This window comes from Epinephelus lanceolatus, chromosome 3 (genome assembly GCF_041903045.1).
Source record: "Epinephelus lanceolatus isolate andai-2023 chromosome 3, ASM4190304v1, whole genome shotgun sequence".
Lineage (NCBI taxonomy): Eukaryota > Metazoa > Chordata > Actinopteri > Perciformes > Serranidae > Epinephelus > Epinephelus lanceolatus.
Window position 1 is genome coordinate 20462765 of NC_135736.1, and position 72089 is coordinate 20534853.

At 40.7% G+C, this 72089-nt stretch overlaps 4 protein-coding genes and 1 long non-coding RNA gene across 5 annotated transcripts; 2 read left to right on the top strand and 3 right to left on the bottom strand.

The window, feature by feature from the left end:
* Window positions 1-1636: 1636 nt before the first annotated feature.
* Window positions 1637-4897, top strand: LOC117255598 (keratin, type I cytoskeletal 19). Its single transcript, XM_033624682.2, has 8 exons — window positions 1637-2148; window positions 2581-2663; window positions 2781-2937; window positions 3036-3197; window positions 3364-3489; window positions 4177-4397; window positions 4510-4523; window positions 4627-4897. The coding sequence occupies exons 1-8, from the start codon at window positions 1729-1731 to the stop codon at window positions 4674-4676; spliced, it is 1233 nt and encodes a 410-aa protein (XP_033480573.1). The 5' UTR covers window positions 1637-1728; the 3' UTR covers window positions 4677-4897.
* Window positions 4898-13483: 8586 nt separating this feature from the next.
* Window positions 13484-24748, bottom strand: LOC117254664 (stromal membrane-associated protein 1-like). The gene is made up of 10 exons (XM_033623035.2): window positions 24466-24748; window positions 23858-23991; window positions 21840-21925; window positions 21645-21720; window positions 21446-21508; window positions 21249-21324; window positions 18792-18922; window positions 17105-17315; window positions 15744-16081; window positions 13484-14156 (listed from the first exon to the last, which is right to left on the bottom strand). The coding sequence occupies exons 1-10, from the start codon at window positions 24581-24583 to the stop codon at window positions 14022-14024; spliced, it is 1368 nt and encodes a 455-aa protein (XP_033478926.1). The 5' UTR covers window positions 24584-24748; the 3' UTR covers window positions 13484-14021.
* A 246-nt stretch (window positions 24749-24994) lies between these two features.
* cenpk (centromere protein K) lies at window positions 24995-32472 on the bottom strand. The gene is made up of 10 exons (XM_033623018.2): window positions 32314-32472; window positions 31936-32037; window positions 31794-31850; window positions 29433-29496; window positions 29057-29103; window positions 28819-28901; window positions 28587-28685; window positions 28250-28385; window positions 28089-28142; window positions 24995-25829 (listed from the first exon to the last, which is right to left on the bottom strand). The coding sequence occupies exons 1-10, from the start codon at window positions 32470-32472 to the stop codon at window positions 25674-25676; spliced, it is 957 nt and encodes a 318-aa protein (XP_033478909.1). The 3' UTR covers window positions 24995-25673.
* On the top strand, window positions 32385-50255 carry LOC117254648 (uncharacterized). Its single transcript, XR_004501493.2, has 3 exons — window positions 32385-32502; window positions 34705-34752; window positions 46848-50255. It is a non-coding gene; the product is annotated as an uncharacterized LOC117254648 (long non-coding RNA).
* lbx1b (ladybird homeobox 1b) lies at window positions 38470-41153 on the bottom strand. The gene is made up of 2 exons (XM_033623019.2): window positions 40476-41153; window positions 38470-39943 (listed from the first exon to the last, which is right to left on the bottom strand). The coding sequence occupies exons 1-2, from the start codon at window positions 40801-40803 to the stop codon at window positions 39456-39458; spliced, it is 816 nt and encodes a 271-aa protein (XP_033478910.1). The 5' UTR covers window positions 40804-41153; the 3' UTR covers window positions 38470-39455.
* Window positions 50256-72089: the final 21834 nt, after the last annotated feature.

The window sequence follows — 72089 nt, forward strand, 5'->3', positions numbered from 1 at the left end:
CAAGTCTCTACATGAAACCACAACTTGTTGTTTTTACACTTTAATTTTTTTACATATTAATCAAACAAGATTTTACATGCTAAATTGTGAGTTAGATGTGTTGGTAGGTGGACATATATTCACTGATCTAAACTGAATATTCTTATTTCCAAACTTTCCTTTAAAATATAAGCTTTAACATTACTTGTGACCTGAATAACTGCAGCAGTGATTAACTGGACTCAGAACTGAACTCAGGGTGGTTTCTGGTTACCACACAGAACTACAGTAAAGGTTGAGAACATGTGTTTCTGGTTTGCATACAAACGTTTTAAGGCTGAAATGGGTCCTTGGTTTACACTTTATGTCCTACTCCAAAAAGAATCCTCTAATTTGTCCACAAGTATCTGTGATCAAGATCTCCATTTGTTTACAGAGATTATGTAATGCAGTTGAGTATGCATGCAGTTCATAAGAAGTATGATTCACTTCTCCCTCTGAGAGGTGACCCCCATATGCCTTCCTCACCTCCCCCCAGCTGACACCAGATGTTACGCTACAAGAGCACAGAAATTGGCCACAGCCCATCTCTGAGATAAGCACCCCCCCACACACACACACATGTGCGCACACCCGGCCAGCCTCAAATATGCCCACACACACACACACTAACACAGCAACCACACACAATCCCTTGAGGCGCTTTGTCTCATCCCTCACACAGCCCATGACGGAGGCCAAAACCAACAAAATGGACTGTGCACGCACACACACACAGGATACAGAACTGAGGGGGGATGTAGAGTGTGATATGGTGAACAATGGGGTCTGACGGACTCCCTTAAATGAGTTTGACTGAAATGTGGAAAACAACGCTGGTTTGTGGTTCAAGGCAACAGAGTCTTTGTGCAGCTGTCAGTCAGTAACAACTTTATCAATTATAGGCTCATTTTATCAGGTCGACCACAGATAAAATTAGCACTTGATGAAATATCAGAGTCTTCTATCTCTTGATATTATTTTTCCTCTAAAAGAGTAACTGTATAAAATCTCTTATTGCTCACACAGTATGTTACTATAAATTAATGATGCTGCAAATAATCGTCTGCAAAGAAATGATTCATGAAACCAGTTTGGTACCATTCATTGGTTATTGGGATATGTTTCATATGGGTTAACTCGTCTGAAAGGCAACCTTATCATCACGGGTCGCACTGATGAAAGATATTATTTGCAAAGAGCTTAATATGAATATTGACTTATGGCGGGACACTAAAACAATAACACACCTTTTCTATTTGCATTATAAATGACTGCTGAGATCAAGACTAGACCTGCAGGTATTTATGAAAGCATATAGAGGTCATATTTGCAGATGGAGGCATACATACATGTGCACACACTCACAGAGGTCCCCATGGACCAACAGAACCCTCACACACAATCACACAGTAACACACACACACACACACATTCCACAGCAGTTTCCTCACAGGAGTGGAAAGAAACCGAACCCTGGTCCTTAAAAGAAAACAAATGGAGGTTCTGCCAAGCCCATGGCTGAACTGTAAAGGAAAACTCCCTCCTACCCTCTCCACTTCCCTCCTCCCAGCCAGGCCCGCCCCAGGTCCAGCACTATATCAAGAGCCTGCCTCCTTCTGTCAAGCTCCACAGTCCTGCTACAGTCTACAGCTGTATAACGGTCCTCTCTCCTTGTGTTCTCTCTCGACCAGCAGACAGTCAGTCATCATGTTAGGCCACAACATCAGGCAGAGCTACAGCTACAGAACAAGTGCTGCACCCCAGAAGGCTCACAGTGTGTCAGGACTCAGCTTTAGAGGAGGCCCACGCATCTCATCTACCAACATCCGCACTGTCTCCTCTGGGTATGGAGGTGGCTTGGGAAGCAGCATGGCAGGCAGCATGGGTATGGGCGGTGGGTTCGACCTGTCCAGCGCCCTGGATCAGAGCGCTGTGCACCTGAACGAGAAGGCCACCATGCAGAACCTGAATGACCGTCTGGCCTCCTACCTGGACAAGGTCCGCTCCTTGGAGGCGGCCAACGCCAAGCTGGAGATGCAGATCAGAGAGTACTACGAGCAGAAGGGGCCTGCAGCTGAGAGGGACTACAGCAACTACTGGGCCATTATCAATGACCTGAAGGACAAGGTATAGTTTGCACCAGCCTCGACTGGTTAAACACCACCCAAGTCAAATGTTTGCTGTGCTGTTAATGATTATCAAGGGAGGGTTTTAAAGTGTTACAGACATCACAGGCACAACTAAAGTCTGCATGATCTCTTGTGCTCCTGAATCATTGGTCTTTTGATGGATAAGTAATTATGTATGATTTGTAAAAGCTCAAAATAAAGAAGAAAAATTTGTTCAGTGTGTAGAAGAATACTGTGCATGGCAGTGTGACTCAGTGTTGCAGCTGTGAGACTTCATCTATGATGCTTCTGATGCAGCTGAGAGGCACTGCATGGGAAGTTAACTGATATATCAGTGTGTAATTCTGGCAGCAGAGCAAGCAAGTTTACGCAACAGCACAATCGAGACTTTTGCCTTCTGACCCACCCCACATGTTCCTCTTCTTTCAAGATTGCCGCCGCCACCATCGGCAACGCCAACATCCTGCTCCAGATTGATAACTCCAAGCTGGCTGCTGATGACTTCAAAACCAAGTAAGCATGAATCTTCATTTTTCTGTGGACCTATCTCCATCGTGTTAATGTCAAACAAGAAGGCTTAGGGGTGACACCTGCCTCACCTCTGTGTTCTCTACTCTCTGAACTAATTAGATTTGACCATGAGCTGATGATGCGCCAGTCAGTTGAGGCTGACATTGCCAACCTGCGCCGTCTGCTGGACCAGACCACCCTGACGAAGGCCGACCTGGAGATGCAGATCGAGGGCCTGCAGGATGAGCTGGCCTACCTCAAGAAGAATCACGCAGAGGTGAGTGATGCACATCCTCTCGCTACAATGCTCACCTCCTGTTTGAAACTCTGCAAACAGATCTTAATTCTGCTTTCCTTCCCCCCATGGTTGTTCAGGAGCTGGCAGCACTGCGCTCTCAGCTCACCGGCACAGTCAACGTGGAGGTGGATGCCGCACCCCAGCAAGACCTCAACAAAGTCCTGGAGGAGATCCGCTCCCAGTACGAAGCCATCACTGACAAACATCGTCGTGAGCAGGAGGGCTGGTTTAATGAGAAGGTGAAAATACTTTTCCATAAACTATCATATCCCACATGTTGCAAATGACTGGGTTTACTCCCTAAAGAGCCTAACCTGTAATTAAACATAATCTTCTGTGAAACTAAGACAAGTGATCAACAAGACTTCTCCTTCATCACAACTGTGCCTTTGTTTCTTGCTCTAGTCGGCAGCTCTGTCCAAGGAGGTAGCAGTCAGCACAGAGACAATCCAGACGTCCAAGACAGAGATCGGTGACCTTCGGCGCACACTGCAGGGCCTGGAGATTGAGCTACAGTCTCAGCTCAGCATGGTGAGGAAAAAAAAACACCCAAAACATCTGTTCACATCTCACTGATCTTGCCTTATATGAGCAAAATCCCCAGATTAGTGTCTTGTCGGGGGAAATGGAGAAACAGACAGTGATAGAGGGGGAAAGAGCAGAAGGGAGGGGAACCGAGAGAGGCTTTATTGAAAGAACGAAGGGAGGGAGAGAAAGATAAGAGTGATGGGGGCTGACGAGAAGGGAGGGAAGGGCTCCTGCTGGGGGAAACATTTCACAGACATCTGCTCAAACTCTGGAAGACATAAAAGAGCTCGAGAAGAGCTGAAGGAATGTTAAACTAGATGACCCAAAAAGTCATGCTCTCTTGGATTATCTGTGCCCAGCTGGCGTAAATCATTCGACACTCCCTGCAAGAGCACCATTTTGCTCCTGTGTAACAGTGGAGAAGCTGCTAAAAGACACATTCAAACCCCAATGCATGCACCTCTGCTAATTATTACCCCATAAAGTAAGGAGATCATACTAAACAAATACAGACATGCTTTTGTGTCTCTCTGACATATATAATCCAGGGCGTGGTTGGTGGTTACACACTATAGATGTGTCACAAAAGATTTACTGCAGTAAACTGGTTTGCAAGTATGAACAACAGACTATATGTGCCTCAATTCTTGTGCATGAATTCAGCTCCTTTTCTCTTCTAATCTCTCACAGAAAGGAGCTCTGGAAAACACATTGGCAGAAACAGAAGCACGTTACAGCGCCATGCTCGCCGGCTTCCAGAACACAATCAACATGCTTGAAGCCGAATTAGCCAATGTGCGCGCGAGCATCGAGCAACAGGGCCAGGATTACAAGATGCTGCTCGACATCAAGACCAGGCTGGAGCAGGAGATTGCAACCTACAGGAGCCTGCTGGAAACAGAGGAGTCCAGGTAGATGCAGGAGCATGGAGCGATAAGACCAAAGTATGCACTCATTTACTGAAGAAAATCATGCCTGTTTCACTCACTGTTTTCCTTTTCTCTTCCCTCTCCCTCATTCTAGACCTATTGGCACAGGTAAGTGTCTGTTTTAACAAGACATTACATAATAACAGTACAGTCAGTGTAATACAAGCTTGGAGCACTGCCATCATGATTTTTTCCTTCTCTTTTTTTACAGGGGGCTCAAAAACCACAGTCACAACCACCACTGTGCGCAGCTCCAGCTAGGAGGTCCAACTGGCAGGACAAGCTGTTCTCAGACACACACACCCACACACAAACACTCCAACTAATAAAAGCTGTTACACGAGATGAGTGAAACCGTACTGAAAAAAGATATGCTGAAAGTGAAGCCCGTGTTAAAGTTTACAACATTTGCATTTTGGAAGAAGTCATTGTGTGTGTGTGTGTGTGACCTGTCTGACAAATAAATCTGCTGGTGACTACAAGTTGTGTTGTTTCGTGACTTTACTGGCCTTTCAGAAAAAGTCTAAATCTTTTGCAATAACATGGCTCTGTTTATGCAGTCGTCATGGCAACTGCATGACATTATGGGAGACGGGAGGTGGGAGGTGGAGTTGCGGAAATCTGTGTTACGTAACAGGGCTGTTGTCAGGAAAGGGTGAACAATGGTTAACAGCTCCACTGTGGAAAGCTTTAGGCTGGAGAGAAAAGCTGTGTTGAACTTGATGCTCTGAGAGCTCAAACAAGAAAACTTGAAGAAAAGTGCAAGTTTTGTGACCAAACAAAGTGAATGACCTGGGGCTTTGCCCAGAGAGGTTTTTTTTAAACAAGACACACCCAAATGGTTGACTAATCTTTGCCCTGGAGGCTTTCAACACACATGAAGTCTGTCTAACTCCTGTCACCTAGTAACAAGAACACACACGGCTCAGGACAGAAATACTGAGTGGGAACGCAAACACTGACTAAGTGAACAAAGACAGTCACTGTGGAAACAGGTGTTATCAGTAACTGCACTTTGGCCTCATTTATCAACCATGATTGATGGCAAATGACCAGTAAGCTGTTGTGATAAAGTATCGTGAAGGGCGCGGCTCCTCAGACGATGGTGACTTAACGTTTTTTAACTTAATGTTTTGTGTGAAGGAGAGGCAGGAAATTATATTTGTGTGCTGTGTGTGTGTGTGTGTGTGTGTGAGAGAGGCAGACAGGGATTGAAAGTAGCATTTGAGCCTTTGCACTTGGTTCAGGTCAGCAGTTACAGTCTCTAAAATTACAGTGAAATCCTGCGAAGAGTTCATAATTCTCAAATGATGGTGTAATGTTGGTTTTGGAGAGGAGAGAGATTATAGAGAGGATCAAATTGCAAAATCCAACCCCCTCTGAGGAGCTTCACTCACCCATATTTGGACCCATTTTGTTGCACATCAGCGTCTCCTCCACACTGTTATAATGATAGCTGATGACAAAGCCCTTCCAGTTATGCTTGTAATTTGACATGAAAATCTAAAGTAGAGGTCATAAAAAAGATGTCTGCACCGACATCAGACCATTTTTCAGTGTTAAACGCAGCGGGCCCGTCAAGAGCAAACTGTGCAAAGCAATAACTGAACATCTGTTTACGAGCAAACTAATGCCAAACCTTATGAGTTCTTTGATGGTGTCACTCTCTAACATTTAAGATGTATTTGGATATTATGCTTTATTTTAAAAAGTCATTTCCTATGTTTAAAATGTGCCATAATTATTTCAGTTCTTTCTGTAGGAGATACAGTGCAAATGCTAAAGTTCTCCTAAAATGCACAGCAATCTTCATAGTGATAGTCCAAATCCATAGTAAACTGAAAGACAGTTTTTGAATACAGATTATATAACATGCATCAGAAAATGTAGACATCTGATGTTGCCTATGATTGTATCATAATGAACAGATTATGATGGCAATCTTGTCTTGTTTGTTTCAATGGAAGCATAATGCATTCACTTAGGAAAAAAATTCTGCTCTGTTTTTTTCTGAATTATTATCTCAGAATTCTGAGAAAAGTCAAAAACAAGGGCAATTTTTCTTCTATGAAAACTTTTATCATAGTTCTGAGATAATAGGCTAATCTTATTTTTTAAGTGAATGCACTGCACTGCTGTATGACTCAGATGATTCAGGGTTCAATAATGAACTACATGGCGGATAGCTGCGGCACCAGGTTGAGTGAGGTACACCAGACATCCCTCGTCTTCACAATGCTTTCCAGTTCCTTCTGGGGGATCCTGATACATTCCCAATCCAGATAAGATATATAATCCCTCCAGCGTGTTCTGTGTCTATCTACCAGTTGGATGTACCCAGAAAACCTCTAATGGGAGACACCCAGGAGTCATCCTGATCAGATGCCGAAACCACCTCAAGTGGCCCCTTTCGATGAGAAGGAACAGCGGCTCTACTCCAATGTCTGAGCTCCTCATTTTATCTCTACAGCTGAGACCAGCTGTCCTGTGGAAAAATGAGAATTTTAAAAAAAGTTTGACATTTTGGGAAATTTACACTTCTTTGCCTATTTGCTGAGTGTTAGATGAAAAGATTAAAACCACTCTCAAGTCTGTACACTAAATATGAAGCTAGCACAAGGAGATGTTGTTGGAAACGCAAATAAGTGCTAGCTGGCTTGGTAAAAAGGTGAAAAAAATCATTGTGTTAAAATGACAATCTATGGGCAAGAAATAGTGCTGCACATAACCCCCTGTAAACTGACAGTAACAGACGTACAATGGAGGAGTTACTACCTTTTAATCATCTCAGTTGAGTGGTGCAGGGATGACTTTATTTGTAGGCTGATGTGGAAGTCAGTGTTGTCCTGGTTCCACTGACAAACAGCCTATGGGATTTTTTAAATTAGATTTTCGATTATTGCAGAAAATAAGCTCTGTGGCAAACAAGTGTTGATGATACTTACATGTTTTGCAATATAATCTCCACAAACAAACACCAATTTTAGGATTTTTGAAGCATAGATGCAAACACCAGAAAAAAGCATAAAACCGAGTCCAGGAAATTGATTCTGTTCTGTAGTCTCATTTAGCCACTTGTCAGCAACTTTTTTTAAGGCACATACAAGCTTCAAAGCTCACAGTGGGCTATTTACTGGCATATTTTATGTCGTAAAACAAAATGTGAAAGTCTCTTAAGCTTGTGTTAACCACAGACCTTAAATCAGACATCTAGCCAAAAACACATTAGAAAAAAAACATTGACTTCAAGACGAGGAAACCGGGAGCGCTAAAATGCTAACTCATGTCTGGGTTGTAGGAGTCATTCCTGAACCAATCTATTGTCTCCAATGCTAATTTTGGAGGAATTCTCGAGTTTGTGGTGGATTTCAAAAGCATCAGGACTTCATTGCCGCCTCCGTCCTTAGTGGAAATGATTTTTTTTACTGTCTGTTTTATGAATGAATGCTGCACCACCACCTTGCCCAAATACCTGGCAGCAGGAGCACTTGAGGGATTCGCATCAATTTGTAGTAGAGCCTCTGGGTGTAATCGGGAGCTGTCATCATTAAGGAATAAGCTGTGAGGAAATTTGGGTAAATGATGGGTTTAATAGATACTGAGGTCAGCGGAAGACACGACAAGAAAGCAAGAAGCCGACACTGAGTGGTAATTAAATTATTATTTACAACATTAACTGCCAGACTGCGTGCATGTGGCTGCACAAAGGAATATGATAGAGGCGGTGCCAAGTTGCCAACAGTCATTTCTGTATTTTATTCCTGTCATGGCTGCCCGCCATCCAAGGTTAGCCTGAGGGTAGCAGAGAGTAAGATCTGAGAGGAAGATGTTTCTCATTTGATGTCATGAAATACTTGGCATATAGAGAATCTAATTCAGTTCAGTTAATGAGAAGTTCAGCATACTTTGGATTCTTTGTTTTCTGCTTTCTATTGAAGCTTTTGAAGCAACAGGGACTTTCCCACAATGTGCGTAACCTTTCCTTGTCCTACAGCTAACCCTAGTCTGCAAGTTGTAGTACTTTTTTTTACTTTTCAACTCTAAATATGAAGCTACCAGCGGCCGGTTTTAGCTTCGCACAAGGACTGGAGACAGAGGTGGTTGTTGTTGCACTTTCCTGTCTTTGTGCTAAGCTGAGCTAACCGGCTGCTGGCGGTAGCTTCATATTTAGCCTACAGTAGAAACACTGAAGTCTCTGCAAGAAAGTGAATCATTCATCTTCATCTTCTAACCGCTTCATCCTCTTGAGGGTCACGGGGGGGCTGGAGCCTATCCCAGCTGACATCGGGCGAAAGGCAGGGTACACCCTGGACAGGTCGCCAGACTATCGCAGGGCTGACACATAGAGACAAACAACCATTCACGCTCACATTCACCTACGGACAATTTAGAGTTATCAATTAACCTAGTCCCCAATCTGCATGTCTTTGGACTGTGGGAGGAAGCCGGAGTGCCCGGAGAGAGCCCACTCTGACACAGGGAGAACATGCAAACTCCGCACAGAAGGGCTCCCACGCCCAGGATCGAACCGGCAACCCTCTTGCTGTGAGGCGAGAGTGCTAACCACCACACCACCGTGCCACCCAAAGTGAATCGTATTTCCCAAAATGTTGAACTATTTCTTTACAGAGTTAAATACTGAACTGAAGAATGTTAACACTCCAATCAGAAAAGTTCACTCGAATGCAGGCCTGCTGTATTTCACCGTGTACTTTAACTAAATCATATTAAGCATTCATATCAGTGAAATGTTTGGTTAAGTATTAGTCATGCTGGCAACAGTTAAACCGGAGGCTGACGTCCATATCAGCAGGAATGTTGATGTCTCAGGGTCAAAAAGTCCATTAAGGGGCTGCGGAGAGAGGGAACATTCTTCACTTGACTGGCGGACTCTATTCTGGAGCAGTGTTAGGTTTGACACACAAGCTGAGAGGAATGCCTAACGTCTTTGCTAAAGGTCTCAGACGCCGTATGGCATCAGACCTTACTGTGAAAGTTTTCAAACTGTGCCCGAGCTGCAGCGAGGCGTAGGAACAGTTGAGAGGTGGAGAGTGGAACAAGACCAAATACATTTCAGGGGCTTTCAGGCCCTGCCAAGCATGAGATAGATGTGATTTTTTTTTATCCATTTGCATGGCTCTGAGTTTAGTCCTCCTGTCAGTCCATTTCAAGCATTAAAACACAGATACAATAAATAATGTCTCCTAGTTTAATAAGAAAGCACGTGGCTCTGATTGTAGGATGGCTGAAAGGTGGGAGTGCAACAGGTAGGGCTGGTCTGAGTAACCACACCCTACATACAAGATCCTGAAGAAGAGGTCGGACCTACCTGGGCAGGGCTCACAGTGATTACAACAGCTTAGTAGCCTTCTATATACAATGTATGCTACCATGAGTTAAACCGTGAGTTTATACAAAGAATAGGTTTGATCCTGTTGCATTTTTCTGCAGTGACTGTATAAGTGACCACATCCACTTCGAAAACTTCCCATGTGCTGGGTGGAGGTGTGCTGGACCAAATCCCAGCATGCGCTGGGTGGAGAACCCCAAACCTAGATATGTTTAAAGAAGCACATTGTGTGGAGATTCCTGTTAAGATACACAAAAACTCAGAGAGCAACGACCCAGTGAAAGAGCTACTGATCAAAACCACTCAGAGGCAGAGTGAGGCATATTTTCCCCACAAAACTGCTACTGACTGTAAACACCTACTGTAGGATGACTCTGATTTTCCAGATCCTGTAAGCTTGTGTGAATGTTCCTGAAAGACTCACAATAAACTTCAACAAAGGTGCATTCATTGCAGCAGCCATAAAAACGCAGTAGTAATATAAACTTGATGCTCTGTGTGGACAACTTAATAACCAGCAACAAACCAACAGCAAACTCAGCAACAAGTGAGATGTTTCAGTCAATAAATGTAACCAGAGCAACTACAAATTACATATGAATAAATAATAATAAAAGACAGAAATTAAAAGTGTGGATGCATATTGGCACTGAACGATAAGCAAACAGCATTTTGAGATTTAGGTCATTTAAGCCACAGACTGAACTGGGCAACTCCCTTTTCTCATAGTTAATGCACTACTGCCACCAAGTGCTGGTTTCCTGTGCCTCCTCATCTTACTGACCCCAGACCCCTGTCATCACATCTCACAGGTGCTTTATTCTATCAATCCATTTGTTCCTAATGACTTTATGTCATTGTTTATTTGTTTCTGTTTTAATTATTCATTCATTCATTTTCCGTAACCACTTATCCTGTTGGGGGTTGCGGGGGGGCTGGAGCCTATCCCAGCTGACATTGGGCGAGAGGCAGGGTACACCCTGGACAGGCCACCAGACTATCACAGGGTCTGTTTTAATTAGTGTTTTTTAAAAGTACCAATATACTGGGATCCAGTATTATTGAGGTCATGTTTGCCATGTGTCCCCAGGGAGGATGACTCAGCCAGCCATTCTGAAGGAGACAGGCACAGATTACCTAATGTGCAATGTCAATGATCCTAAATGACAGTACTTCATTCCCAGCATGAGGATTACGAATGAATGTGTCACATAGTCAATAAGACAGAATAATTTGCTGCACCTTGTCAGAGCCAAAACCACACAGCTGTTTATCATGTCTCAGAATATGCTGGCACATTCCAAAATGAACATCATAAATCAAGAGATTCACTGTCTCAATACGCTGGAGTTTATTGAGACTTTGCTGAGATCTCTCATGTTTGATGGAAAAATCCAGTAAGGATGTTTTTAGACACTTTACAGACAGCTGCATTTAAAAATATAGCTATTTATTTGCATTTGAAAATATTGTGTTTGTAGCAAAAAAGGTTGAATCAGCTGTGGAGTTTTGTGTTAAGTTTAAGAACCAGGCCTTACAAAAATATTAAACTCAAGTGAGACAGGGCTGACTGCTAGCAGGGGCACCAATGATGGTAGACTACTCAACTCAACAAGAGTAAACAAGTGAGTAACTCTGACATTAGCTGACCCTAAGAGGCAGAAAACCTCCTCAGGTCCAGAAGTATTCACTGACTACAGGGACTATCTGTGCTGAGTATGTAATGGTGTCAAATTGCAGCCCGGGGGCACTTTGAAGAGCAAGCTTTGCAAATCAATTCTGTGATCATGTTCATGCTGCGAAGTGTTTCTGTCTTTTTTCCCATGACAATACTGCCATCTAGAGGGCAGGAGCAGTAATGGACTGTTTTCAGTGAAGAAACTCCCATTAACATCACAGCATGACATGGCTGTGTTGACCAATAAACCTTCAGAAGCTGCACAATAGACATTAGACTAACCAGATGTTGTAGACAGTTTGCTTCATGTTGTGTTTCCAATTTTTGGTTAGAGCTCACAAATATATTTTGTTATGTATAGACTTTGTTCATTAACCAATATGTTCTGTATTCTTTAATTTTATACAGTATGAGGGAAAGCAGTTTTTCACCACTTTCCAAAAGTGGATGTTTTATCTGCTTGTGACTAAGAAAGGGAAGAAGTCCTATTCATTGTTCCTGTTTAACAATGAATCCGTTATTCAGATTCACATCTCACCCAGATTCAGATTCACATTCAGATTTTTTGTATGATTCACAACATACAAAAAACACACTGTGTTAGTTTCAGTACCTTGGTAGAAAGCTGGATAAGGTTTTACTCTGCAGGTTACATTTCCTCCCATTGCAGGATTATCACTAAATGAAGCCATTACACTGATCGTAAGACCATTCTTAAACAGTAGTTTGAGCTACATTCCCCACCAACACACTGACTACACAAACATTTTGTTGTCTAAATTACAGCCATGATTAAAGGAACTCTTCATGATATTCGGAGCATCAATATAGCAGCAAACCACTGTTAGCTATGTAAAGATATAGTGGAGTAATGATGCCCTGAGCTGAAAGTGATATCATGACGGCAGCGGCAAAGAAGCGTAGCGCCCACCCTTCTGTGCCCCCCAATGTTAACACCATTACTTCTATCAGCACTGTTGCTGATATTAGCACTTACCACACTGTTGGCATCATAAGCTGCTAGCCATCTCCATGTTGAGAGCTGTGTGCAGACAACCTTTGATACACAGATATGCTCTGACTCTCTCACACAGAGCTCCTTTAAAAGGGACTGTCAGAAAGTCAGAGCGAATCAGTTGTCTGGACACAGATCTCAGCATGGAGGTGGCTGAGCTGGCTTGCAGCTAACAGTGCTAACTCCATAAACAAGACTAAACAAAGGCAACAGTGCTAACTGTGTTAACCAGAGGAGAACCAGTTGTTGGGGTGCTAGGCTTCTACGATGACGCCATCCCCAAACACAGTGCAAAGGGCAGGGATGAGCTAATCAGTGGGATACTCATTCACTAACGTGCACACAGTTGGATCAGCTTACCAAAACAAACCACGGTAGAACTTGTCAACTGTTAATTCATTGCCAACTACATTGATAATCAATTAATCGGCTTGAGTAGTAACAAAAAAAAGTCAAAATTCTGAGATTCCAGATTCTTAAATGTGAAAAGTTTCTGGTTTCTTTACTCCTCTGACAGTAAACTGTATATAATTGGGTTGTGGACAAAACCAGACATTTGAGGACGTCATGTTAGGCTTTGGGAAACGAGTATCAAGTAATCAAGAAAATAATCACCAGATTAATTGACAATAAAAATAATTGTTAGTTGCAGCCTTAAACTACAGATAAACTCAGATTACAACATACACAGAGGAAGTGTAACTTCATTCTCTGCTCAGTACACCATCACTCCAATATATCAGTACATAGTTGTTAGCACCATTACTAATGCTCTGAATGTTGCATATGCATTATACTTGCAATTAAATAAAAAACACACTATTTATTCCCTTTGTTCAGTTTGTTACACATGCAAATAACAATAATTAATATAAAAACAGCTGACTTCTGACAAGTTTAAGATATAGGTCAAGGTCCTCTAATGACCTTTGAACAGTTTAAAACCAAACCTTAAACAGAAAATTTCCCCTATTTTGTGCCTTTAAAAACTGCAACTGCACTTGAATCATAAAAGACGCATTGAGTCATTTATTATCACTTTAATTTTTATAGGGGAACCACAAGTACTTTAAAAGAAGGTTATACAGCGCTGTACATTTGGGAGCAGTACTGACAGACTTGATAGTCTTATCGTCTCCCGTTAAATACTATTCATTTAAATGTTCTATATTATTATAATGATACAGTGATACAATAAAAGCTTGTGTAACTGGTCCTGCAGCTTTTCTGATATGTCGATATCATTTTTGTTGGGACTGTTGTTTCCTTGTCATTTTTTTTTCCAAAAAAGGAAAATAAAAGTTATGATCAAAAACCATACGACAGGCAGAAACTGCCAGGCTGTAATCCTGTATGACTCCCAATTCACTCACACAATAGAGAGAAAGAGAGACAGAGAAAGGGAGAAGGAAAAAAGGAGATACAATTTTCATGTTCTGAAGGCTGGTCCGTGATGGAAATGGGCATCAGTTCATAGTGAGGCGCAGAGAAGCACAAGATATATCTTTGCACTTTCTGCAGCCTCGACTCTGACTCTGCCTGTCCATCAACCTGCTCCAAGGCTCATTTCCATAGCTGTGTGCTCAGAGTCTGGCCTGATCCAGTGGCGGCCCATCCACCCATAGCTGACGGAGGTTGGCCGAAGGCCATCTGGCCACCTGCGCCGTTCAGAGTCAACCCTGACATCTGTTGATTCACCTGAGGAAGTTGAAGAGATCCGTATGAACGCTAAAGCACAACAATGTGGACTGAAATCTATAATATCTAACTTCCCCATGACACTAGTCTGTATTCTCTGTAGTCTCACTAGGAAATATGGAAGTGAAAGTATGCTTCTGAAAAAAACTGCAGTCAAAAGTTGAACTCAAACAAAGTTCCCCCTCCATCACCTCCTCATTTCACGTCACCCTTTACTGGCTTGCATTGGTGTCTCGTTTCTGCCCTCTAGAGGTCATGAATAGACTACTGCAGTTCTACAGACTATCCTCTATGGTGGCCCTGAGAGCTCAACATACTGCAAATTGAGAAAACACATGGAAACAAAAACAAAAGCAAATGAAGAAACTTCTTCACCAACTTCACAACACATGCAGTATTTAGAAATCATCTTCATTAACTTGACGACACAAGAAAAATCAACTTGACATTAATGTGCAGCATTTAGAACAAGTGCTGCGAGAGGTATCCAGTTTCCATGGGGCACCAAAAAGTGATGTGTGTCTGGACTCTGTAGCGCACAGCAATTGTTGCTGTTTGTGGATTATGAAGTTATAATGTCAGTGGTCTTGGAAAAAATCCAAACATTTTAACATTGTGAATGCAGGATTCAGATGTTACTGCAAATATCTGCTGTTAACCTAGCATCAAACTTTTACTTATTATTATGATATGTGTGCTATGATATGTGAGTCACGTGATCACAATGACACATAACCAACTTCAATAACTTCATAAGCATCCAACCATGGCAACAAGCATGTCCCAGCCATGTGCATCACTTTTTAGGATCCCCTAGTGACACTTTCTGTTGTGTATTGCAATGCTGTGCATGTGTCGTCTTACTGTTTTTTTTTTGTGTCATCAAGTTGATGAGGATGTTTTGTAAATGCTGCACAAGTTGTTAAATTGGGGAATTTTCTTCATTTGCTTGTGTTGTGTCTTATTTGCATGCGTATTTGTTAATTTGCAGTGTGCTGAGCTTTCAGTGCCACTATAATCTACACCCCCATTATTTATCATGCAATAATCCTTAGAGGGTACCGTTTTTGCAATTAATGTAAACAAATCATCATGCTTAACTCTGTTATACTTGTAGAAAAATAATACAACACCTGCTAACTAAATTTTCAGAGACAAAAATGTTTTTCAAAGAAGTAATATTTATCTTTAGTTTCCTGGTGCAGTTTCATCATCAAACACTCTGAGTATCTCATCCATTTCTTTTGTGCATTGTAGAGTAAGAGCATCTTTTAACAGCACACTCAAAATTATGTTTTTCATTTTATGTGATCTGGCTGTTTAGAGAGTACTTCATTTTGGGGCACAGCTCCTGTTTTAAAGTCTTGCTTGTGCTGCCATCTGGAGGCTGCTGGATGCTCTGTCCACACCCTGTACAGTAACACACTTCACAACATACTGTTGTGCAATGCATCATCACAGCTGGGTGAAACTAATCACACCTGACAAACACTTGAACACAACCTTACAAAACAAAATTTAGTGTGAAGTTGCATTTTAAATAACATCTTAAAACGCAAGCAATAGAGCTTTGATGTCTCTCCATACCTGACCCATGTTCCACTGAGCCTGCTGCCCAGGCTGGATGGCGTACATGCCCTGAGCAGGCATCATGCCCGCAGGCAACGCACCGCCCTGTGGTCCCATCATCCTCGGTGCCATGCCCATCACACCAGTGGCTGGAGCATTCCCCATGAAGCCATTAGGCATTGTCATCCCAACCATCATGCCCGGACTGGGTCCCATCATGGCTGCCCCGCTCTGAGCCATCATGGCACCCATGACGGTTGTAGGCGGCATGGCTGTGCCCATGCCAGGGAAGGCCTGATAACCACCAGTGGCCTGGACAGGAAACTGCATTTGTGAGGGGCCCATGAACATGCCAGCTGAGGAGGGAAGAAGACAGAAACAGAGGGAAGACTGTTATGCACACAAATACAGTGTTTCCCACAGGTGTGAAATATACCTGCTGGCACGAAAATGGTCTACTACATGTAACAAACAAGTGTGTGTGACCGTTGACACAATACTTTGATGTGCTTTGATGTGGGGGTAAAAATCAGGGGAACTAAAACTCCAGGAGAACAGCAGGGAGAGAGGCAGGAAAATCAAAAGGTGTGGCAAGCATGGGACGTAACATTTCTATCATAGCCTAAATAACACATCCTTTCCATCATTTATTATAGATAATAAGTGTGTTTTCTTGCCAGATTTGCTCACAGCTCACTGAGAAAATAGACAAGACCATTAGACCAACTATCACGCAGCTCACGTGCCAGAGACATACCAAGAGTGTTTCCACCTAGGTTACCTAAATCTGAACCAACCATGAAGGTGGGGCACTACAGGAAGCATGTTTAACAGGAGGGAAACACTACTCGACAGGGGAAGAGACAGAAGAGAGATGTTAAAAAAACCCCTGTGTGGTGCGAAAATGCGTGGTGGCCAAACATACTTTGGCGGCTGTTAATATACTGGCTTAACCAGGTAAAGTCCATGTGTGGGAAACTCTGAAATATGACTTTCAAACAAGTATTCAAATGTGTGAAGCGTGAGACGTTTGGTTGTGTTTGTTTAAAGAGCCTGTTGATCAGGATGAGATGTTAGGAAAGCTCTGTGGGACTGTGTTGGGACATACACGCAGGTTTCTACTTGCTCCTTGTGGATTCAGGTTAACACATCCGCAGATTTTAGCATTAGCTTTGTGAGGAAAATGTTACTCATGTCTGGGGGTTTCCGAAGTCTGAGGCCTTCACAAAATTAAGATAACTACTACTGTAGCATTACAACAAGACAATTATTACATGTTATAAATAACAAAAATAATATGTTAAAAATAATAAGACATTACAATACAAAAAGAGTGACTCTGGACATTTCACATTATTTCACAATGCCTGCGTCCTCACCAGCGGGGGCCTGTTGGGACATGCTGTTGGTTCCATACAGGGACAGGATGGAGTCCTTGGACAGGGGCTTCTTGGCATTGTCTTCAGTTTTAGTGGTGCTACTGCTGTCGCTGAACAAGTCCAGGTCTCCCTGCCCTGACCCTGAGCTGGCTCCGCCTACAGCTGCTGTTGGAGCTTGTGTCGGAATGCTGGCCGCATTACTGGAGCTCACCTGACGGGAGAAAAAGGTTTTGAACACTAGGTTATAAGTATAGAATAACAGTGATTCACTTGTTTAAAATACACCTAAAACATCAGCAGCTCAAATTCTTTACAGTTATTAAAAACAAAACAATCCTAGTACAATGGCTGATCTATGGTTCACTCCCTGGGTGCTGTCCTGACAGAACAGGTTTCGAATTAACAAATAATCATCATCAACAAACATTCTGTAATTAAATTAAATTACACTTAATTAAAGTTTATGACCTGGGTGCCTTAGTGGCAAACAGCCATCAGCTGCTGTTTGCCAAATTTGACAGGATGGTTTCCATATTTTATGCGTTTATAAATGAAGTGATAATGGCCTGTTCTGCATAATAATACCACATATTTCAATTGTGGCATGTTGGTAGAAGGCTTGGGCTGTAACTGTTTTTTCATACCTACATAGTTTCCTGACATTTCACTGGAGTACACAGTATATGGTGGTATGTGCTAAAAAACAACAAGAATGGAATGATGAATAGACAGAAAATAAAAGCTCTTCTTGCTGGAGGACCTTATGACACTTGTTGCCGCGGTGGATGCCGACACATCAGTGGGCTGAACAGAGACGATGTGTTGAATTAAATCATGTGGCTAATAAACTGCTTTTGTAGTTGGTAGAAGTTACTTGGGGCAATACTCCCAAACACGGGTGTAGGCATTTTTTTTTTTTACTAGTCCTGTAACGTTATTCCCACCACTTGTAGCTGCCATCTGTCTAAGCTCTGCTGCCTGTTCCACCTGTAGAGACTGACCTCTGGTGGCGCATGCTGTGCATAACATCGCCTCAGTACAACATCTCTATCAGTTTAATAGAAAAAGGAGCATCTGTGTTTTTGATGGTACTAAAGATCAAACCTTCAGGATTTCTAAATACCCTGTAATACCTCGATACTGCCCAAGCCTAGCTGGTGGGCTGGTAAATGCCCTAGACCGAACATCAAGTTATTTCCCCAGTACTACCTGTGCCGTGACAAAGCAATAACAATATCTAGAGTAAATATTGTACACACCACAAACTTGTTTTACGGCTTCCATCTCTGGGTTTATGTCGGTCGGACAAAGCAAACATCACCATGAGTTTTTAAGATCTTGATGATGGGCATTCATCACCATTTTCACACTGAATGATTCATCAAAATAATACTGAATGAAACGTAATGAATATATTCATCGATGGCAGCCCTATTTAAATGTTTAGCCAAATGATTTCCTCATTAGCTGCGTTCATTTTTCTGTCTGCTTCTCTTTCACCGTCTCTCAGTAATGGTGTTGCTGTCTTGTGGGCTATTGATGTTCCTAGTTATCATTTGACTTTTTATTTTCTGCTGCACACTTAATTTCAGTTCTACAACTAGACAACCATTACTGTCAAGCCCTCCTGAGCAGCATTCAGAAATTAGTACTAAACCCGGACAGGGGAATTCTTCCTGGGTTTTACCTGAGAAAACTGAACCGCGGATGAGGACGCGGGGAGGGGGTTGGACACCATGGGGCCGAATATATCCAGGTCATTGTTGTTCTGGTTTGTGCTCGTGCTACCATTGTTAGTTGATGCAGCTGCCGGTACATCTGTGACAGAAAGGTGAAAAAACTGGTTTTACAGGTGGAAATGAAGCTTTCACAGTTGAGAGAAAAAAACACTGTAAGGCTATCCAAACAGAACACAGCACAACTCTCTGATGACTTCCCAATAATATTCCACCTGAATTCACAGAGAACTTATGAAAGACCATAAATAAAATCCTAATAAAATCTGTAATTGCTGTGAAAAGTGGTGCAACACAAACTCATGCTCGTGTTTGCTGATGTGAGAATTTGTGTTGTCTGTATTTATGTAATTGCAATACCCTCCTGCAGCTGCAGAACTGCCTGCACAGTAAGCATAACGGTTAGCACAATAAAAAATTAATCAGCTTATCCTCATTAGCTCACTGGCCACAAAACTAAAATAACAGTAAACATGCCATCCAAATAAAGCAATGCCCCTCCAGGCCAATCAGTAGCATAAATATGTCATCTTACAATAAACTGTAATCGAAATTATTGTAATTAATTATTCCTCAGTATCCAGATTCAGTCACTAATGTCGGAGCTGTCTCATTGAAAAGATAGATGAACAAGTACACACGTGAACAGACAAAATATAACTTCTACTTCTACTCCACCATTGGATCATGAGAAACGAGACATTTTAGGCTCTGTTTACAGATATTTTTCTAAACTGATACTGTCCCCTACATTTTGGCCTCTGGTCCACACACAGACAGAGGGTTTTAGTTTTGGGAAACAATGATGTCATCTCCTTAACATGTGTACATCACTTGTTTCTTTGTGTCAGCATGTGCCAGAAACAACAACAACAACAGCGGTCTACCAGTTTGATTATGTTTTGTCAGCACTGCTTGGTCTAATGACTACTTTACACTTAAACTTAGTAATGCTGCACTACTTCACGGATGAATGGAGCTGTCTGCTGCACCCAGTGTTATCTGGTCCACCAGAAATGACAGTTTTGGACCAGGCCCAGTTGAACCAGCAGATGGTGGGACAATTTCGAGAGTGGGATTGTTGTCAACAAGGAGTGGAAGTAAAACTTTTGCATGTCCAGATCATCACTCATGTCGTTGACTGAGTTCCTCAGTCCTTATATTAACAGGGAATCAGTGGTGGTTTGGAAAAAGGTAGCGTTAGCTTGCGCACTTTGCTGTCTTTGCAATAAGAGGAGAGTGCTGACGACAGCTAAGGCCGGCAAGCTTTAAGGGCATTTCTGTGTTTTGTAAAAAAGGTTGTGTTTTTTTCAAACAAAGGGGGAAAATAATGTTTTAAAAAATATCTGTTTATGTGTAGACAGGGCCTTAATCAGAAGCACTATACATCCACACAGAAATATCCACTTAACTGCCATTAAGTGATTAAGCAATGGACACATGAGGAAAACCTTTTCCATATGGTTGGCAGACGTGTGACATGAGCAGCTGTGACCAGTTGCATCCTTTTTTGTGTAAAATTGTCAGCCAGTTCACTGCATATTATTATACGGTTTGTCTCTTGTAATATTTAAGACTGTTCCTCCAAAGACAAAGGTCCAAATGTGGATGTAAAAAAACAAGAAGTTACTAGTCAGCTGCAAACCTCAGTGACTGAGTCAGCAGCTTTAGCACTTCCTCTGACTAACTTACAAAAAAGCGTTGCAGATGTTCACTGGTAATTTATTGTAGAGCAGCAGGAGAATTTTGTAGTTTGCACTGACAGCAACTTAAAAGAACAACAGACTTTCATTATAGTTCTGATACAGACAGCAACGCAGATCGGAGATTGGTTAGTCTGCAGAAACGTACAGTCACAGTGACTCGTGTTACACAGCTGCTAGAAACTTACTGAAAGAGGAACACAGTGAGTCTTTAAAAGAAAGCACTTTCTCCAAAGCCCACAGCTTGATTGTTGCACATCAAGCCAACAAGTTTACAGTGACACAAGATTAAGACAGAGACAGTCATGGTTTGGCCCTGCACCGTATGGCACCAAAACGTCTTAGTCCAGTGCAGACGCACTAAAGAACATGCCACAGCATACACATAGCACCAAGCAAGAGTTACAAGCAACCTGTGCTCATCATATCTACAGTAAAAATAAATAAATACTAAACATCAGTGTGAATATCAGTATTCTGAAATTACACAGCACCAAGCCCATTAAACGTTCAAACTCCAGGCTCAATGAGTTTATAGCCATCCGATCACTTATTAGATCTCCACAACTGGCAATAAAAAGATAGCAATTACAAGCTGAAGCCTTATTTAGCCCGATTCCATAAATATCTCAGACAGCACATTCATGAGGCACATTTCAGACGATTTTCAGTTTCCAGTAACACAAGACCTGCAGAGATACTCACCAAGGCCTAGAAGGTTCACAGAGGGCTCTGAAGTCTTAGCGGGGCTGATTTTGGGAACCGGCCTGGGCTCTTCACTCTTTAAAACAACGCATGAGTACAATAAGTAGGGTAAAATCCATACAGCACAAAAACAATGCTGAGGAGCAGGCCGTGTTTTAACAGCTCTACTCATGAAGGAATGTGTGTGAGATACTCACCTTGGTGTAGGATGACACCTTGCTTCCTCTGTCTGGCTCCCTCTCTTTCTTAGCATCCTTTGGCTGAAAAACAAAACAAGGACTCAAAATGAACGACAGAAAAACTAATGCCAGCTTCAACTACTAGTGTAAAAATGTGCACACTGCCTTTGAAAGCATTTAAATAAGAGCTACACGTTGTTTTAAAACTGATACATACACTGCTCCCATTGGTCACATTCTTACTGTAGTATTTCTTCTTCTCATATTTATCCCTGATGAAGAATTCCACAGCTCTTAGGTCAAAGTTAAGAGAACAACAGGCAGAAAACAAGCCATGAAATGACACACTTTAGTATAAACAGTATGGTTTGTTGAAGTTCTTTCGAGCGTGTCTGCTGACAGTGAAGGATACTGGTCTGTTTGAGGTCTTCTGAAGCTTTCTGGAAGGTTGGCCTCATAAAGCTGCCTGGCCTTGGTGTTACCCATATCCTGTATACTCTGAAACAAGAAAGGATGGAGGGGTAAACAGAAAACTGAGGCATGCTGAAATATGTCAAGGGACACTCTACTGAATTTAAATGACAATTAGTTAGTACAATTAGTACGACTCAGCCTGTGAAAACAGTGGTATAATGTCGCCTGTGGTGCAAGTGGAGCTTTTCTCACATATGAGAAAAAAACCCTTAAGAGATTAATCTTTTAATACCAAGCCTGTGCAACACAATAATGCACCATATGTATTTAACTTTTTTAGGCACATTTGAATTAAACAATGCCAGGTCCTATATATTGGAGCTTTCCAAAAAGTGTTTTCCAGTTGAGATGATGACTTGAATGTTCACGTTAACAGTAATTTGCAAGTTAAAAACTGTTTATTATGGTAATTTCAAAATGACATGAAGGAGGCATGCTCACAAACCCTATCAATTTGCATTATGGGAAGTGTAGCAGCCAGTATGTTTGAAACCTGACCCACACCAGGGAACAGGACTGAGTATTAAAAAATTACAATTCCAGCACCAATACCTGTAAGCGATGACAATACCAACTGAATGCTTCTTATGATACCTTTATATCTACTTTATTCAATACCCATCATGTGAATAGAAGTATTCACTTGCTTAATATGCCACCAGATGGGATGACGGTGGCTTAGCGGTTAGAGCAGGTGCCCCATATATAAAGGCTCAGTCCTAGCTGCCGCGGCTCGGGTTCGATTCCAACCTGCAGCCCTTTGCTGCATGTCGTTCCCTTTATCTCCCCCCTTCACGCTAAAGCTGTCCTATCCATTAAAGGCAAAAATGCCCAAAAATAAATCTTAAAATGCCGCCAGACGCCTCAGTTGTGTAGTATAGCCATATTCCCGAATGTTTTGGTGACATCCTGAACTGCCAACACTGACAAATACACTGTGCTCAGCTTCACCACATCACTAGTCTCGCTCACCAGACCTTTCTCAAGAAAAGAAAGGTCTGGCTGGGCCGACTCTCACTTTAAGATTGGAGAAAAAAACGCCCCGGCTGCTTGTATTTCTTTCAACCAATCACAATCGTACTGGGCGGTGCCACAGCAACGGTGCGCTTGCAAAAATATTGCCAGGGGGAAACAGGTTTTGGTGTAACATGCCCACAAAAAATATCGCCTACAGGACGCGAACCATGGCAGAAAAATGGCTACATCCCCGCAAGATCAAACACTGCAAAATTTAGTAAAGGACGTGTTGAAAATGGTTGAAAACTGCTACACAACCGGAGGTGGTAGGGCGGGACTTCAGCGAGTGGCTCGTTCCGCCCAATGAGAGGCTGATCTATGCAGCGAACTTCCGCCCACTCAGACTACCACATCACAGACTGCAGGGGTGGTAGCTGCTACAGTAGGGGGGCAATCACTCCTTGAATTAAGTAGAATAACACTTACAATGATTGGCTGCGAGCTAAAATATAGGACAATAACCATTTTTTTCTAGATCTGGGTACAAATGGATCAAATGCAGGTATCGTTTGACTGGAGAAGTTCCGCTGTTACTTGGTACTGGAATATTTCTGGTCAACACCTTTAAGGGTATCAAGTATCAACATCCTGCTCTATTACAGACTAAAAGTTAGGATCTCTCACCCTCTGCTGAACAGAAGTTGCCAATTTTGTTTGTGTCTCTTGCAAGTTGCCAATTTTATTGAGGCGAGGTGCTAAATCATTAAGAGTAATGGAACTATGCTGTATTATGACAAGTCTAAGACACTGAAATGGAAAGGCTGGGTGTCAGTGAAGGACAGATATGCCCATGTAAAAGGATGCTGAAATCAACCGTCTTATGTCCCATACAACAGAAGAATTGCAATAATGTCTCACCAAAATTACTTAACCTGATTTAGTGTTAGGGTGATAAAGGACATCCTCTCACATCAGAGTACCTAAGGAACAAAACAGTACCTGGATTTGTTCTGAGGTCCATTGGTCCAGGTTGACTGATTTGACTCTGGATATGTGTACTCCCAGATTCCTGTGGATGCCAGCACACCGGATACAGATAAATACTCCCAGATTCCAGGATGCCCATCTTGGACCTGATGAAGCAAAAAAAACCAAAAACAAAACAAGGCTGTTATTGGAATACAGAAGGATGTCTGACATTACATGTTAACATGTACGATCTTGTAGTGTCTTTAAGTGCCAAAAGCAAGCTCTGCATTCTTAACCATTGACCTAACATGAAAATATGAGTCGAGTTCCTGCCACAGTTTGTTGAACACTTGCAAAACCCGACAGGAGAGGTGGAGGCGGCGGTGAGGGAGAGGCAGTGTGGGGAGCTTATGCAGATTTACAGAAGTTAGCTTGCTAGTTAGCCACTTAGTTTAGCTTAAGGGGAAGAGGTGTCAGCTGACTAGCCTGAACCAGTTATACACACTAGCGAGTTAGCTTACCAATGCTAACCAGCGCATATGCTACATTGTTAGTTAGCGTTAGCGGCTGAGTCTGAATGAAAGTGTTGACTTTGAGTAGTGGAATTAGAAATATTTTCGACAGAGTGAGTGTCGCACCTTTCGCCTCGCAGTCGGCGCAGTACTTGTTGTCTTCCTCTCTCAGCATTTTGGACAGGATGGCCTGGTGCTGCTCGTTGAGTTTCTGGGCCTTCTCTCTCTCCGAGCGGGTCGCCATTGTTGCGGCTTCACTTGTACTTCCTTAATAAAAACAGAGCTCTACTTCAATCAGTCGACAATCGAGAGAAATTTCTGATAAAAGACCATAATAAGAGTGATAGACGCCTCCGACTGAGATATGAAAACACCCGGAACCGGAATCCCCTCTCCGCCCACAGGAATTCTAACGCTGACGCGGCGGATGCAGCCGATTGGACGACAGCTCTGACGTCACCTGACGCAAACGTTTCTTATGAATTAAGTTTTACATTTTCATAAGAAATTCGTTATCTGCACTAAAACTTCACGCACCGGCTCCTATTAATAATTGTAGCTGTAAAAATACCTGCTGGTTGCCTAAATGAATAATGATTAGATTATCAATGAGCACTGATTGTTTCCTTTCTTCTAAAAACACCACCACATCTGCTGTTACCACGTTTATTGAACAAGAAAATATATACAAACAAATAAACAAACTGACATATATACATTACATTGCTGGGGTATGTGAAATATTCAGAAATCTTTTAAGGGATCTGAACAAAAATGAAAACACATTTAAAGACAAATATAAACATAGATCGCCCATTGCTTATTAAAGTCCGCCATTGAAAACAGCTATGAAATGAAATATGTAGCTCAGGGGTGTCAAACATGCATCCCAGGGGCCAGAACCGGCCCCCAAAAGGGTCCAATCCACACCTAAAAATGATGCACTGAGTTTGACACCCCTGATGTAGCCGAAGGTAGGAAAGCTTTTAACCCTACTGAGTATTAATGTGAGTTAACATTCAAAGTCAAAATGTATGTCTTAACATTTAAATACTTTCATAACTTAAATTGAAGTGTTGACATTTTAAAAAGGACCCATGGTTATGTTGTACATACAAAACAGTTCTTAAAAAATACTTAAGTGCAGCCTGATTTGGCAAAATCTATCTTACAATGCACACTACAGTAAATCACTGCCCTCATAGCTCTCCCAGCAAAGCTACTCCTCATATCAGCTTACATAAATATACACAATGATAGCACTATACAGGCAGACTCAAATTAGAAGCATTAGCAGATAAGTGGTGCTTGAGATGCCTAATGCACCCATTGCCTTAACAAAAGGTTTCCAAGCGGATCTTGAAGTTATTCTCTTGGTGCCTCACTGCAATGCCGTAGCGTAGCAGCATCTCTATGTACGGTGGCCAGAATGTGTTGTTCAGTGTCACATAGGGGTCATGTGGGGTCGTCAGGACCTGGTTCATGAGCAGCTGTGGGGGTGCAGAACATAAAGGGAGACTGGGGTCAAGTAATGGTGCAAGGTGATGCAACTTAGAGTATGCAGGCAGGCGTTTACACAGGCACAGATCAATAGATTTGTTTTTTTGGTCTCTATTTTGACAATACACACTTGAGAGAGATGCTAGAAGAGATGAAGTGACAACAGTGCTGCCCCACAGTTAAACACCAGATGTTTTTGTGCACATGGTATGTGTCACAGCTACCAGGACACTATGAGTTTTTTCAAAAAGAACTGAGTTTGAAAATGAAACAACGACAAAGATGTATGTAACAACATGACTATAATACATGTGCAGCACTGAGAGTTTGAAGAGCTGACTGCTGTTGACCTTGACAACATCTCTGTTCTCTGATTCAAGGAAAGGAGGGAGGAATGGACTGTGATACACCTATTCACTTCCATCGAAATACAGTTACTTATAGTGCAGTCTTGATTTTTAAGATTATCATTATAGCAATAACAAACAACAAATGTCTAGGAGCTGCATCTCCATCATAAACCAGTGGAATGAACACAGTTTCTGCATCCCAGTAGAACATTTTCCACAGCAGACATATTTACTAGTTAGCACAACAAGAACAGGTGTGAATAACATAGATGATGGCTCTGCTGGCTGACATTAAATATAAGCATCTGTTAATAATGTTATCAATTATGTCAAAATGTCTGCTATGATAAAGAACCTGCATCCTTCAATGACATGAAGATGCATCCCACAACACAGTCACTACCATCAAGAACTGTTGTGTGAACACTACTTGAAGATATTCATCATATCCAAGTGATAATTATTGATACACACTTTTATCCAAAGAGAGTATAAGTTCTATAATGTAGCTGCAAATCCTGCTCATGAAGGCTCTGCTCACAGAAAAGCTCAGTTTTTGATGTTGTTTTCTTAACGTGGAACACCCCTAACAAAACCCATGCCATTCATCTTAACTGTACTGTGGTAAGAGGTCTCAGCAGCTCGCAATCCTGAGCAATTACACTAAAACTATCTGCACAACTGGGGGTCCACCAGGTGTAAGTGGTGGAATTTTCTGTTTTTGTGATTTGGGTGAATTTGCTTTTCAGCATTCACTCTTATCCTGACAAAAAAACAAACAGTCTTAAGGTATCAGGGTGAAAAATAATTATTTTGTTTCATTGTTGACAGAAAATTCATTATCTTATTATTCAGTTTCTCAAAATGTCATGTCAGAATGCCTCATTACAACAAGTACTTATTGACAGACAGCTAGCGCCTGCTGTTGATTAACAAAGCTAAATATTACTGTCAGCCAGCCCCACGAACATTACATGTTACATTAGCGTTAAGTCTCCACATAACTTGACACATAACATTACTGCAAATCTGGATTACTATTTATGACTTTGCACTTATCTGATATACAGTTAAAGGAACAGTTCAGAATTTTTGAAGTAGGGTTGTATGAGGTACGTATCCATAGTTATTGTATTAGATACAGTAGATGGCTGGATACAGGCTGGAGTGGGACACGAAAGCTAGGCAGTGCTGCTATGGATGGGGGTCAGCAACAAAACATATTGTAGCCACCTAAAACAATCTATAGCAGTTTAGGTGTACATTATACTAGGAATATTTTCACCACTTCACCTTTCTGTCTGACAGCCTATTCCGTCAGGGAAGCCGTTAACGCCGTTAATCCCCATTTATGCTCTCGTCAAAGTCACCAGACTTCATAGACAAAAACAGTCATTTTGGCTAGCTGAACACGGGAGTTGCTATTCTATCGCTGCCTCCATAAGTTAGTTAGTTTATGTTATTGTGTGACTTCACTCAATCTGAACTAACCCTTTTAAAAGCCAAAGTCACGTAATAACACCAACAAAAATACCTGATTGAGGCAGCAGTAGGCCAGCAGCTCTTGTGTTCAGCAATCTTAAATCACTTTTTTTCTCAATGGAGTCTGGCTTTGAAGAAAGCCATATAATGCATTCAGTCTCATCGGATATCACTGTCTAACCTAAAACTGGTAGAGCAGTGAAAATATTCTCAATATAGCGTACACTTTAACTGCTATTAATTTTTTTTAGGTGTATATTTGACCATTGTGCACCACAACACCAAAGCAAACTCCTTGTATGTGAAAACCTACTTGGCAATAAATCTGTATTATGATTTTTAACACTGACTGCTTTCACTTAAAGCTAGGGAAATCAATTGAACATCAAAGCTTGTTATGTAGTACTTAAAACCTACCTCAAGAATTTCATTAAGTGAAATCAGGTCTTCATCTAACTCCTGGGTAACGTTCTGAAAATGAAAACAAATCATGGTAAGCTGGACTGGAGCAGTAACAGCAGATCTAAACAAGCTGCAAAATCACAGACGATCATCAAACACAAAACAACACACTGCACCTTCTTTTTCTTGCTTGTGCTGGATTCATTCTGAACGAGAGGGACGTGCTCCTCCAGAACATCCCCCAGACACTCCATCAGCCTTTCCTGGTAGACCTTCATTTTCTGGATTTTCTCTTTGGTGTCCAGCAATACACTGTGGAATGTAAGTCAACACACAAACACATTTTAGTCGATTAGTACATTTTTCAAAATAAAAATAGATTCACATTCATTCATTTTTGTAGAACTGCATTATTTTCCACGGTACTGTTCACATGCTTTGCTACCCTCCAGTGGAAATGCACCTCAGAACTTAAGCTCCTCTGGTTTAGTCGGACTTTGCCCTTACACTTACCTGTGCTCTGATGATTTCCCCTTTTCCATTTGAAGTCGTTTGACATGGTCATCGGCAGCTATCAGCACCTGTTCCTTCTCCTCCAACCACTTCTGTTCACTAAAGAAACAGAAATATTCAGAGCAATACACAGAGCAAAACAACTGCAAAGTATCTTCCTTAAACTTCTGAAAAGCATGTATATACTCTGAGGAAAAACAGTGAGACTGCACTATGACTAAAGGCTACGCACAGTTCTTTAGTTTCTCTCAGTTTGTCTCTCTTTGCTTCGTGACAAGAAACAACCATCTCCAGTTCAGAGCACAGCTTGAGCATCTGTGGAGAACAAAGTGGCAAAATGGATTGCAATAACTGGAGCAATGCATTTAAATAAGGAATTTCAATAAGACACATTCTTCAATGTTGCATTTCTCACACACACACACACACACACACACACACACACACACACACACACACACACACAGTACCTCCTCTTTTCCAGCTTGAAGTAAAACTTCTGAATTTGTTGCCAGCACTGGATGGAGTAAAAATAAAATACAAATAAATGCATTTCTAAAATGCAAATTTTGTAATATCAAACATTAGATACATAAGCCAATATAACAGTTTCAATTTGATTTGAAAGCCTGGAATCACTGTTTGATAAAGTCTCAAAGTCTGAAATGAAATCATCGCACCAGTTTCACACCAGGCTAAATTGCTCCTTTTGAAATGTGGAATGACATAAAACTGTAACTGTGGCATAAAACTGTGGTTCTGATTTGTGATATTCATACCTCTCTTGTAAATACTTTTATTACATTATGGTTACGGCTTCAATCACGGTGTAAATGGAGGACTTACAGTTCGGCTCCTCTGCCAGCCACTGCTTCAGCTCAGCCTCTGTTGCCATCAGTCGATTAACCGACTATTGGAGATGAATATTCACAATGCACAAAAAAGACTTCATTATTAAGGTGCTGTACATGATATAAACTTTATAATGCTCAAAATTCTGACCACTTGCTGTTTAATTAACAGAATTTGGATGTACTTTTTCTTTCAATAATTAATTGCCTTTTATATCTTAAACTCATTTTTGATACTCAAGTACAGCAAACATCAGCTGCTTTAAGACTTTTACTGAAGTAATATTCTAATATGTGACATTAACGTCTACAAAATCATTTTCTGGTAAGATATTTGTATTTTTACTCAAGTGCTGCTTTCAGGTACTTCATCCACCACTGGGTAAGAGTCACAGCGAGGCGGTGTGATATTTGTTTTTTGTGATATCATACACACAGGGACACGTTTGAGTGATGAGCAGTGTGTGTGTGAGATGCAAAAGAACTAACACCGAAATGCTACATTAGTTGTTCACATTTATAACACACATATGGGTTGTTATTGCTGTCTGCAGCTCTATCCCATTTTGTCTCATGAAGATTTCCCATAATGCATTAAATGTTTACAGTCTGTGGTGCAAAAACAGGTTTGATGAGCTTTTTATATTTATTGCAGTCCAAACTGTTCTTATGTAATCTGTCCCTCCCTGTACTCTGTCATTTTGTTGTGTAATTGATTGTGGATAAGTCAGACGGATCGGTAATTAAGCTTGCTTCTGTAAAGCTATTTAAGGTACATTATCCTTATAATAAAGTGTGATATGAATATGAAGTTTTGAAGATAATATTAGGGATTTACAGCAATTCATTCAAATTATTTTGTTCAAATGTGTTTTTCAAAAATCAGTGTAACCATTATACCTCAGAAACTGTAAACAGAAAAAAAGAAACTTTTTTGAGACGACTACTTGTTGAGGCCTTCCGTGTTGTATCATGAAGAGATACTGCATATCATAAAACTACAACAATTAAACGGCCAGTCTCTTTTACTAGCCCGCCGTGGCTACACTTTGACAAATAAAGGATTGTCTCAATTAGACGACGCCTGATCTGGTTGCTAGGCAGCTCATTTTTATAGAAGTTCTTTGAATGTACAGTCAGGTCCATAATTATTTGGACAATGATACAGTTGTCGTCATTTTGGCTCTGTACACCACCACAATGGGTTTTAAATGAAACAATGAATACCTGCTTAAAGTGCAGACTCTCAGCTTTCATTTAAGGCTTTTTTCAAAAATGTAGTATGAACCGTGTAGGAATTACAACCATTTCTTCACACAGTCCCCCAACTTTAAGGGCTCATAAGTATTTGGACAAACTAACATAATCATCAATTAAACAGTCAGTTTTAATACTTGGTTGCAAATCCTTTACAGTCAATGACTGCCTGAAGTGTTGGACACATAGACATCATCAGATGCTGGGTTTCTTCCCTGGTGATGCTCTGCCAGCCCTTTACTGTAGCCGTCTGCACTTCCTGCTTGTGTTTTGGGTGTTTTGCCCTCAATTTTGGCTTCAGCAAGAGAAACGCATGCTCAATTGGATTCAGGTCAGATGATATGACTTGGCCATTGCAGAACATTCCACTTCTTTGCCTTAAAAATGTCTTTGGTTGCTTTTGCAGTATGCTTCAGGTCAATATCCAACTCTTGTAAGCAAGACAAGACTTCACTAGAATAAATACTACACAATGCTACACATTGTTAGCTCAGTTCATTTCATGCTGAAACCATGAGCACCAGAGAAGACTGTAATAATTCATTCAGATTTACCAGCATAAAGAAAAAACAAGTGGTGACTCCCTTCCTCTGAAGCTGTCATAAAGTCAGAATATGTGTCTCTTCCTCGATTACACAGTAATTTATTCATATTCCTTTGGTCTGTGAGGGTCCACCGATCAAAAGAATCAAAAGGGTTTTTTGTAGAAAATAATCCAAGTTGTGAGTATTGTTTTAACATGATAAAGTGGTGGTATGTCGGTATGCCGGGTGCTGTAATCCTCCAGTGCTGTAAAGAGTGTCATAACTGTGATGCACTGTCTCTTGGAGCTAGATCAAATGAATGATTTGTAACTGCTATTCAAAGCCTAATTTTTACACATGTAATATTCATACTGATTTAAATAAATAATTTGATTGTATTTTACATCTTTGCTTAGCAACAGTTTTGTGTCAAAAGAATTAAAAGCCTGGCCTGTCCCAAATATAAGCCTGTTGAGTTCAGTGATTTAAGCAAATAATAGGACGCGCTACTAATTTAAGTTTTACGGTATAAACTGAAAAGCACATCAATGAATGAACATGTAAAGTCATCTCACCTGCTCTTGAGGATCCTCACAAAAGTCTGGTTCACAAAGTATAATCTCATTCTGAAGCTGCAACACAGAGAGACACAGTCTGCAGTTTGTAGCTTCTCTGCACACCCAGTGACTGGCTATAAAGGAGTGAACATGAGTTTACCTTTTCCAGCTGAGCAAACTGATCCTCACACAGGTCCAGCAGCTCAGTCTGAGCAGCCTCTGACAGCTCGGCTGCTGCCTGGCCGCCTGACTTCACCTCACCCTGAATACGGAGACAGAAAAGGACAAAGGGGTGTCGACTTGGATTTTGGTATGGTTTTAAATACCGAGTAAAGCACGGACAAAGTTGGCACAGTGAATGGGTGAGGTGTTAGTAGCTGTTAGCTAGTTGTAGCTCGTGGTGGAGAAGTAAAAGTTGACATTAGCTAGTTTAGCCTAGCAGCGACGATATTATCTGTAATGGCTGTGAAAACACCGCCCTTCACATCACTGTGTACATCTGCACTACAAGGCTGAGTCAGATGACATGTTGTCTTACCATAATTTGAAGATACCAGTCTTTTTTTATCCAGGACGCGGACAACAACAGACGCTTCTTTTTCAAAATACCGCCAACACTGATGACGTCACGTCTGCGACAGAGCTGACGCTGCGCAGGACTGCGCATGTGCGAGGCGGTCAGACCTGCTGCAGTCATGTAGAGTAGTTTATTCTCGGAGGGGAGAAGGTAAGTGAATAGAAAACTTTTGCTTGTGGGGATTAATGTGACAATGCAGACAATATGAAGCATCTGTAAGAAGATGGAAAAACCCTGCAGCAAGTAAGACACAAGTCTTCAGCACTGGGTGGCTGATTGTTAAACTATTTCCAACAAAACCAAAGCCTAGCATAATTGCAGGTGGTTTAAGTAGGCTAATACAAGTAAAATAAATACACAAATAAATAGAAGGTCCACTTAAGTATGATTTTGCAGTACTGGTGATTTCTCAGCTTGTCATTGTATAAAGTATGATATTTTGCTGTAAAGTGAACTTCCTAACATATACTGTAAAACTTATTTTAAAAGCCTAGTCCCACTTAAACACCCAGTCCCTTTTACTAGCCTGGTGAGGCTACACATTTTGACAAATAGGCCTGTCTCAATTAGATGCCTGGCCTGGTAAAACCAGGTTGTTGGCTACCTCAAATTATGTGTCCATTCCTTGATTACCCTGTAAGTTATTCATATTCCTTTAGTCTATTAGGGTCCTAAGATCAAAAGAATCAAAAGGGGTTTTCATAAAAATTAATCCAAGTTGTGAATATTGTTTTAACAGGATAAAGTGGTGTGCAGGGTGCTGTAATCCTAGCATGCCATGACTCAATCTCTCTCTGATGTGCTGTCTGTTGGAGCTAGATCAAATAAATAATTCATAATTGATATTTTATCTGAAGCCTAATTTTTATACAAGTAATATTCATACTGGTTTTAAATCAACAGTTTGATTGTATTTTCCATCTTTGCTGAGCAACAGTTTTGTGTGAGAGAAATTAAAGGCCTGTCCCATATAGACGCCTGTCCCTAATGTAGGCCTGTTGATGTCAGTGATTTAGGCAAATATAGCCCGGGCTACTAATTGAAGTTTTACAGTAAAGTATCAATGTGATGAGATACGGCATTCTGTTAAAGTGTTGATGTAACAGTAATAATCCTATTGTAGCATTTTACTTTGGATAGCCTATATTTTAGTTATAACACTTTTGCACTCTCACTTAAATGAGTTTTTGAATCCCTGACTCTCAACTTGTGGAGTAACTTGATGCACTTATACTTATAGGGCTGAGCAAAAGATCAAATCTCAGGTGATGCAGTTTCCACCACTGCTATAGTTGCTACACATAGGCTATTTTTTGTCCGAGTCTCTCATTCATTACACTCAGACTGTAAAACAGTGCATATGTCTTCAGTAAATGTTAGAAGAAGTTTGTGAGGGTCGAGTGAAGTTGCAGGAGGTGTCATTACGGGTCCAAATGTGTTGATCAGTAATGCAGACACCAGAGAACTATATCATTCTGAACATAGTGTCATTGGATCTCCCATAAGTCTCATGAGAGACTTTTACAGGTAGGGAGATAGAAAACAGATCTATAGTGCACTGTAGCCTACATTAAGAGTTTTCATCGTAATCAAACTTAACTAAGATTTTCAGACAAACAAACAAAATTCCTGATTTTCTTGATGAAAAACTGACATTCCCATGGACGCAGTAAAATCTGTTAGTGCATCTCAAAGGTTGAAGGAAAACCAGTGAACCTGCCTCCTCTGTATGATTTTGATTTTGTCTGTTTCTTCTATAATCTCCACCATTACCATTATAGTCAATAGCTAAATATCTCATCTTTGTTTTTCTTTCATTATCATATGTGCAAACTCCTTTTTGTTTTTTATATTTACATTCCATTCCCTTTTATTATTATATTGTAGGCTGAATCTTGCACAGCCTGCCTAATGTATTTGTGGTTGTGCAAATGAAGCAATTTTCAGAGAGGCAGAGAGGTGAAAACCCAAAATGTGCTGAGACAACAACTCAGTATTACCTTGCAGTGTTTGTTAGATTTAAATATTCATTTTATTTAAATACATTTCATTTATTAACACACACACACACACACACACACACACACACACACACACACACACACACACCATGGCTGGTTAACTGCTCACTGTAGTGGAGTACACTGTACTGAGCTCACCAGCAGGTGTCTCTGCTTCTCTGCTTCAGTTTGAAGCTGGTCAACATCTACATTTCCTTTTTCCTTTTCCTCTTCCTTCCTGTTTGTTTGTTTGTTTTTATGTACTTCAGAATATAAAGTCACAGTTTGAACATTAGCAGTTTTCATCACCAGCATGTTTTGTTCTGACACATGATTTCAATGAATCCATCAGGTGTGGATGTTCTTCCAGACGACTCCAGTACCATCAGGGACACCGCAGGTTAATATCACTTTATTTATTCATTCATCTCTTTATTTTGGTATTTTTGCTCTGTGCTGCTATGAAATCACTTATATCTGGTAATTTTACCCCCTGAGCTCTTAATAATAGCTTTTTTTACTTTCTTTATTTCTTTAATTCTCCATAATTCTTTCCAATCCAAATCATATTAATGTGCTGCTCATGACTTGTAGGATTATTTTTAATGTATGGGAATATTCTTTACGTTATTGATTTCCATTCTTGCTGAAAAATAGCCAACTGAGATCATAATGCTGGTGCAGTTTGGACCATATTTATTTTAACCAGCAAAAGATGATGTGTTCATCATCAGCAATGCAAAAAAAACTTCCGGATCATTTGATGTCTTTAAAATAATTTGATTTTTTAGACCCGATGGTCTGCGCAGTTATTAGTGTAGTTGTATAACTGCAGACGGTATACTGCGGCCTTATGTTAACCTGCCTGACATCTCACAATGTCTAATTGGAAACTGTTTTAACATCTATAAACTCACCTTTTTTATCACTCAGCTGCCTATCTGTAGTGTTTATATCCCACAGACTTCACCCGCCTGTGATCTGAACCTGACTGTAGCAGTGAGGCAGATTAACTTTCTCATCAACTGAAATTCCTTGCCTGTTTTTTCTTAATTAAGAGGCACAAAAATGTTCGAAACACAACAAAAATGTTCAAAACACAGTCACATACAGTAGCATATATGCATCTCTTTATCCCCCATTCCTCCCCTCTTTCTCTCACACACACCCAGACACACACTGGTTTTGTATAAGATAAAGAAGCATAAAGGTTTTCTGTCTTTTGGTTCAAATGATGTTAATATATCAGAGCATTGGTTGCAGCAGTCCAAATGGTGAGGTTGGCTCCTTCCGAGTGTTTGATTTTAATACAGTGGATGTACAGCAGCAGCAGCAGCAGCAGCAGCAGAGAATATACATGTGCATATATATATATATTTAGTGATTTCCCCCAAAATCACACAGCCTGGATTATTTGAATGATCAACTAGAATTTGATTAATATGCAAATTTCCGAACAAACTGTTCCATTTGAGCCTTCAGCGCAGCCTAATTAATCAACAGTTAAAGGAAATTAATACATACATCAATTCTGTCAGGAACATGCTTAGTTCAATCGCCCGTAAAATTGAAGTTTGAAGTATTAACTGGCTCCACAGGAAGGCTATGATTAAAACTCCACAATTCAGGCAATCCGGGCAAATATAAAGTCATTTACAGATCTCCTCTCCATACTCATTCAATAATAATAATGATAATAATAATATTACTAATAATAATAATAATATACGTTGATTGTTTTTCTACTTTTTCTGAGAAAACAAGCTGGAAACAGAGTAATAAATTCATTTTAAAGCTCATCTTTAATGCTGTCACTCGACCAGTGTCTCAAGTATTAATTCACGCTTTGCACCTGAGACTGTTTTCCACAAGGTGCAAATAATAATAAAATAGAGAGGGAGGGAGAGAGACAGAGAGACAGGGAGAGTATAAAAAAGGGGAGGGGGAGAGATGAAAAGAGAGAGGGCTGTACTATTGTTTCAGTAGGGACTCATGCATCAAACTTCAATTTTCCGGACGATTGAAGTAGTGATTTTTTCCATCTTGAAGTGAAATACTGAAATACACTTAAGACCTCCAGATTAATTACCACGAAGTGGTCCCACAGACTGTAGTATTACTTATCGCCGGGCCCGCCTGACAAGTCCTCATAAAATAAGCAAGTGAAATCCATAAACTTAGCCTGCCTTAACACTCTCTCCCTTCATAAATATGCTTGATTCAGAATAGGCTGTGGATGACACACACACACACACACACACACACTGAGTGTATACGCCTAAAAAGAATTAATTTTTGGGAATAAGTTTTAAATCAGCATGTCCATATCTGTAAATCAATTTACAAAACTGGATTGAAAATTGAACTGAATTTTTCTTTAGAGGTACCTTTACAATCAAAGGTTACGTTCAATTAATAAACCTTAGTAATTATAAATTAAAGGAAACACTTAAGCATTTTTAAGCTGCACATAAACATTTAACAGTAGTTTGAAGCACAATATTATGCAATTATAAGCAGATTTAAGGACATTTTAAGTGCTTATCTGTAAAAAAAAAAAAAAAAAAGAACTTCTCTTTAAAAACATTATATTATTTTAACTGTGTTACTATATTGTCACTCATTGTTTGTTTGTCCACCAGCCTCCATTATGGGACCAGGAGTTGTTTACAAATAATCAAGCTATTAAACACTCATACCTGCTTACAACTGCATTATAATGTGTTATAAAGTGCTTATAAATGCTAAATGTGTTACTGAATTATACATTTTTACTGTAGGGCTAATTTGCCTACAGAGAATTTACAATAGCTTCAGTCATATTAAGTGCTTACAGGTCTATAAACTTATTCAGGTTGTCCTGAATAAAGAAAAAAAAAGTTTAAATAAATAAAAAAGGCAAACACTATAAAAGAAGTGACAAGAAGACAGGCCTACTTATCATTTCTTTGAACAAAGAGAGTTAAACGGGAGGTTGCCTTTTGCCTTTTCAGTTCCTCTTCTGGACAGTCTCTCTTTCTCACATCACCATGTTTTCAGCTTCATTAAACTCCTTAAAGACAAAAGAAATAAAAGAGGCAGAAGAAGAAGAAGAAGGAGGAGGAGAAAAAAAGAGATGAGAAGAAAACAAACAAAAGGGCTCCCTAACCAGACTTTGGCATAAATGTCACAGTCTAACTCTTTATGGCTCCCTACTTAACATTAAAAACACTTGCAACAAAATCCATTTCTTGTTTAGAAAACGCTCTTGGACTGAAGTCAAACATATTATTTCAGAGCTAAAAAGCGGAGAGAGACAAGCGGCTCACAAAAAAGGGGCAGTTTCATTGTAATTCATTGACTTGTTCAAAACGCCAGGCAAAGAAAAGGGCCAGACATTAATAGCCGCAGATGCCCTCATGAAGGGAGAGTCTATGTAGGCATTATGGCCTTTGTTCGCACCCAGTTAAACTGTTTAAAAGGAGGGTTAACTCAATCCATCAAATTGTCTGAAATTGTGAGGAAATTTCAAAAACCATATGGCCTCCAAACGTTTGCGTCCTTTTTGTGCGGTGGGACACACTTGTCTCAGTATTGCTGCCTGCGGGGGACCGGCCCTGCTCCTTTGTGGCGCGTCCCATCAGGGAACGCTGCTCATTTGTCCCCACTTTTCATGCTTTACGCTCAAAATTACGGCCCCAGTCCCGCAGAACAAAAAAGGTCTATAAAGGCCCGGAGAAACTGGCCCAAAACTTTGTGTTTTTGTGGCATCCTCGCCTTTTTTTCCCCCCGGCACCAGATTTGTGTTTCTCACATAAATTTTTGCCACGAATGGAGAAACACGTCTAAGGGTCAAGAAGCCACGATACGCATTTAGGGTGTGAAAGGAGATGTGAGAATCCGGGCCACAAAATGTTTAGAGCATCCTAGTAGAAAGGGACACAAAGGGGACAAAATAGTTGAGTATAATAACTCTAAATGGGCCGCTTTTGATAGGCTTACACGCCCAGATTTGGCAAGGAGAGCGTGTTTCTAAAATGATTTTTGTCCTCGCTATAGAGGAAAATAAAGGCTATTATATCCATAATAAAAAAAAATCCCCTCTCAAAATTAATTCAAGAATTACAACATAAAAGAATAATTGAGAAAAGCCATTTTATTCCCATAGTAGCCTATATACATTACAGTCTGTGCATTGGTTTTTCAAATAATGTCCTGATTTTAGAAAGGCACTTACAGGTGTACAAAACATAACAAATTTATAACTGTAAATCTATTGTATCCAAACAATAAATCTAAAAAGTAGCCTACAGCTCGTCAAAATCACCGCAATATTCATTTTTGTTCCTCGCCGGTCGCGTGAGCATTCCCATAAAACGCATAACTGTGAATGTCCGAGTTTGCTTTTTCCGATCATCATCATCATCATCATCATCATCATCATCATGCACTGCAGCATCGGGACGCCAAATATGAACTGAAGTCAAGGGGGGGTCCAGTCAGATGATGAAGAAGAAGAAGAGGAGTAGGAGGAGGAGGAGAAGGAGGAGGAGGAAGAGCCGGCAGTGACAAAGTGACTCGATGGCGATTTGGCTCACAGAAAAACACAAAAACAATTAAATAAAAAAATAAAGTAAAAATAAATAGATAATGATCACAAATCAAATCATGCATTTACATGCAAAACATATGAGAAACTGGAGCACTTTCATTGTGTGTGTGTGTGTGTGTGTGTGTGTGTGTGTGAGGGTAGGCCGTAGGAGAAGCGATGGAACAGGTGTGTGTGTTGGTGTGTTTAAGTGTAAGTGTGTGTGTCTGTGTGTATGTTGGCCTATAGTGTAAAAAAATAATAAGTTACTCATGTCATTTTAGACCATATTGCTTTGATTGCAAGAAGTAACAGTTTGCTAATGAATACATTGTAAAATACCACTGCATATTTCTTGTTCTGTGTTCATGCTTCACTATGAATAGTCTATCTGTGCCGATATAAAAGTCATTACATTTTGGTACATGTTCTGAGATATGGTATACAATATAAGCAGTAAGTTACAAGTCCTCGGTAGGATTTTTTTAAATCGTCTTTTTAGTGTTTCTCGACCTTCCAGCCCCCACGCTGCGCCATCAGTCATCCACATCAATCTCCACGTCCTCGTCCTCTGAGCACTCTTTACTAGTTGTGTGGTCTGAGAACGGAGACAGCGGCGAGTTCCGCAGTTTCTGGGCGAGCTCGAGCTCCTGCTGGCCGCCCCGCGCAGGGGAATCGGCGCGCGGGTGGCCCAGCGTGCCATTGGCGCATTTCTCCAGGTCCGCCAGCTTGGCGAGCTTGTCCAAGGGGACCTGGCCGATGGCCTTCGCCGACTCCACGTCGGCCTTCATCTCCTCCAGGTCCCGTTTTAGCTTGGCCCTCCGGTTCTGAAACCACGTGATGACCTGCGCGTTCGTCAGGCCCAGCTGCTGCGCGATCTGGTCCCGGTCGGCCGGGGACAGGTACTTCTGGTACAGGAAGCGCTTCTCCAGCTCGTAGATTTGGTGATTGGTGAACGCCGTCCGAGACTTCCGACGCTTCTTCGGGGTGCTTCTCTGGCCGAACAGAGTCATCCCGTCCCGGCCTGTGAGGGAGAGACAGAGGCCGAATGAGAACCATTGAATCCTGCAGGTGCAGGTCCTCCTCTGCACCGCTGCAGCGTGCGCGTAAAAGTGACCCCAACGCAAAAATAACAATGAAAGTGATCCTATATGTGAAACAGTAAAGCCCCTAGCTCTTGTGGGAAGAGGTAATTACAAGAATATTACACAGACACCACTGGGAAATACTGAGCACCACACACACGAGACTCTAATATTAAAGAAAAGCGGTGGCGATTTATTTCGTCCTGCCCAGCCCAGGAAATTAACACGCCTTTGTTCGATAAGACAGTTTTAGAGGAAAAATATGCACTGGTGAAGAGGAAATACAATGGCTGCTTTTGCTATTAAACAAGCACATTTAATGAATGTTTTGCATGACAGGCTGCAAAATGTGTAGCCAAATATTTTCTGTCCTCTGCAGGCCATTTAATGAGAACAAAACTGAAAACGTCTTATGTTTCATTCTAAAAAAAAGGTGTGTTTGAACTGTGTTTTTTCTGGAGCAAGATTTACCTTCCGCAGCCTGTAAAACGCTGACTTCCAGCCCCTTGAAGGTCTTGCTGGCCAGCTCCTCTAGCGCGCAGAGCGGGGAGGTTTGGTTGAGGAGAGCCCGGCTGGACAGAGGGATGCTGGACGGACGGTGCTTCTCAGAGGACGAAATTAGATGAGCCGTGCCGCAAATTGTGTAACTTCGTTTCACAGACGGTTTGTTCAGGATGTCCTCGATGCTGAAGGGGGTCAGCGGCTTGTTGGAGTTGGCAGGAGGCGGCAAGTGGTCCAGCGGACTTCGCCTCCTGTTTTCCACTGCATCACATTTGGCCACTTCTTTGGATGTCATCATTGGTTGTGCGCAGAGTTTATAAAGGACTTGGTTGAAATATTCTAGCGGTTAAAACGAGCGATGCTACAGAGGAAAAAACTCACATAACAGGAGGTGGGGAAAAGCAACAAAGACACGGAGGGGAGACTGAAGAAAAGAAAATCTTATTCCAAAACGGGATGTCTTCAAAGTGTCGATCCTCGGGAGCAGCAAGTCCGCAGGAGTGAGATGCCTCCCTGAAAATGGCGAGGTCCAAAGAGTTGACGATTACTAACAAGTTATCATTGATTGGTAGGTAATCAATTATCTCCAGTGGCACTTTCGCCCTCTTCCCTTTCACTCTTTGACTATGTTGCAGTCCAGTGCGGGGCTTTTTGCGACTGGGGGTGTCCCATTAATTAGGACGCATGGCTGGAAGGAGGAGGAGCCCGGCGGAATTATTATAATGCTTTGTGCTCTTATCATCTTTGGTCTAATTTAGTCGTGTGGTGAGATACCAGAATAGGTATATGGGGTAAATGAGGGGAAGCAGAGAGAGAGAGGGAGAGGGGAGAAAGAAAGATGGGGGTAGAGATCACAATCCGTAGCCTATTTAAGCCTTTTATGCGTAAAACTCAAGTTTCAGTTCAGCAGGAGTTTCTAGGTTTTTATTCCAAAAAGTATTTGGATTATCCGGATGCTGCTAAAAAGACAAGTCGACTCAGGTGTTATGTTAGTTGTCGCAGATAGTCAGAAGGATATTTTTCCTCGACCCAAAGCGTGGATGATCCTTTGTTTTGTAAAGGTAATGTAGAGCTGGGCCATATATCAGCTCTGATGATACCTCCTCTGGGGCGGGAGAGAAGGAGCAGCATGCATCCCTCTCAGCAACGCCAAATCCGGGCCATAACTCAGGCGAAAGGGCTCCTTTTATATCATCCGAGAAATATTTCATCTCCTCTCAAATTTCCCCGCTTCCTCCAGGTTTGACATGATGAGTTTATTTTGGTGCTGCCGGTCTGAAGAATGGGCGACGGGCTATTTGCATAGGAAAACAATTTTACGCAGCAGGACGAAATATATGATTTTGCTCCCCATCAAATCTGAAAACAATTAAATGCGGATCAAATGACAGAAAGGGGTAGTTTTTTTTTTTAATTTGTGACATTTCAATTTTGATTTCATCTCTAACAAAGTTGCTGATAATTTTATTGCATAAAAGGGAAATTGTGAGACAAGGATCATCATTATTGTTTGTCTATTGTTATTATTAATATTACTATGATTATTTATGTTTGTTGTCATTGATGCTAAAATATTAATGCTGTTATTTAGGATATTATTTTTATTTAGATTAATAATTCCTGCTCAGGATGCTTTGAGTAAATATTGCACTGAATAGCTTCTTGTCACGACACTGATGGATGCGCGAGTACAAATTAAACATCAACAGGGATGATGATGGTGATGATGATGATGATGATGATGAGGGGGCGGGGGGATAAGGATACAAGGTAAATGCATGGTTTGCAATTTAATATTTGTCTTGAGCCTAGTTAGTTGTTTTTATTTAACTGTATTAATTTTTTAATTTTATTTTATTTTATTTTATGTATTTATTTATTCTTTTTTTTTTTGCAGTATTTTCCTATATTATTTTTTGAAACATTAGATGGCTGCATTTAATCAGCCAAGGCTTGCCCATTGGTGTCACATAGCTTGTTACTTAGGCCATTTAGTTGTAACATTATATACAGGGTTCAGTTTCAGTGGAGAGACAGGACTGGAAATAACAGGAAAAAAGAAAACTTTTTTTTTTTTAATCAAATGTTCATTTATTTTTTCATTTTTAAATATGAAAAAATAGTATTAATATAGATCTTTGTCCGTCAGTTTGCCAAAGGCTTCTCAAGTTGTCCAGTTAAACTTAATCAGGTTATAAAAGGGGGGAGAAAAGCAGGCGGGCAGTTTATATGTGCTGCTGGTGGGGGGTGAGATCTGATTTCAGAGGTAACTGTTCTTTGGATGTTGTGTTGAAATATAGCCTAAAACGTCTGAACACGTCTCCCTCACATTTGCAGGGTTTCTTTTAACCTCCCTTTTTTTTCTCCACAAAACCATTTTCAAAAAAAAGGCATCAAGGTTTACAAATAAAAAGAAAAATATACCTAAAATAATTTAAAAAAGCAGGCAAGTTTAAGAAACCAGACTAAAACTGCTATTTAAAAAGAGTTTAATTTGTTTTTATGAGGGCAAACAAAATTAAGCTGGATGGGAAAAAAATGTGAAATGATAAATAACAACAGCAAAAACCAAAAACAAATAAACAGTAAATTAACAAAGCACTAGTATTGTATATAGGCTACCTAACTGATTCTAACAAACAGGTACTTTCATTATACACACATATTTATAACATAATAAAGCATTATTAGAAATAAATAAATTAATGATAATATGATATTATTATTTGGCAAATATTTTAAATAACCAAACTATAAAATACATTTAATGTAACGCAGCTTGTTCCACTGTGAGAACATACATTTTAAAATGTTAAAATAAGATAAAAAAATCAAACGCGTGTGTGTGTCTCCAGCCAGCTGATGTGATCCTGGTGTTCAGTGCCTGTTTATTAAAGACTGATATTTGTAGTGGTGTGTCATCATCTCTGCGTCCGGCTTGCCAAGGTCAACGACACGGGCCTGCCTCTCAGCTCTCCTTTAGCCACGGAACTTAATCTCTTAAGCTACTAGACTGTACAGGGGACGTTCCCTGGCAGGGGACAGTACACACCACATCACTGACTGTCTGCAAGATGACTCTCTGATACACTATTTGCTCGTACACTAACATCTCCTGGTGTAGTTTTTGCTCTGGGAGGTGGGGTGGGGTGTTTTTTCCTTATTTTGATGGACGTGTATTAATTTTATATTTGGAATAAACCCACAAAAGCTGTCGTTATTCATAATCCAGTAGTGTTAATGTAGAATATTTTCACAACACTCCTGTAATCTGCCACTTAAAAGCATTTACAGAACACAAGAGCCCCTTTTCTTCCCAACCAGGTGTTGATTTAGGCCTTCCACACTGCGGTCTGTTAGCTTAAAGTGGCCACCCTGCAATATGTGTTAGTGACCTCATGCAGGAGGAGACACAGCATTCACTGCAGGCTTAGACTGCGATTAGACAGCTGCAGGGGAAACTATCCACATTGTAGCCATTTTGTGAGACCCCAAAGATGGGTGTCATGTCTCCCTTCTCCCAAAGGCCTGCCTGTTATCTCACATGACACCAGATATAGATACAGAGAGAGGGGAGAGATAGCCTGGCTCGGATGTGTCTCTCAGTTTAAAACATGTACTGTATAAATCACACGTCATTACCAGAGGTCACTGGCTGAGGTACACCATTGGATGGTTTCGTCGCGAGGGCCAGTCTGGTTGGAGGAGAGTGGATTTATCTAGCAGTGGGATCTCTGGAGAGGCAGCCATATTTTATGTGACTAGAGATGTAATAACAGGCCCCTGACAAATCCCTGACGGCCCGGCTTCTCCTGCCTCGCAGTGCAGTGCAGTGCCAGTGCTGCTGCTGGAGCAGCGCATCATAAGCAGCACCATTATCACTGTGATACACGTGGACTGCACTGTGCCGCCAAGCAGACCGTATTCTCCAGGGCTGGGAGCTCTTCGCTGTGACTTTCACTGGGGTCTTGTTAAAGGGTTAGTTCAACCAAATCATAATAAATAAGTCTCTCATTTACCTTTAGTGGTATCTAGTCATGCAGCCGTGCGTTTATGTGTCCAGATATTCACCTCTGAGAGATTCAGATTCAGATCTTTATTGACTCAAGACCATAATTACAATTAAAACAATAATGGCAAAACAATGGCACCCAGCAACTGAGTGCAACAAAAATGCTTTAAAGCGAGGCTACGTGACTTTTGAAAGAAGAAGTGACACATTCTCCTTCTTACCAATGAAAAGTTGAACTCATAAGCAATAAAACACACTCCTGCTCAATTTAACAGACTCAGGGGTTTTGCTGCTGCAGCCTCACTTGGTCTGGTACGATCAGTAGCTTACGGTGGCTAATGTTAGTGGCAAAAATCAGTAGTGATATCATTTAGCGTTTATCATCATCTCATAATTGTGACTTGTGGCTACAGTGGCTACTGTTTAGCTTGCTTTAGCAGAGGCAAAACATAACTTTTGTCTTATTAAATTAGCTTAAACATTGATGAACAGTTTAAATAGTGCTCTGGCAAATGCATCTGCCTGTTATTATCACTGCTATTATTATAATTTTACTGTACATATCATCTTTCACTGCCAATCTAAATTCTGCATATAAACGTGTAGACATGCACATGCTTCAGGTTGCGTAATCATCCAGTCTATTTCTTTGCACCAACTGTGCAAAGAATAGTTTACAGCTTACAGAAGACTTATATAGACTTTTAATTTTTTATTTGTTCACACACACACACACACACACACACACACACATATATGTGTATATATATATATATATATATAATATTTACATAGACACCTATTCTTTCACATAACTGTGTACATAATAGCCCTGTCAATGTTTTAACGTCAACGTCGAGAGAAATGCAGAAAAAACAAAGGCGATTCTGATTTTCATGCAATTTTCGACCATAGAATTAGCAGTAAAAACTGGTCAGGGTGACATCAGGGTCGGGGACTGTTTTATGTATTTATTTCTTGACATTTTGAGCACCATAAACAAAATTTCATTCAGCTCCATTGTATTGAGAAAGAGGCAGAAATCTCTGAAACAACCTCAGAGGATAAACCCACAACCATCAGCATGGCTGGACGCCTCTATAGGTGTGAACATGTAAGGGGAAGAAGTATACAGATCATTTACTTGAGTAAAAGTATAAATACCATAATGCAAAAAATAGTACAAACTTGCATTCAAAAATATTCTTAACTAAAAGAATATAAGTAGCTTCATCAGCAAACTGTACAGAGAGTATTAAAAATAAAAGTACTCTGTGTGCCAGTTGAGGTGGAGATCAGTTTAAGAGCTTTGTTGGGTGAATTTTCCATAAAAATGCTTCATATTTTATATTTAATCATATGTTTTGTTTATAAAATCTTAATCTGTAAAGCAATTGGCAACTGCAGCTGTCACATAAATGCAGTGGAGTGAGAACTATAATATTCCTCCCCATATAAAGCAGAAGAAAACAGAAAAACTACTGTAAATGTATTTAAAATATATTCAATTTCTATTTGGGTGAACTAACCCTTTAAAAATGAAGGCTCTACTCCACTCTGCCTCTCACCAAACTGAATAGAAATTGCTGTCATTCATAAGGGTTGATAGTAAAAGATACATTTCAGTAAGATAAAAAGCTTAACTAACTGCTCAAAGTTTCCGCTCGCCCAGACAAACTGCACAAATAAATAAAAAGAAACTGAGAAATTGAGTCGAACTCAACACTCAATAAATTAACATGTCATGACATGATCCCCGTGCAAGGAGAAGCAAAAACAGGTGCACAGCCTCCCAAGAAATACAAGAAGTGCTGAAGTTACCCCATGGGGAGTGTATAATGCAGAGCTACTCTCTCCTTAAAGGAACCTTTCATGGCTCTGTGGCTGAAGTAATACACAATATTCTCACTGCTACGCACTCATTCACTCAATAAATAGGTTGACACCCACGTTTTTTTCCCTCCCCTGATGACAACAAAAACTGAAGCTGAACCCCATGAGGTCTGCTCACTGTGTCATACCTGGTGGAGCAGTTTCTCCTCTCACACTCCTCTGCCAACCAGTAACAGACTGGCTACACGCCCCTGATCATACTGGTGTGGTTTGGGGCCTGTACACTTGTTGTTGGCGCAGCCTGAACATAAGCAGTCCTAATTTACAGAAAGCACACTTTGAAACGGCACATATGTGGCCATTGGATACGAGTGTGTTGACCATTAACCCGCCTCTGAAAACGTGTTTCACCTCGTTTTCACTCGTCCTCTCACAATCTGCTCAGGAGTCACTGCTCTCAGTTAACAGTTTTCCCCTTTGCTTCTCTATATTCACAGGCTGCTGATGAATCCCTCCTCTGCACTATGAATGCCACAGCGCAGCACTAAATAGTGCTTCATTTGAATGTTCTTCCTTTCTCATCTACACTTCACCATAACACAGTAAGCAGCCGTGCTGAAGGATTGTGTTATTTGGGATGGCCAGGGTGGAAAAGATTATTCACCGCCTTTGGTAATAAAAACTGCCGGAGGAGAACTGGGGAGAATTATGACAGCAATCCTTTAGTTTTTCGTTTGTGGAGGCTGTTGTTTTTTTTTTTTTTTTTGATGCAAAGAGGATAAAGAGACCTTGAGGTGAAAAACAACAGCAAATCCAATTTGTCACGTTCACAAGTGTAAACACCAGCTGCATTTCTGTTGATTACTCATATGTAAAATTATATCAAACTGGATTTTATTACTCATTACTTGCTGTTTATTGCAGGCTGCAATTATCAACATTTCCTAACCTGTGATCCACCTGAGATATCTTATCAGCTCAAGCTGTAATCATTTAGGATCATCAGCTGTGCAGAGGTTTGTCTAGTGTCTGCTTTTTAAAACCAAATCGCAGCTTTTACAATTCAAACATGTATTTAAAATAAGATAAGACCACCAGGCCACTCTAATTACATAAAGTGGGTTTGGGTTGTGTTAATTCAATGCCCATAAGGGCTTTTCCAATATGGCCGCATGGGAACAAATGCTGACAGGTCAGCTGTTCTCTCTGTGAGGAGAGGAATGTCTCTCTTTCTCCTCCTCGCTCCCTCTTCTTCATTCTCTCCATCCTTTGTCAATTATTTTCCTCTCTTTTCTTTTCTTTCTCTCACTCTTCTTTCTGTCAGGTCTCCCCTCCCAGCTCACACACACACACACACACACACACACACACACACGCATACACACACACAAACATTGTCTTTGAGAGATGGCCTCTGTCTTTCAATTAGCCTGCAATGGCCCTCTTACAAGGCTGGCGTCTGGCGAGTTAGGCCCGCAGCAGATGCTGCTGTGGATTGGCCGTTCATCTGCAGCCTGCAGACTGTATTGAATAGTCATTAGGGTGGAGCTGACTATTCATGACAGAAGAAGTGGCTTTGTGTGGGAGGGGATGCTACTACATCAGGTTATCTTCATTCTCTTGTTCTCTTTTATTTTTTTAACAATGTTCAAAGTAGGAGGCGCTGATGATGAGGACAGATGATGAATGGTGACTCTGCTTGACAGTCACCTCAAGTGTTTTAATTGTGAAAAATTAACTTAGGTATTTGTCGACCTTTTTCGTGTTTTTTTGTTTACGTGACCAATAGGAACAGCAATATTTAAAAACTGGTTAAGTATTGGCTGCAATGTAACAACTCGGGGCATGCTGACATTGTCGATTTACGTCCATTAAAAGGCTTTATGTTGTCACAGACAGACTCAGATTATAAATATGTGCCTGACAACATTATGGAAAGAAACCCTACAGAGATAGACCTTTGTGTTAAAGAGGAAGATGGTATTTGTTTAACCAGAAACAGAACCAAAATTGCCAAAGCCACCAGACTCCATTTAAAGAAACAGCAATTTTATCATCGTGAAACACACTTTCAAATGCACAAAACTCATAAAAGCTGTGTTGTTTCCTCTTTCCACTGTTCTAGCAATCACCAACTCTGGTTTGGTTTAAATAAACCTTTAATTCACCCAGTTATAAAACATACTAAAATTATTATTTATTTAAATGAAGGGTTTGTTTTTGCCACTGATAGGCTCAGATTATTACTGTAAGTGTCTGACACCATTTAGGAAAGGATCCCTATGGAGAAAGACCTTTTTGTTTAATCAGAAACAGCCCCGAAATCACCATCACCAGTTCCACCAGACTCCATTTAAATAAATAGTAATTTTAGCGTGTAAAGAAGCAGCATCTCATCAAGACTTACTGAGTGAAACAATAGTTTATTGCAGCCAAACCAGATTTAGTAATTGTTGGAAGAGTGAAACGAGGAGCCAAGGTGGTTTTTATGAGTTTTATTTTGTTTATGCCAACTTTGAATTAAGTGTTTTTTATGATTCTAAAATGAGTATTTATTTAAACAGAGTCTGGTGACTTTGGCGATAGCGATTTTGGGGCTGTTTCTGGTGAAACAAAAATTAATTTATTCTGTATTAGGAAGTTCTACCTTTACAGGGATCTTTTACATAATGTTGTCAGACACTTCAAACAATGTGAGCCTGTCGGTGGCAAAAACAAACACTTTTAGTGGATGTTAATTGACATTGCAAACATGCCCTGAATGATTATTTTGCAGCTGCTGGCTACTGCACTCTCACTCAATACTGGACCACCAAAAAAAGACTATTCCAAGTGGTCACTTAGACACAAAGCTATGGGTAAATAGGGTCCAAGTTAAAAAAAAAAACATACTTCAGCTGTCCTTTAAGTTGTTATGGTTTGTTGTATAATTTTGATGGTAGAGAGGAGAAAGCAGTGAAAGAAAGAATAAGAGGACGACAGCAACAGAGAACCCCCCTGGTGGGCAGAGGAGCCACGAGCCAGTCTGTTGCATTTGTGTATGATTTGTCAACTCTCAGTGGGTCCGTTCATGAAGCACCTGGCAACCCTGCACAGAGGAATATGGTGGCTGCCATGACCATATCCCAACACACACACAACCATATGCCCCCATTGTCATTCCAATGAGCTCGGACAACATTCACTTTACCCTCCTTTCAGCAAACGCTATCAATGCAAACCCCATGTGGAGGGGCCCGGGTCAAGAGGAAGACTCACTACAAAGTGGCCGCTGACACACAGAGAGGCACAAGCACACACACACATGCATGAATTTATACACACACACACACACACACACACACACACACACACACTCCCTGCTGCCTCCCTCTGCTCCTCCTCCCCCTCCTCTCATGAACCCCCGTAGGCTGGACTGAGGAAATGTGAATTAGCTTCATCAATGCAGAGGTTAACATTGCGCAAAGACGATGTTGACCTCTCGTTGTATTCTTGGTTTGATGTCTTTCTTAGGGCCAAATGCTTATGAATAAAAATGGCAAGGGGAGAGGTTGACAAAGGGATTTGTCTGACTAATGCCAAGGGAAAACCCCTCAGGGAAAGCCTGGTTAAGCCCAGCACCACTGAATCCCCCCTGCAGTATTATCAATCATGGAGTGGCTCACACAGAGCTGTTATTGTTTTTGCCATAATTGTGTCAGAATAGCTTTCATTTGTCTCTAATGAAAAGTGTCTGCATTCATCATGCTAATGCAGTGACAACATAAATATCACACTTGGCAATATATAGCGCCTTCTTAAACATTTAAAACGTGTGAGAAACATATGTGCTGCCAGCTTGTGTCTGAGTGATAATAAATTATCTAATTTCACATTAATATGTTTTTAAAAAAAAAGAAAAAAAAAGTAAAGGGTAGTTCACCAAAATTACATAAAAAACCCCACACATATTTCTCACATATGACTCATGGTTCCTAGCCATGTGAATAGTTTTGGTTTTATTTCTCCAACAGTGATGACCAGAGCATGGAAAAATTACATTTAAAAAATTAAACAGCAATGTTCATTTCAAGACACAGTGTCTCTGTTACTCTAGATAATCAGCTAAACAAACTTTCAACAGTTTTCATAGGGACAGTTTTTTTTGGTCAAAAGAAGTTCCAAGGAAAATTTTCCAAATTAAGGTCAGTGGATAGAGTGGTGCAGGAATGAGTCCTAAAACTCGGAAACGAGTTAGCATTTTAGCACTTCTGGATCCCTCGTCTTGAGGGCAAGTGGATTTTTTGAATGGGTTTTTGGTAAGATGTCTTAAGAGACCTTCACATTTTGTTCTACAACATAAAATAGGTCAGTAATACCCCACTCGTGAACTTTGAAGCTTTTATATCAACACATTCACTCTGACCTCATCACATATCGCCACTAGGTTGTGGACTTTCCATGTCTACATATGACACGCAAGATTCCCAGGGTGCATCTGTTGTTGATGTTCTGGGACGCTGCATCAACTTCAGCCTGTTATGTGCATTGTGTCTTTTCAAAATACACTTCCGTTTTCATAGGATATCTAAAATTGTATACAAACTCTTTCAAAATAAAGGTACTATTCTGGTACAACACAGCGTATTGGCATTTTTTCCTTCAACAAAAAATGCATGTTGTGTTTAGCTAACACATGCACATGGTTAGGTTTAGGCAACAAGAGCACATGGTTAGCTTTAGACAAACATAACAGGGTTTGGCTTTACAATCCTACAGGAAACAAATACCAGCTTCTCAGCTTAAAGTTGGTGATTATTGGACTCATCCACCACACCTCCCGCCCACCCTTCTCAGACTTTTCTCCCTCCCTGAACTTACGTTGTTGTCAGGCTGTGTAATTATACACTGACCGGGTCTGGCCACGTATCATGCAGATGCGAAAGGATGGCTTTTTATGTTGGTGTCCGACGTGGAAATCACAGCCCAAGCACTGGTACTGAACGACTTAGGAATGAGACCAGGTTGTTTATGTGTCTTAAAAAAGATGGTTTCTAACACGAGACTTCAGAGCACAATCATGCTGAACACAGCTTTACAGCCTTGTTATGGTGGTAACGTTGAGTCATGTGACGGTGATGTAGTTCCTTTATAGCCTAACATTGGCTTTTTACTTATAGTGATTACATTTAGGCTTCAAAATTCATAAAAGTTTGATTCATTTGTTGAGATTATCTTGCTGAACAAAACACATGAGTATCATCAACATTTATTTGCACAGAGCTTATTTTCTGCAGTTACTGAAAAGCCAATTGGTACAATCCCATTGGCTTTTTGATGAGGGAACACAACGCTAACTTCTGTGTCAGCCTACAAAAAAAATCATCCCTACAGCACTCTGCTGCTGCTGCAGCATATTGCCCTTGAAAAATGTTAAAAATTTGTATTATTTTGCTCTAAGCACCACAAACACAGTTCCATACACCTTAATTTCATTGGTGTGGAGACCAAAATTTAAAAATGTCTCATTCAAAAGTTGGACAGGTAAAACTATCTACATGGCGATATTCCCTTAGAAATAAACATGAAAATATGCCTTATTGTAATTTGGGTGAACAGGCCCTTTAGGGGTCTTTCTGTTGTGAAATCTGATTTGTGTGAAACGACAGCTTAATTCGGCATTTGTCATGACGGAATCAACAGAATCAGCACTAATTTTACGACCAATTTAAAAGGATTTGATGGCATCCTCCATAAAAGTGTTGATGGTAATAACCATTGGTGAGAACATAAACAACAGAAAACCTGGGGCAAGACGGGTGAGGCGGGTCCTCAACCTTTAACCCTGACATAATTGAAAAACATGTCCGTGTTGGTTGGCTACACAAGAATTCAAAATGGTTGGTTGTCGTTTTAAATTGACACTAAGATATAAAAAAATGACATATGAACATGCAGAGCTTGTTTCACTATCAAAAAATCTCCTTTTTGAGACTTTTGGTGTGTGTGTCTGTGGATGCAGGTGCTCATCTTTGTGTGCAAACAAATTAAAGACTGCACACTCCCACACACACTCACACATTACATGCTCCACGGGGCCTGGGCTTGTCTTTATGAGTTTATTAAAAGCGTCTTGTTTTGTATCATGCTCTCCCAGCAAAGAACCATATACCCAATATATCACACTGTTATTGTGGGTAATTAAGTCCAAAAACTTGGTGTTATACGGTGCCCGTTGTGCATAAGCAAAATTGACCATTTTAATTGCAAAGGAAATATTTGCTTGCACTTTATCTAGCGTGAAAGATAGTATCACTCTTCTTAATATTGAAGGAGGAGGAGGACCCGGAGAAGATAGCACGGGCATTCATTATACTAACAGTCCCCTTTAAAAATGAATGGTAATGAGACACAACAGCTATTTACTTTGCTTTAATGCTGTGGCAGAGTAGCTAGCATGACCCCCCTCCTTCCTGCAAATACCCCCGCTGCTGCCCAAAGCTTTTTAAATCTTCAGACTTGTTACACTGCAAAATACAACACTGCATTAAAAATTTAAGAGTTATGAGTGGAGCCCAGACGGATTCACCTCGTGCTGATTATCCTGCTAATCAGTGCAACACAGCATCTGCTTTCTGCTGCTGCTGCCTGTCACACACCCTCACTCTTTTTTTATTATTATGAAGGGAAAAACACATCCTCATCTATCAATCATGATTCCCCCTCTTCTCTGTGTTAGTCTTCCTCTTCATCTCACAGTGCAGTGTTTTTCACAGGCGAGCCCAATAACCTGCTTCTCTCTCTTTCCCCCCCCAACAGATGAGTGTGGCCTGAAGGAAGAGGGCTGCCATTCATCCAGATCTGTGCCTGTTCCTGCCGTTTAAACCCGAGCAGGCTCGACTAATGCCCCTGCCTCACTCCTCCGCCGCGCTGCTGCTTTATAGGCTTTGTTCGAGGCGGCTCCTTTATTTCCCCCTCCATCCACCTTTTTCATATTTTTCACCTCCTAATTCTCTCCCTTTCTCCCTCCTCGCTGTGATCTCTTTGTTTCTGCCCTCTCATCACCTACTTTCTCCCCTTTTCTCTTGTGCTTTCATTTACCTCTAACATCCCTCCTTTTGCTTTCTCCATCTCTTTCTTCTCCTCCTGTACAAAAAAAAAAAAAAAAAAGGAAGGGGGGCCTTAGACGAGAAGTCAGTGGCGTTGAGCCGAGGAGGACACACTCCACTTAGATAAATATCCCCATCGCTCTGAGCAGAGCCAGGGAGATTTATTCATCCGCCGAGCTGGCAGAAAATTGACTTGTTTCATGGGGGCAGGCTAGTGACGCATCGCCATGAGAGGCAAAGAGACAAGAGGGAGGGAGGGAGGGAAGGAGAGATAAAGAATGATAAAGAGAGAAGGCACATGGAGAGGGAAAAAGGAGGGAAAGGAACACGGTGAAGAGAAGAAGAGGGGAAAAAGGGGGGAGAAAGAGTAAAGCGATTTAAGGAGTGGGGAGGGAGAAAAACGATAAAGAGAGATGAGAGAGAGTGATGTCCCTCCCCTTGTACCAGAGGATAAAGCCAGTGGGGTGGTGAAACAGTGATGAGGGAAATGGTACAGCTGACATTTATATAAGAGGATATTGATGAAGCAGAGACAATAGCAGACTCAATCCACTCCTCCTATTCCTCTTTTTGCCTCCTTTCTCTTGTTTACTACTTTTCACTCTTCCTCTACTTGTCTTTTCTCCTCTGTCTCCTTCAACTCTCTCCGTCTTTGGACTGACAAAGCGCCGTTATTGGCCACTACATCCTCATTGAGAGAGAAGGGCCACAACCTTGGGTGACTTAAGACTACAGCCACCAATGCATCACAGTGATAATCTCTTATTTTCTACCTCACACACACACACACACACACACACACACACGCACGCACGCACGCACGCACGCACGCACGCACGCACGCACACACTCTAGCCAGCATGCAGCAGCAGCAGCAGCATCGTCCCTCAACAGAGAAACTACAGTGTTCCTGTGTTTCATATCGCGTCCATGCTAACACAGCAAATAGAGAGGAGACGAATGCTGCCTCCCCTCGGCTTTTCTGAAGAGGTGTAGTGAATGCTGGTGTGTGTGTGTGTGTGTGTGTGTGTATTTGTGCGTGCTTACTTTGTATGTGTGTTTGTGTGTGTGTCTGTAAGTGTGTATGTGTTCTGGGAGCGATGGGGCGTGGAGGATTTCTGCTTGTATCAGCACCTGGGCTGCACTGAGAGAGAGGTATACAGGGGAGAAAGATGGGGGAACTGGGAGTGTGTGTGTGTAAGAGAGAGAAAGAGAGAGAGAGGATGGGGGTGGCTAACAGGGAGCGGAGTATAATTTAGTCGCACCAAAGCTCAAGGCTCATGTCAACCTTGGATAGGGACCCAGGATGATAATTTGAATTGGGAATTAAGTCACCAATCAATGGTTATACTTATGCTGAATCAGTGGTTTATTAAGGGGAGAGAACTCAATCATCTGATTGTGTGTGTGTGTGTGTGTGAGTATTTGTGTGTGTGCACATGCGCAGGTACAGCTGCACAAGTGTGAGAATTTGCCTCCTCTCTGTGTGAACAGAAGCAGCTGTTTTATGTTCGTCTGACTGTGGAATAAACTGTTGTTTGCTTTATTTGAACATGTACGACCCCACACATGAAGACCTTCACCAAAACAGTCCAACCTGCTTAACATGACAATACATTGTGTGTCACTGCCGTCCAAAATACCAACCTGTTTTTATTCCCAGGTCGTCAAATGTTGATGCTTTGGCACGCCCCTCAGCATCTCTTAGCGACACACAGGACACCCTTTACTGTCTCTATGTGTGGTACAGCTGAAACACATTGTTACACGTAGTTAATGTTGTAAAAACGATTGCAGTTAGGCAACAAAACGACTTGGCAAATTCAAATTGTGCTCTAGTGAGAACTCTGGATTTCCAGGGTAACGTAACGTAAGGTAATGGAACGGAACTGAATGCAGTGTAATGCAACATAACATAACATAACATAACATAACATAACATAACATAACGTAATCTAAATACCTCATGAGTAACCTAAATGTGCAAGGACTGCACCTAAATTGTGTACAGTTATGTTAAAAGGACATTGGCCTTTGGTTTTACATGGGTCAAACTGCCGTCTCCTGACTGAAAGACATGTTTCGTTTGACCCACCTCGCTCTTTATACTACTTCAGTTTGTTCTCAGCTTCACGTATTGCTGCAGATGGGTTGTCATTGGAGTTAATTGAAAGCCCGGTGTGACGTAAAAAGAGGTGTCTTTGGTGTTGATACCACACGCTGAGGGGCATGACAAAGTGACAGTGGGCTATTCGATGCCCTGGTAGTGAGATGAGCTGAAAATACATATTACAGTTAGGAAAATGATTCATGTGTTTTTTGATCTGCCAGCTCTGTGGCTTAGATTTGGTTAGGGTTTAGGCACAAAAACGACTTAATTAAAATAAGGGAAACACTCTGGTTATGTCTAAGAGAAGAATTACATATGTTACATTATCACGCTACTTCTGCCTTTGCTCTTTAATGACATCAGTTTTAATTCTCATGGAGCTAAACTGGAGCTGGACTGGTTGTTTTTATTGAACTGGTGGCTTTTATCACCAGCTGGGTGTCATTTGAACATTTTCAGTATTAGCACCATTATAACCAGTGAGTTTTGATGCCAAAAAAACCCTTTTATTGTACCTTACTTTGAGGAAAACTTACATTATGTTATGCTTTTCTCCAAAATGCTTTTTGTTCATTTAACAAAATAAACCACATTTCTGAAATGCTACTTCTGTCTGATCAGAAGCAGCTACATAAACACACCAGCTAACATTAGCAAAATTATCATTTATGTGAATATACCAAAACCTGTTTTAGGTATCAAAGGCTGGGTGTCTGTGGGCTTAAAAGCTGATAAAGTTTGGATTTTGCTTGTTTTTAGCTTAGCTTGGATTCAGTTAGCAACCTGATTTCACAGTGAAAATCTATCGAAATGCCCACGGTAACTTCTGAAATCACAACTACAGCGTTATCTACTTCTCTCCTGTCCATTCATATGATTTGTATGTTCCAAACGCATTATTCAGCCAAAATATGGCTTTATAAAGCATCTTTGTGTAGCTAGTGTTATTATCTGTCCATGAACAACGTTAGCAAACATTGCTGAGTGCAAACATTGCTAGGCACTGCATCGTAGTGGCGGCACAATATGTGTTAAAATTACATCCAATGGAAAATCAATTAGGATCATTTGTTGTAGTGGACACGCAAACTCCCTGGTTCAGAAATGTAATGCAATGGGCAGTGGTTTATATCACGACTTTGTAGGTAGTTTTAAGAGCAAGAAAGACTGCGTAGGAGGAGTTCGGGGTGTTGGATGTGTCAAACAACCACAGGACTTAAACCTGTGTTTATGTTCTGTGTGAAACCAAAAGTAAATGGTGAGTTATTAACCTTTACGTATTTAATGTAATTTAGATACTTACATCACATAACATCATGTAACATGGTGTATCTATGTTACATGAAGAACTTACATTAAAATAAATATGTACCAAGCATACTTATTTCAAGCTAAACCACAGTCTTTTTCTAAACCTAACCAAGTATTTTTTCACCTAAACTTACAATAAGTTTTGGTGCCTAAAACAGAACTGCAACAGTTTCACAATGTTATGTTTAAAACTGCGACAGCACGTACATTTAACACATTACATACCTCCAGCTACCATCCAATGTGGTGTAAGGAGGTTGTGTTCATTTCATGTATTTCTGTGAGATCAGAGAAAGCTGTGAGATGCTTTCAGACAAAGGCGGCCGAATGGGAAGCATGGGAAAACGTCCCATTGTTCCGGCTAGGGAGAGTTAGCAAATTATTACAAGATGGCTACTCCAAACAAACTTTGTAGTCACGTGGTTTAATAGCCTGAATTAATTTTGTTGTGTTAGATATTTGTAGTAGTTTGCAAACAAGTGAAACCAGATACAAACAAATATTGTGTAGCTCCTTTTAAATCAGCTGAACTGATTCATTACTATTACTAATGGATTTTAAAATGGCTTTGATGATGTGTCCCATTCAGATCTACAACTTGGAGGCTGACGTGAACATTTTTTCCGCTTGCTGATATAACATGAATGCACCATTACTAATATTTTAACAAAACAAATGCTGAATACACTGATTATAGAAATGAACAGTGGAATTTGAGAAGTTTCTGTGGAAACTGTAATTTCAGTATCTACAGTTGGAATTTCTAACTGCTGTAAATCCAAGCTGACTACAGCTGCAGGAGAAGGTAGAAGGAGCAAGATACTATCTAAACAGAGCTGCCTTCCTGTCTGACTGTGAGTGTTTGATATTTAAAACAAAGGTTTTCTGTCATTTTGGGTTCAGTAGCAGTCAGGTACTGTCTGATCAAAGAATTATACGAGACTACAAATCTGATTTGAAGCCAACTTTAGACACTCGATAGCTGTAGATAATTGATGCTATGGACACATTTTAGCCAGCATCCAGAATGTATTAAGGTCTGATAACCTGCGATACTCTTAACTCCACTCTGATCTAACATGGCACCATTGTAAAACACCCCCGAACAAACAACTTATACACACACCAGTTTCAAATGACCTCAGGTTTCCTTGAGGGACTGTAAGGTGTGTGTGTGTAATTTCCACATATGAGAGTGTTTGTACCTCTGGAGTCGGAGCAAATGTGAGTGGCAGCCGTGTTGGAGAGGCACCGTGACCTTCTCTCTCTGGACTGTAACTCAATCAGAGCTCAAGGCGTGACACCGTAACCCTGCATGGCAGGAAGCGGCCTAGCTGCACCACTCTGCTAATGCCTTCACTAATGGCCGTGACCGCACCACGCTCATATCCCCCCGGAAAACAAAGCCGCTCTGCTGCCAGTTCTTTACGAACGGGAGATAAGCCTGTTTTTTGTGATTCGCCGCAAAATGTGTGTTCAGGATGACAAGTTCACAGGTTAACTTTTCTCAGGTTACAGGTTCATTAAGGGAATTAATGATGCTTCTGTGGCAGCTGGATTAAGAGAGTATCTGCTTTCCCTACAGGCATGCTTTCCAAAAAGTCCTTTGCAAACAATATGTATTAACCACGATTATTTTAAATGGCCTGTAAATGGACAAAGCAATGGCCACTTTTAAGAACATGAGCCTGGGTGTTTTTTCTCAGGCTATAAGGTGGCATTAGTTTAGTCAGTAACACTTGTAGATGTTTAGATAAGGGAAAGCGGGCTAATCGGATTATGTGGAGTTCATCACTGACTCTTAAAGGTGGAGGCTGGCTGTGTTTCATCAGCTGCTGAGAGGAACCACACAGCTTATGCTGCTGTGCTTACAAACACCTGCATGCGCACCGGGTGGGTTTTGTGTGTGTGTGTGTGTGTGTGTGTGTGTGTGTGTGTGTGTGTCTTGCTGCATCACTAGAGTATCTCAAACTACTTTCTTTATCCTGCTATTTTGTTTCAAATTTCATGTTTTCAAGGCACTGAAGTCGATTTATCAAATCACATAATAAAATGTGTCTTATCTATGAATAAAGCAATTAATTGATGATGTTATCAACCAAGATTAATAATTCTTCAGACATTAGAAGCAATAACTAGAAGCAAAGACCTCTCATGGATTGTTCGACATTCTTGAAAAAAGCTGTAGCAGTTCATCCTGATGAATATCTCTTTCATCGTAACATTTACAGCTATAGATTTGGTGCATTATTTTAATTGTGGAACCCTGTATTAAAAGATAATGGTTAGAGCTGGCATTGTTTTTCATGTTTTGTAATGTAAACAATTGCCCTGAAAAAAACAAAATGTGTTCGTCTGTCCCTGAATACTTTTCCGACTTCCCCAGTCCGCCTGTAGCACTCCTTCCCTAGCTCATTCCTCGCTGCTGAAGATGTAAATCTTTAAAAATAGGGCTAGCCAGACAATGTAGTTTTTAGCAAACAATATTCAAACAGGAGTAAATAGTGCATTTGTTAGGGACTGTTTTCAGCTGCGAATTAATATTTGGTGGTCTAGTGAGTTTGTATTTGGGATTGACTCAAAATAAACTGTAGTGTCCATGTTTATCAAACTGAAGGGAAATATTACAAAACTGTGTGGCTCATTGACTGTGTTTACATGCACACCAATATTCCACTATTATTCTGACTTTGACAATATTCCCGAATTTGATACGGGTCATGTAAACTGCATGTACCATGTGGATATTTAAGCAATATCACACGAGAGGGAGTGATGTTATACTTGTATATCGTCACGGCTGTGATTTGGTCATAGGCACGAGGCCGCAGGCCGAGTGCCGAAGACAATCACAGCCGTGACGATATACGAGTATAACATCACGAGCTTGAGTGTGATATTGCTTTTATACAACAGTTCAACAGTTAAATAAGCAAGGCTGATTAAGAAATGTTGAAAAATGAGGACAAAATAGATAATTTAAGCATTTTATTTGTCTTCCGCCAACAAAAATAGTTCCCTCAGGACTCTGCTGTCACCGTTGTTATGTAACGCAAACATGGCATGGCCATGGCACTTACTCTTTATACACATTTATCTGCACGTTTCCATAAATTGTGCAGCCGGTGAAATAAGTCTCTGGTGACTGCATGGTGGACTGTCGCTTCACAGGCACAGCTGACTCTGCCTTCTGATCTGACAGTATGTTGCTTTTCTCCAAGTCATTGAGCTCCGCTGATGAAACGCTGACAAACCTGATGTGTGCTCAGATGGATTCTCCTCTCCCTCATCTTCCTCTGATGACCATTCATAGTTCAATTCAAAACTTATTTTAGGAAATAAATCCATATTTTTGGCTGTTTGACAGTGGATGAATTAATTAGCCTACAACACAACTGCTGACCTAACTGACACTAACCGTCAGTTTTGATTTGATTGTTGATTGCAATCAGCTGTGAGGCGGAGTGATACATACACAGTGAAATAACCGTGATGTTGTACTCCAGTATGGTCACGGTTTTACTGTCTCTCAACCAATCAGATTGCAGGGCCGGAACTAACTGTTGTATAATATTATTTAGATATATATTTGAATTAGGCTTCTGTCTGAATATAGCATTTTCTGATTCAGACAAGTGGAATTTGCTGGAATTATTTGAGTTTTAGGAGAGTTCTTTGGACATGTATACAGCACATTCAGAATATGCATCCTAGCTGGGGTTTTTTACCGCAGTTTGCAACACATAGCCTCTTGCCTTTTCAGCTCTGTGTGTTGTCGCGGATGTGTTGTACACAAACTGGCTAGCCAACAGTCTTCATGGCTGGGGTAGAAATGCATGCCCAACAGAAAGCCCACATTTTGTCAGAGGTAGAGAAACACCCACTTTAGACATTGTGAAAGACATGGATATCAACAGGATTTGGATATGTGCTAATATCGCAACACTGACCTTTTCTAGAAGGTGGTTGAGGGAACGAAGGAGGGAGGCTTTGTTTGCATGCCCGAATAAGTCTGCCATCAAAAAACTTTTTTTGATGCAAAGAAGCAAAGTGGCACCAGTAATAGCCATTGTGGCACAGTGTTTTAACGTGATAAATGGCATGTTAGGGCATGTTAATCGCAGTATGCATGGCTGCATGTGAAAGAGAAAATTAGTGGAATACTCATTTTCATTAGCCATGTAACCAGCTTAGTATGAATATTTTCTTTTTCAGAATAAGGTCAAAAAGCGGAATATTTTGTGCAGGTAATAGTCACTGATGTATTGCTAACAACTATGGAGTACTGTAATACAGAGGAATAAGATATTTCAAGCCTTAAATTTACCTGTCAGTTATCAATTCATATCTGTTTTTTGTCTTTTCATAGGATGTGTTGTCAATAAAAAAATACAGAATATCCCCAGGCTTACACCTAAATCACTCACTAACTGCAGACCTGACAAGTTGTTATCAAGTGACCCTTTATCAGTGAATAATTCACTGTCTAACAAGACATGAAGTCTCCAGGTTAAGCCTTTAAAGTGCCGTAATGCAGGTGAGGCCATGAAATGAATTATATGTGTTGATTATTTCATATTCCTTTGATTATAAATGATTAAAACAGCAAGATTTGTCCGATTTGTCATCGGCAAACAATCGCAAGCCGATCAACAAGATCTTAGGTCAAGTTTAAAACTCATTGAATGCTTCATGTTAAAAAAATTATGCACAACTATTCCAATTATGCATAAGTTGCATGTAAAAACAGATAATCAGGACTTTATGTTCATATGTGTTGTGGAACAGGTGCAGCATTTCAAACAAGAGCAGCCCATTCTTATCGCTTCTCCCTCAGAGTCAGTAATCGTGAGAGGGGAGAAGGTCGTTCCAATGAGAGGAACAATCTTGACCCGGCTCGTAAACTTAGGGGTGCTGCGGATCAAAAAAAAATGTCAGAAATTCACGTTTGGAAGTGATGGAGAAGTCTGGTGTGCCGTATGTCGGTATGTGCAGTCGGCCTGCGTGTGCTATTTCAGTCTGCAGTCAGTTTTTGGTGGATGCACGTGTAAAGTTTTGAATCGGATTACATGCAGCAGAAGGCAGAACATACAAGAGAAATGTAAGGTTGTGCAGGCATGCAACAGCACATGAACACACAGCTCCACAGTGATGCATTCCCTGAAAGTCGGGGAAAGGACTTAGCTGCAGGTCAGGGGTCGCAGCGGTGGGATTTCATGGTTAAAGAAGAGATTGGGCCACTTGTGAAAGATCGTGGCCTCGCAGAGGTCCAAAAACAAAGAGAATACCAAAGACACACACTGGAAAAGCAAAAGAATAACAAGGTACAACTTCTTAGAGAAAAGACAAGCTGTATTTTCTCTCAGTGAAGAAAAGTCCTGAAATACAACGAAATCTCAACAGACAAAACAGAAAAGAACTGCATCCAGCACAAAGCACAAAAAAAAGTAAAAATATTAATATTATTTACTGTCCTTATTTTCCCATCCCTGTTCTCCCCCAGATTTGCATGTGTTTGAGCTCTCCATTTGTCTTTGCTGGTAAACACAATTTAATATTAGAATAAATTACAAATAGAAGACTGATGCCTGGGATGGATTTTTCTTGCGGGAAGTTCAGACTCCGCCAACATTAATGTCCCTTGCCACCGTTGGAGGCATAAATCTCTTTTTTCCCTCTTTTTGCCTTGAATCATATAGGGATATTGAATTACTCCCCTGCTCCGCACACATAGAGACATTGTGCATTACATTGACTGATAAGCTGTCACCAGCACTTTAACTTAGAGACATTCAAAGAGTAATACACCAGTTGAGGATAAACTAACCCCAGTCCCCTTAGAGTAAGCTATGGCGCTGTCACCGTGAAAAATACGACGGGGGCATTTCATATAACATGCGGCATCTGGCATCAGAAAATAGAGGAAAATACCTCTGAACAATGCGTGGTTTATGGCTGTTTTCATACTGGGCGACAGTTTTACCCCTGAACATAAGGGAAAGCTCGAATCAAAGCACTATAAAAAGCTGATATACAAGCCTCACTGTAATCTTTTGACTCTGAGGGAAGCATCATGCCATTTCTGAATCAGAAACTTGAGTTATCAATATCAAACAACATTTTATTTTACTATTTTTTTATTGTATTCTCCCTCCTTACAACATCACCAGTGGTTATAAAATGAGCTCGTGTGTGCAAACCTTCATAACTCCTGTGATGGATCAGTCTTATTTTTTTTTTTACCTCTTTACCATATTTATGAGAGCAGCTAAAGGGCCTTTTCATGCTACAATCTGGGAACAACCATTAACGCTTGGAGTTGGACCAATGAGAGCGAGCCATCTCTCACTCGTCGTAGTTGGCATGAGAGCAGGCCGATCCATCACTGCAGGTTTGGCGACAGTGTGACTCGTGGTACTGTACAGCCCCTGCGCTTCAGGGTGGTCTGTCCAATTCAACATCTGCATGAGAGACTCCGGCAGAGCAGCTGTGTACGGTGCTGTTCTCGTGTGTTTGTGTGTGTGTGTGTGTGTGTCCTGGCTGTTTTGGTGTTAAAGTGCTGCATTGTTACCGTCTGGCCTCTGAATGGGAAGAGACCAAAGTACAATATTACACCATTAATAAAGCATTGCTTAGATTAACGCAGGAGGCGGGGAGGGAGGACAGTGAGTGGAGACTGCAATGTCTTGTTTTTCTACTATCTTTCAATTTATGATGTTGGAAATCAATAGTTGCATTATAGCAAAGGGTGACTGACTACGAGGCCTGTGTCAACACATTTTAACATTTCTCGATTGAGTTTCTGGAGTGTTTAAACATCCTGCAATGATAGGTGTGAATGAGTTGCATAGGAAAAAGCCTGCTAAGATTTTGTCTGTGTGATTTTACAAATATCAAAAAGCTTCTTTTTTGCCTCACAACCATGCTGCTGGAGTAGATTTCAGAGGGGACACAAGAGACACGTCCCCCTCAGTATTTAGCACATGTGCGTCCATATCAACAAAAACATGAAAGCAGCAAAGGACTTTACAAAACTAAAGACATTAACACCATAAATTGTTGCGGAAAATGCGCAGTTTCATGCACAAAATTAAGTATTTGATATGCAAAATTTCTGTCAGAGGACCCCTGAACCCCCATTTTCATATTTATTCCCCCTAGTTTTGAAGCGAAACCTACGCCTTTGCTGCTGAGACAGTAGGTGTGGACATTCAAGCTACTGCAGACCCCAGAGTTTGTGTGTGCATGTGCGTGTGTGATTTTATTTGCACATACAGGACACCAATCTTGCAGAGAAATTCACAAATAAAGACAAAAGGGCTTAGCAATAATGCTTAGGTGTGGAGAATATTTATTAAGCGGGGCTACCAGGTTTTCTTACAGCAGCAGTGATATGCAACGCACAAAGACGGTTTACCTTTTGAATATTGCTGCAAAGGATTAATTCAGTATCTTTAAATCCAAGGCTCGGCATGACAAAGAGCCGCTTAAAGGTAAGGCCGTAAAAATGTGATATAGCAAAGGACTGCCACTGACTGAGAGTCTGAGGGAGGACATAAACAAGACGGATGCCCGTCCCCTTTAATATAACATAAAGACTGAGCTGGAGAAAATAAAACACCCCGTCGTAATGAAATGCATTTACTGCAGCACAGGCTTGAAATCAGGCAGAAGTGAGCACAAATGTCAAAAGAGCTCTCCTGTTGAGCAGAGCGGCAGAATTAAGAGGCCTGATATCTAATCCATTTCCTGTGAAACCGGCGGTGTAGAGGACATCAAAGAGAGTTAAAGGGGATTCAGTGAGAGCTGCTGGAGTGGCGAGGCGGTGAAATATGGCACATTTGGTTCCTTCTCTCCCCCGGCACTGGGCCTTTGGAATAATTAGAGCCTAATTCTGTCTAATTAACGGACTCAATTACTCCTGAAGAAAGCTCATCAAAAAGATGGCGGGAAAGCAGGGAAGAGAATGGTAGCGTTTTTTCTTTAATTAATGAACTGAGTTGAATAACGGCCATGGAATTAAACATTTCCCCCAATGTGTATGAATTGCAAATTGGAGCATCGTTTTTTTTCCCGAGACGGGAGCCCAGGGGCTAACGCTGCTGTCAAGTAGCTCTCTAAAAAGTCAAAGCGCCGATGCAGCACTAACAAATTACTTAAGATTACCATCTTTAGCACATGCGGAGGTCCTAACGAATAGCGATGAATTAATATGCCGTCTGTGTTCCAGCGCTCCCATTGGCTATGAGTTTCACTGATCCTAAAAGAGCCAATAAACCAGGCACCAGCGTGAACTTTATGGAACACTTTTCTTCCTGTACAATTGGTTGTCTGTCGATTGCATATTTCACATCCTTGAGACGTTGATATAAGTCTTGTTAAATTACTCAGCTGAGATGGAGCTGTGCATACACGAGTGTTTTCAGGGGTTGAAAACTTTTTATGTGCTATCAGGGCCGTGTGTATGTGTATGTGTGTGCGTGCAAAGTGCTGTGCTGTGCTCAGCAGCTTTAAAGGCCCAAGGGTCGGCTAAGCTAACTCACTGCCTCAGCACTCTTTAGCTCAGCTCCTCAACACATTCGCTGAGGCACTGGGAAACAAACTTAAAGGCCCAATATTATCACCCATATGTAGACGAGGAGAGCAACACAACAGCACAGGAGACATTTGTTGTTATCCTTTGTGTAACCAGTGTTTTTCTGCAAGCTGGCAGATCTTCTGCTGCACAAAAGGTACGCGTGCACCTAGCTATGACTTTATAGCATAGTATTTTGAGCACATAGCTCCTTTTGTAGTGTTTTATGGTGTCTTTGTGGACATATTTTAGGGGGATATGTAACATGTGTGCAGTGTTTTATCATTTATTTACTTTGATGAGGCATCCCAGCTGGTGCAAAGCTTCCAGTTTAAGCTTTGAGAAGCCAGAAGAGAAGACACATGGACGAGCATTGTACACATTATTTACATCCCAGTCGTCCCTTCACCTGATCTGAGTTTGATTCTCGGCCGTGGTGCTCAGATTAGTGTTCAATCTGCATGAGATGGAGAGAAAATTCCCCAAATACAAATGAAGGTCTGAATCTCAAACAACAACAAAAACCCATCTCAAATTAAAATTCAACATCACTGGTGTTAAATGCCTCCAGGATAAAATTACCCATGCAGCTGGTAGTTAAGTGATTATAGAGCATTTTCTGCTGTTGTGGTTTCGTGCCATTAAAGTCTCTTCTGCCATAAGTGGATAAGTTATATCAGAACAGTAAGAGCGTACAGTTTAGTTAATGGATCACAAGCACGGAAGTTTTTGTCAGTGGGATTCATAAAAAAACAGAGTAATGTATTTAGATTTGTTAGTCTGTTTTTCATTGACGCCCACTTAAAATACCTATAAAGATATTAAAACAAAAGGTTAAAATTAGCTTTCCTTTTTTCTGTATTTGATCATGGGGACATTTTGTTCCATGAGGTACTGTGTACAGGCATTACTGAAAATGTAAAGATTCATATTCCTTTATTTGTATGTAGCATTTGCTGTACAGGAATGTGAAATTACAGGGATTTATAAAGATAATGTGTGATTACAAATTAAACTTTAGACAGTTATTAAAAATCATCCTGTTATCCCTCTACATTTTTTCCCCTTTGGACTTTACTGAGTGATTGTAACTGTATATTTTTTACATACATTTCTACTACTGCTAATTCATCTTCATGTTTGAAGCAAAACTCCCCAATATTTACATTTTAATAGCTGTGTGACACTATAGAAGTTATTTTAAATCCATAATATGATGATTTATCAGAAGGTCAGACCCAACATTACCACTTATAGAACAGTTTTCTTTTCTCTTATATTTAAATTTCATTGTATGTACAATTACAAAAGTGGCATGGCTATTTTTTATTTATTTATTTATTTATTTTTGCATCTGTCTGGGAGACACTGCGAGGGACATGTTATGTTAAAATCAATCTTAATATCAATTAACTCCAAGCCCAAATAATAATAATAATAATAATTATAATAATAATAATAATAAATGTTTAAATAAAAATGTTTTTTTGAATGACTTAAAAAATATATATATTTGAGTTTGAACACTGGCTAATATATAATGCCTCTATAGAAGTCCAAGCCTTCCCACAAAAATAGAACATCAATAATATATACACACAAAAAAACAACAAAAATGGATTTAGAAAAACAGATTAATCACCTCTACTAGTCAATTACTTGCTTATTTGTTAAATTAAAGGTATTAGTTTGTGAAGTAAAATGTCAATTGTTGCACATTTGAGTGTATATGGATATGGAGGATTTACAACTCTTCCCTTTATGTGACCCTTAATGTGATATCGTTGGACTTCTGACTGCTGTTAGGACAAAACAAGCAATTTGTAGACATCACCTACAGTACAGGGCTCTGGAGAGTTGTGATGGTCATTTTTCACAAATTTTGGGCACTGTATAGACTAAATGACAACTTGATAAATCAATACTGATAATAGTCATTAAATGCAGCCCTGTTCATATGGATTCCTTATTCCCCTAACTGGTGTATTCAAAAATATAAAACTACATCACTCAAATTCAGAGTTACATTTGGCCCTGTGGGTTTGAATTCCAGGCTGAGCAGGGTCCTGCCTCAAGTTGTTTTCTCTCTGCTTTAGCATTTTCCAGACAAACAGACACAATACATGTATTTGCGTTGCCCCCACACCACACAAAGAAAGCAAAAAGAAAAAAAAAAAACACTTAAAGTTCTGAGAGACATTTTTTAGGAGGCTTCTTCATTTGGTGTTAGATGTGCCATGACACGCCTTGTTTACATTTGGAATTGGGAAAAAGGACTTTCAGATCATCCAATTAAAGTTGTACCCCTCCAGAGACCCAATGCCCTTCCTCTCCTCAGCTTATTGGGCAGCACCCACTGAGAAAAAGCATTTGACTGCATTAACAGTAAATGAGGCCAACGTTTTGTTCGTTTTGTTCATTAAAGCGCCATTCTGAAGATGATAAAATTGATAATAGTCAGCAGCATGTATTTCCAAATTTGCGCTCTTAATTTGACATTTTTCATATTTCGGGAGATTGGTAGTGGTAATTGAATACATTTATAAAAACAAAAACAGATATTGTTACGGTTCGACTAGCAATATAAAAAAGATGTATGATAGCCTGCTATTTCAGCACTGTCTCCAATGATCATCGTTTAGGAGCACCTACTGTGTTTTTAATATCCTGTAAATCTAATTAAGAAGCAATACTGTGGTTTTGGGGTTGTGTGCAAATAAGTGTTGGCCCACGATACTGTTGTGGATGTAGAAATTGAAATTAGAAACAAAAGTAAAACAAACAAATCCGAGCCCTCGTAATTGTTTATGTCGAGACGTTAAAATCAATAACGAGGGTGTTTATTCGTTTAATCACTTTCCACTCACTTTGTTTGAATTGTGGGGCTCATATCTCTGAATGTCCCTTGTGTTATTTTAAAGCAGCAGAGGAAGAGTTAGCAGGTAGGCTGTTATGGAGTCAGATAGAGCATTTCTCAACCTAAACACATTTAAAACACTGGAGAAGAAAAAAAAAGCAGCCAATACAGATGGCTTGGGCATCCCATCTGTTAAAGAAATGGTGCAATCTCAATCCTGAGGGTTGTTTCACTTTTAGACTGAATAGCATGTGGCAGGACATAAACAGTATCCTAGCTTATAAAAGGCTTCACTGGTTTTACCATTTGTAATTAGCAAAAAATAGACACCAGTAATTCGCCCTCTTGTAATAGCCTACAAGAAGTCATTAGTTCATCACATTAGTTTGTAAAGTTCAAAGATAATTCTGGACGATGGAGAGATCCATACTTAGCTCTGACTGATAATGAGGCTCCAGCTAAGAGAGATCTTGATAGAGATGAAACGCACAAACCTGTTTGTTGGGGGAGAGAATAAAAACTTTTTAACGCTTGCTTCTTCGGTGTGTGCACCGCGAAAGCAAAGACACACGCCGACAAGCTCACAGATGCACACACACACACACACACACATACAAATGGGCAGGTTCCACTGGGGGGCATCCATCTTATGGTAAGCACAGCTGAACCATTAACCTCATTAGTATAATGGTCACACATGAGTGGAATGCAGCTCCATGCTTCATGATGGCAAATTGATGCTGATACACTCCTAATGTTGCTTTGATAAATATAGGCAGGAACAGGGAACTCACACAAAACTGGTATATATCATTGTTAATGAAAAGAAGCAACCGCGGCCATTAAAGTCTCCTGGCTGCTGATGGAGGTCTGTTTACAGACGGGGGGAAACGCAGAGAGGCGACAAAGAAAAGGAATGAAGCGTCTTGAGCTGCCGAGAAGCTCAATCATGGCGATGGGGGGCTTTTGATTTCATAAACCTGTGAGTTTTTGACCTACCTGTGTGATTAAAACAAGAACAGAACACACTTTTATGTGTCTAACAAGCTCACTAAACTTATAATGCACCTACACACACACTAACGTCCAGAACGACCTGTAAATCCTTTGAACCCATAGAGATTCTTTGCTGCATTCGTAGCCTTTTCCCAGCCAACTTTGGTCCAGCATATTGAGTCAGACCAAAGGAAGACAGTCAGTGTGTCCACGGTGCGGTGCACAGGCCGTCTGCCATGACGAGGAGAGCGTGGCTCAGGCTGCGCCCCAGTGTCCTGCAGGCACCCTGTTAAAAATGTCACTGCAGGGAACGAAATGGCCGCCCCGGGGCATCACGGCCCCCTTTTTTCCACGGAGATAGAACACAAATTGCATCCTGGCAGTCACGATGGCTCTCCAAATGTTAGATTTCAGTATCATTTCCTCTGCGCAGTGGCCTCGGAGAAAATAAATAAAGAATATGTTTATAAATATAAATACATTCAGAGGCGGCAAAACGTGTCCGATAGGGCAGTAAATGATAACACAGTAGGGAGCCATGTGGAATGTGTGTTTATCCCTTTGGAAGGCAATGACCTCTATCCCTTCTGACATTTCCCCACCGCCCATCCCCAGTCAACACCAATGGGGGTAGAGTGTATGTGTGTGTGTCTTACTACTTTACAAGAAGCTAACACAACATGCCCCCGAGAGGTACCCTTTTCAGCCTGAGCCATAAAAAGCACCAGCTTCAGCAGCCTTTGGAATCATTCAGGATGAAACATCGGCAGTTCGGTATTAAGTGTTTTTGATAAATCACTTTTATGAGAAATGCTTGGAAAACAAACCGGGGATAAACTGCGGTGGGCAACGGCGAGTGAACTGAAGGAGAAAAATATCTCCACCGCATTTGGATAGACATGTTCATTAGTCTTGCTTACTAACATATGGCACGGGGATGAAACAGAGCTGCTCGTCCAATGAAAAGTGTAGCTTAAAGATGCTAAAGCACACCGCATCTTATAGGAATTCACGGCAGACAAACAAGACAAAACAATGAGGGAAGAGTGTGAGGTGATAATATGAGAGAGCGAGGGAGAGGGGGGGGTTGGGGGTGGAAGATAGGTACAGGAAGTTGTCGCACTACTCCTCCTGTTTGGCCTTTTGCCAAGGCTCCAGTTTGGGTTGGATCCCTGAAGCATTAGCATCACACATTCAAGCTGTTCCAACAGCCTGAGCGCTAACGGGCTAATGGGCTAATGGCTAATGGAAAGACTGCATCATGGGCGCGGGCTCCGTCTCACCAAACCTGCACAATAATACAGACACACGACAACATGGCAACAAAAACTGCGCTATCATTAATGAATCTGTGGGAATACCAGAATTAGACGTGTAAGCCTGTTTTGCTAACATCTGCCCAGCTAATTTTAATTATGCTCCAGAAAGAACATTGAAATGTGGCTCAGTTGATTAATTTACTTGTTTACAGTCCCCAGTTTACTTTGTGATTGCCTCACTAGCTAAACAACCTGTGTACCTGCAAAAAGGCCTGTCTTACATATGTGGAGGTGAAGAAGACAGGCTACAGTGCATTTATATATCAATAAGGGATGCAATAAGACACTTTAATAATGTAAATTGTGACTAATGTCTTTATCAATTGTTAATAAAACCTTTACTAATGCTTTATAGATCAGTTAGAAGCCAATAAACTTCTGGGTTGCCAGGTTGTGAAACTACCTTTTGCAGGTTAGACCACTTAGGAAGGTTTACAGATGATATGAACCAAAATCCATTTATTAATGACTCATTAACATTTTTAACTGCAGGTTAATGGCTTCTTAGAAAGTCAGAAACCCATTTCATGTCATATTTATAAATTAATTACCAGTATTTGTAACAGCATTGATACAGAATAGAAAGGGTGAACACCTCCCAATGAGATGATTCACATCACAACATGAAATCTGTTTTTATTAATGACTGATCTGTAAAATGATGTTAACAAAGTGATCAATTTAAGCTTATAAGCCTTTATAAAGGGAACCCTTTAAGACAGTGGTACCCATTTTCCAGCTTGTATCATTTTGTTTGCATTATGAGGAGGAAAGACACTTAAGAGTAATGTGATATTAAACGCCACGAATGACAGCTTCTCTAACAAATTTAAAAATCCGTAATCTATGAGTTTGATTAAGTTTCTCATATCATTAAAGATAATTAAAGTTTTGGTGCTTTTATAGTAACTGTAAACATACAACCGCAGCAATACATCAAATTACTTTAACCTAATTTTGCCTCATTAATTTTTCATTTGTTTAATGGTAGCTGCTTATGTAACTGAGTAACACAGTGTAATTATGAACACTTTCTTTTTGAGGCTCTTAAGATACTAAAAAATCCTCCCATTCATTAATTTATTCACTCATTCAGTTGTTCAGTGGTTGATGTGGACTGCTCTGTACTAACTGAGTGGACTGGTTAAGTTGTCAGTGGTGTAAAGTACTGCTACCTAGTGGTGTGAGGATCCATTACACTGCAGGCAGAGGTAGTTTCTCCCACAGATGACCAGAGTCACTACAGCATTACTGCACATTTATCTTAGTGTTGAAGTCTGTGGAGTGCAACATAAGATGCAAACAGAACAGTACATTAATTTTCTGAGTGTGTATCCTTAGTTTTATTTTTTTTAATCTTGTTGTAAGTGAAGAAAAAGCATAAAAATGCTGATGCTACTGTTTCTTCCTACCCCTCTACAACCATACTGGATCTTAATGATGATACCACACACAGACATGGGACACACTGAAGAAAAAAACT

Coding starts and splice junctions, on each gene's coding strand:
- LOC117255598 (XM_033624682.2), top strand. CDS start 1,729: ATGTTAGGCCACAACATCAGGCAGAGCTACAGCTACAGAACAAGTGCT. Junction 2,938..3,035: donor TCAAGAAGAATCACGCAGAG/GTGAGTGATGCA, acceptor ATGGTTGTTCAG/GAGCTGGCAGCACTGCGCTC. Junction 3,198..3,363: donor AGGGCTGGTTTAATGAGAAG/GTGAAAATACTT, acceptor TTCTTGCTCTAG/TCGGCAGCTCTGTCCAAGGA.
- LOC117254664 (XM_033623035.2), bottom strand. CDS start 24,583: ATGGCGACCCGCTCGGAGAGAGAGAAGGCCCAGAAACTCAACGAGCAG. Junction 23,992..24,465: donor CGCCGACTGCGAGGCGAAAG/GTGCGACACTCA, acceptor TTGCTTCATCAG/GTCCAAGATGGGCATCCTGG. Junction 14,157..15,743: donor CTCAGTGGAACATGGGTCAG/GTATGGAGAGAC, acceptor CAACTTCCTCAG/GTGAATCAACAGATGTCAGG.
- cenpk (XM_033623018.2), bottom strand. CDS start 32,472: ATGACTGCAGCAGGTCTGACCGCCTCGCACATGCGCAGTCCTGCGCAG. Junction 28,902..29,056: donor TTCAAGCTGGAAAAGAGGAG/GTACTGTGTGTG, acceptor TGTTCTCCACAG/ATGCTCAAGCTGTGCTCTGA. Junction 25,830..28,088: donor CACTTAATGAAATTCTTGAG/GTAGGTTTTAAG, acceptor GCACCCCCACAG/CTGCTCATGAACCAGGTCCT.
- lbx1b (XM_033623019.2), bottom strand. CDS start 40,803: ATGATGACATCCAAAGAAGTGGCCAAATGTGATGCAGTGGAAAACAGG. Junction 39,944..40,475: donor CGTTTTACAGGCTGCGGAAG/GTAAATCTTGCT, acceptor TCTCCCTCACAG/GCCGGGACGGGATGACTCTG.